Source organism: Lissotriton vulgaris, chromosome 3_1 (genome assembly GCF_964263255.1).
Source record: "Lissotriton vulgaris chromosome 3_1, aLisVul1.2, whole genome shotgun sequence".
Taxonomy (NCBI): domain Eukaryota; kingdom Metazoa; phylum Chordata; class Amphibia; order Caudata; family Salamandridae; genus Lissotriton; species Lissotriton vulgaris.
This window is the reverse complement of record NC_141689.1, coordinates 1,731,301,447-1,731,373,535: the sequence shown is the minus strand read 5'-3', so window position 1 is coordinate 1,731,373,535 and position 72,089 is coordinate 1,731,301,447.

Below are 72,089 nucleotides of genomic sequence, written 5' to 3'. Positions count from 1 at the left end.
ATACAATCAGTGTAAACAGACACTCACAGACTGTCACTCATCCATGGAGTTACTCACACACCTAGTCAGTCATGCAAAGAATCAATCACACCTCCATTTCCTCAACTATACAGTTATACAAACTTTACTTATTCAAACATATACTAACACATATTTACTCTCTTATACAATCCCTGATACAAGTTCACAATGATCCATACAGCCACTCACACATTCACTGGCTCTTATGCACAGTTATTTATATATGTCAACTCTCACATGTACTGTGTTTTACATATGTACTTACTTTGACATGTAGCACTGAGATATCCATTCACTCACCAATACACTCATGCACACAGTCAACCGCCCATACAGCTGTTTCCACATGCACTTTTGAAACCATACATCTAGTGAATCAACTGCTCACACATCTATGCACAGAGTCATACACCTCCCAGCCACCCACACACACACTCAGTCTCCCATACAAATACTTGGGCAACCAATCAATAACCCATATAGTTACTCATATAGCTACTTATCAACACATGCAACAGTTTACAGGACAACAGACATAATGATGCACAAATTAAGACAGTTTAGTCACTAACCCATGCACTCAGTGAGACACATTTAATCACTCACTCATACAGTCAGTCATGCACCTACTAAATCCTTCATCCAGACACTTATACTTCCACTCATTCTTCAATATGTAAGACATATTTTAACTTTACAGAAACATACAGTCACTGGATGTTGTCATCAGTGATGTCATCAGTGATGTCATTTGAGATGTCATCAGTGATGTCATCATTGATGTCACTGACCATGTCATGAATGATGTAATATGTGACATCATCAGCAGTGGATTGCGGGTGCGCGATATATAGTTAGTGCAACTAACTATATATGGAATTTCAATGGTTTTGTGTGAGTAAAATAAGGTTTTGTAAATGCGAATTCCTAACTATATATGGTCTATAACCTATGGTTTTTTCAGTGAATTTTCAAGGTTTTGTAAATGCTAATTCCTAACTATATATGGTCTATAACCTATGGTTTTTTCAGTGAATTTTCAAGGTTTTGTAAATGCTAATTCCTAACTATATATGGTCTATAACCTATGGTTTTTTCAGTGAATATATATATATACATACATATATAAACATATATCATTGTCAGGGGGTTCAGTGCCCGGTCCCCTGCTTGGCCCCGGATCGGCTAATGGATTCTCCATCTTACCCACAGGAAGACTGCTGGCCCTTTAAGAATAATCGTCCTGTTCAGGAGGACGTGCTTGCCTCTGGACCAGCTGACTTCGGGAACCAATCCGGAGCGAGATTCGGACTTATCAGGGAGGACCCGGAAGACGCCGCGTCGCGGCTGGATGACTCGTGGGATGCAGCGGTTCAACGCCAGGAGCAGAAGTACGTGAGCCGGAGCACCAAGGACGAGGAACCGACGACCGGAAAGGAAGACGGGAACCAGGCGGCGGAGTCCTTCACGGGAGCTGACGTCGAGAGTAAAGAAGGCGCCAGGACTGCATCGGACGCGAGGGAGAGACCGACCAAGGAGACGCCAGGAGGCCAACGATACCGCGTATCGCCCAGCCACGCAAAGGAGGACGCGTGGCTTACCCAGGTGCGTGCTCGTTTGGGTTCGCTGTTTCGGGGTAAAAAGGGCGGGAGCGAGTAGAGCTACGGGAGGGGGGGGGTTGTGTCAGTACTGCCTTCAGAGTAGACGGAGTTCTTTGACGCTGTACACCTCGACCCCTGTGCACGGGTAGACACGTTTTGGCTGGTGGTGGTTCTGACTGTCCCCTCACTCCCTTCCCCTGTCCTCTGAAGAAAGCGTGGCCAGTATCTAATAGCCTCGTTGTTTCTTGTTTTCTTACATGCTTTGGGCTACCCGGACCTCCGCCACCATACCTGAAGTCAAGGAATGTCAAGGACGGACCCAGGACCTCGTACTGCCTAATTATTGAAGTTCAACTTTTTTTGTTTAAACTCAATAAAATCCTTAAATCGACCCTCTTCAGTGTTGGCTCCTTCCCCTTCTTGTGACCCAAAGGTGACAAGTGGCGAGCCAACCAGGAGCATTCCATCAGAGACATGATGGAGACCGTATTGGAAGGACAGGCCAAACTGGAGTGGGCTATTGGTAAGGCTAGCGAACAGGCAGACAGTGACAGAGCGACCTTCAGTGCCGCCATACAGCAACAGTCAGATCACCTTACTAAATTAGCTGAAGGGCAAACGCAATTGCTAGCAGTCTTGGGACAAAGCAGAGCAGCCCACCCTCCTGGAGCAGTAGTACCTCTCCAAAAGTATGTAGCAGGGGATGACCCTGTTTCGTTTTTCCTGAATTTCGAAAGGGCGGCCCGGGCTAGTGCCTGGCCAGGGGATAGATGGCCCTTTTACCTGGCTCCTCTACTCACTGGAGAAGCTCAGGCTGCATACCAGTTAGCAAACAAAGACGGAACAGCTGCTTACGGACATGTGAAGCAACTAATCTTGGACAGATTGGGGGTGGATGATGAAACGCATAGAATCCGCTTTAGACAAGAAAGAGGAGCGCCAAATGACGCACCTAAAACTCTTTTTTATAAATTGAAAGACGCAGCGGATAGATGGCTGAAACCACAAGAAGGTAATCTTGATAATGTCATGAACAAGATTTATTTGGAACAGTTCCTTGAGGCTTTGCCCTATGGCACTCAGCGGTGGCTCAGGCAGCATGCAGGATTGACTTTAGAACATGCCATCGAAATGGCAAATTCTTATGCAAGGGCCCAAACAAGACCAGTATTCCGTGAAGCTGAGAAACCTGTTGTTAGCAAGTCAACTACAAAAACAGATAAAAAGCCCTCTAGAAACAATGACGAAACCGTTCCATTGAAGACAAGACCCTCAAAGCTAGAACCACCTGTCCTCACAGCTCCCCAGTGCTATGAATGCGGTGAATGGGGTCACATTGCAAGGTATTGCCGAAAACGGAAAGAAAAAGAAGAAGAACCCATGGAGGTTGGGTATGCTCCTCGCGCCATCCTGTACGCACAAGAGACAGGACCCACCTTTTATGTAAGTGTCTTAGTAGATGAAAAAAAAACCTCTGCCTTGCTGGACTCAGGGTGTCGCCAGTCAGTGATAAGGAAAAGTGCGCTGAGCGATACCTCTGTGCTATTGGACCATAACGTACGGATAAAATGTGTACATGGGGATGTGCGTACTTATCCTGTAGCCCAGGTCACTTTAACCACTGAGAAGGGGACCCAATTACAGTGCAACTTAGGAGTAGTACCCGAGTTACCTGAATCCCTCCTTATAGGAACTGATAATAAGTGGTTCACCTCTTTAGTGAAGGAAGTTCTAGACAAACAGGGGCAAAGTATGGTTAGGGAGGGGCTGTTAGCTGAAGAACCGTGGTCCACTGATTCCAATTTCAGGGCAGCCCAATTAAACGACGCCTCTTTGGCAACTGCTTGGCAGAGTGCCCTTAACAACAAAGGACAGAACCCCCTTACCTATCCCTGTTTTATTGAACAAAATGGCCTCCTATACAGAGTAGGACAGAAGCAAGCAGCTCCCCAACTGATTGTGCCAACTATATTTCGCGAGCAAGTGATGTTTTTTGCTCATGCACACCTTTTAGCAGGCCATTCTGGGGCGGAAAAGACCACAAATTCCATCATTGAGAACTTCTATTGGCCTGGAGTGTATGCTCAGGTCAAGAAGTATTGTCAGGAATGTCATATTTGTCAGAAAAGAAACCCGTACATTCCTCCCAAAGTCCCTCTTGTCCCTCTTCCGATCATAGGGAAACCTTTTGAGAGAATAGGGGTAGACATCGTGGGACCCTTACCAAAATCATGTAGGGGGTACCAATACGTCATGGTAGTAGTCGATTATGCGACACGTTACCCCGAGGCGTTCCCTCTTAGGGCTGCCACGACTACTGCCATCTCGCAGAAGTTGGTAGAAATGTTTGCGAGAATGGGATTCCCCAAGGAGGTCATAACAGACCAGGGAACACCATTCGTATCCAGACTTATGAAACAAGTCTGCCATCTTCTCAACGTAAAACATCTACGCACGTCGGTATATCACCCTCAAACCGACGGACTAGTCGAAAGATACAATGGTTTAATAAAGACTACATTAAAAAAACTATTGTCAGGGGATGGTAAACAATGGGACCAACTACTGCCATTGGCCCTCTATGTTTTGAGAAGCCAGTTCCAAAGTAGTCTAGGTACTTCCCCGTTTGAGTTACTGTTTGGGAGGAAGCCCCGGACTCTTTTGGAAATAACTAGAGAGAGCTGGGAGACTACGGGGAAACAAGACGCTGAAGACTTGTTGGACTACTCCCAACAGTTAAAGTCCAGGTTATACAAGTTACGGACATTGTCCTACGAAACCTTGGAGAAGGCCCAGGACAAACAAAAGTACTTCTATGATAAAGGAAAAAAATGGAGAGAATTGAACATAGGCGACTGGGTTCTGGTTCTCCTTCCTACATCTACTCACAAACTCCGAAAGGAGTGGCAAGGTCCGTTCCAAGTAGTAAAGAAAATAGGAAGGACTACATATGCTCTACAACTTTCCCCTAACCGAACTCAAATTTATCACATTAACATCTTAAAGAAGTGGTTGGGGTCTCCTCCTAAAAAACCTGTTGCAGTGTCCTTAGCTACTCCTGCTACTCATACCATAGAGCATGCAGTTGTGAACCCCGACCTTTCAGACCCCAAGAAGGACGAACTGAAAGAGTTAATGATTAAACATCAGTCCATCTTTTCTGACCAACCTGGCAGAACTACATTAGCAGAACACCACATTCCGACCACTCCCGGGGTGACAGTAAAACAAAAACCCTATAGAGTCCCTGAAGCCAGGCGAGTGGTAATAAAAGAGGAGGTACAGAAAATGTTAGAGGCTGGGATCATAGTGCCCTCTAAGAGCAACTGGTCCTCTCCAGTGGTACTAGTTCCAAAACCCGATGGGAGTAAAAGGTTTTGCATCGATTTTAGAGCAGTGAACAAGGTATCAAAGCAAGACGGGTACCCTCTGCCAAGAGTCGATGAATTGATAGAACATCTTGGTGAGGCTCAATACATAACAACTATTGACCTCACCAAAGGCTACTGGCAGGTGCCCCTTTCCCCAAAAGATCAAGAGAAGACCGCGTTCACTACCCCAGACGGTCTGTTTCATTTCACAGTGTTGCCCTTTGGTCTCCATGGGGCTCCTGCTACATTCCAACGTCTTATGGATACGGTTTTAGCCCCATATAGACGCTTTGCAGCAGCCTACTTGGATGATATTGTCATCCATAGTCCAGATTGGCCGACCCACCTACAGCACTTAGAACAGATTCTGGGGGCCTTGGAAAAGGCCGGCTTACATCTAAATTCGAAAAAGTCACGCTTTGCCTTTTCTCAAGTTAAGTACCTAGGGTATGTCTTAGGAAACGGCCAATTGTTCCCCCAACAAGAGAAGGTCAAAGCCATTCAGAGTCAAAGTTTCCCCAAAACGAGGAGGGACCTCAGAGCTTTCCTTGGCCTTGTTGGCTATTACAGACGGTTCATCCCGCACTTTGCCTCCCTCTCTGCCCCTTTGACAGATATGTTGAAAAAAACTGCCACTTCCAGCCAGTTCAAACAACCCTCTTCGGCCGTTCAAAAGGCTTTTCAGGCACTGAAAGATGTTCTTTCCTCATCTCCAGTTCTCATAACCCCTGACTTTGACAAACCTTTTTTCCTACAGACCGATGCTTCAGGGGTTGGGTTGGGTGCGGTATTGTCCCAGGTAGACCAGGACGGGAGGGAAAGGCCTATTCTGTACTTAAGTAGGAAACTGTTTCCTAGAGAGATTGCCTATCCCACGATTGAAAAAGAATGTTTAGCCGTGAAATGGAGCATTGAGAAACTTCACTACTATCTGGATGGTCGTCATTTTACCTTGTTCTCGGACCATGCGCCTTTGCAATGGCTACAGCGAAATAAGGGTCGCAATGAACGCATCTTACGTTGGTTCCTCTTCTTGCAACCCTATGATTTTGAGGTGTGTCATCGGAAAGGCTCTGCTCAGACTAATGCTGACTATTTGTCCCGTTATCCACTTTCCCCCGAACGGGAAAAGTCTAGGGGGGAGATTTGTCAGGGGGTTCAGTGCCCGGTCCCCTGCTTGGCCCCGGATCGGCTAATGGATTCTCCATCTTACCCACAGGAAGACTGCTGGCCCTTTAAGAATAATCGTCCTGTTCAGGAGGACGTGCTTGCCTCTGGACCAGCTGACTTCGGGAACCAATCCGGAGCGAGATTCGGACTTATCAGGGAGGACCCGGAAGACGCCGCGTCGCGGCTGGATGACTCGTGGGATGCAGCGGTTCAACGCCAGGAGCAGAAGTACGTGAGCCGGAGCACCAAGGACGAGGAACCGACGACCGGAAAGGAAGACGGGAACCAGGCGGCGGAGTCCTTCACGGGAGCTGACGTCGAGAGTAAAGAAGGCGCCAGGACTGCATCGGACGCGAGGGAGAGACCGACCAAGGAGACGCCAGGAGGCCAACGATACCGCGTATCGCCCAGCCACGCAAAGGAGGACGCGTGGCTTACCCAGGTGCGTGCTCGTTTGGGTTCGCTGTTTCGGGGTAAAAAGGGCGGGAGCGAGTAGAGCTACGGGAGGGGGGGGGTTGTGTCAGTACTGCCTTCAGAGTAGACGGAGTTCTTTGACGCTGTACACCTCGACCCCTGTGCACGGGTAGACACGTTTTGGCTGGTGGTGGTTCTGACTGTCCCCTCACTCCCTTCCCCTGTCCTCTGAAGAAAGCGTGGCCAGTATCTAATAGCCTCGTTGTTTCTTGTTTTCTTACATGCTTTGGGCTACCCGGACCTCCGCCACCATACCTGAAGTCAAGGAATGTCAAGGACGGACCCAGGACCTCGTACTGCCTAATTATTGAAGTTCAACTTTTTTTGTTTAAACTCAATAAAATCCTTAAATCGACCCTCTTCAGTGTTGGCTCCTTCCCCTTCTTGTGACCCAAAGGTGACAATCATCTGTATATCTATATAAATACAAACATAAATGCATGCATACATATACTTATATGCATACAGATGCATGTTATTTACATGAAAGTTGAAAAAACACTAATAAAAGCAAAGCTAAAAAGCCACCTCATTACAAACAGAATGGCTTTAACTTAAACGAGGGCGAGATCTATTGCATTTTCAATGCTTGTTTACTTTGGTTCCATCAAAAAGGCATTCAGATGTGTCACACATTTGCCATAAATTCTGAATGTTAGCACTCTAGTTGCACATTAGATCACTGTAGTAAAGCTACTGCTCACCAGGGACGTCTGCTGCTGGTATTCAAAGTGCATGTTTCAGTCTGCAAGTCAGAATTTTTTTAATGAAATAGAAGAGGATTTGAGAAGTCACTCAAAATGATCCCTAATTTTTCTTTCTGAAGCACTAATCATACTTTCTATGGCAAAATTAACCCCCTCATGTTGTTCCTTTTTAAATTGAGTGTTTTCAGACTTACCACTTCATTCCAATCAAGATGGCTTCTGGTGTGCCATACTTTTGTCATAAGTAAGACTGTTAGCGCTCTAGTTGTTCTTTAGAACACTCTGGGACATTCTGTCATTGGGCTATACTTGGGGTACATCCGGGTGATATTTGGGCTACATTTAGGCTCTTTTGTCTCTGGTGGCCATCTTGGGAGACTGTATGTCAGAATTTTTTAATGAAATTGAAGAGGGTTTGAGAAGTCACTCAAAATGTGCCCTAATTTTTCTTTCTGCAGCACTAATCATAATTCATATGGCAAAATATACCCCCTCATTTTGTTCCTTTTTAAATTAAATGTTTTAAGAGTTCCCACTTTATTCCAATCAAGATGGCTTCAGGTGTGCCATACCTTTGTAATAAGTAGGACTGTTAGCGCTCTAGTTGTTCTTTAGAACACTCTGGGACATTCTGTCATTGGGCTATACTTGGGCTACATCTGGGTGATATTTGGGCTACATTTGGGCTCTTTTGTCTCTGGTGGCCATTTTGGGAGACTGCATGTCAGAATTTTTTAATGAAATAGAAGAGGATTTGAAAAGTCACTCAAAATGTGCCCTAATGTTTCTTTCTGCAGCACTAATAATACCTTCTATTGCATAATATACCCCCTCATTTTGTTCCTTTTTAAATTAAATGTTTTAAGAGTTACCACTTTATTCCCATCACAATGGCTCCAGGTGTGCTATACCTTTGTAATAAGTAGGACTGTTAGCCAGTGCTTAATTTGTATAATTTGAAGTGCAGGTGCTCAAATCTTTGTCGGAGGACACACCTACTTCTCTGGCCCCACCCACTTCCTCGATTGGCTCCACCCACTCCCTCTATTAGCTCCTCCCACATCCTCAACTGGCACTGCGAAAAGACAGATGAATTTCAGCAAGGGAGTCTTCCTCATAGAGAGGAGCGTCAGAATCATCTAGGTCACTGTGCTGGCCTGCTCTCTTCGGACTGGCAACTGTCTCTAGCACATCACAGCCCTGCCCATAGTCTAAGCAGTAAGCAGCTGTCTTCAGTGAGAGTGACCCCACAGACTGCAGTATACAGGTCAAGCAGCATAAGTTATTTTCCCAGCACTAACTCCATTAATTCAAAGAGAACGTGGGGTTTAATGTTCCTCCTGGGAGAGATCAGAGGTTTGCCCAGTGCAAGTTGACTCACCAGAGTAAAGGGTTAATGTGCCTGCTGCGAAGAACGTGCTTCATGCATATCACAGAACCTAATGTTGCTAAAAGGTATTACTTTGGTTAGAAATGTATTCTTATTAGCAAACCCAGCCCCACAACTACTGTGGTACGTTTTCAATCCTCAATTTGTGCCCCTCCAGATCAAACACTTAAAATATACTGCACATTTACACAATTATTTTACTGTGCAATCAGCTCACAATGATACTAGATAAGTGCCCTTCCATATATGTTCCGATCGTCTTCTACGCTCGATTGTGCTTGCAAGAAAGTGTCACTCATAGTTGTTGAATGTCACACATAATTACACTGAAATTACGAAAATGTCACACATAGCAATCTGAAACCTTGGCAGCTATGGCTCACCAATAATTAACGTATACGCTTCTTAATCCTCACCCGTGTGCTAGAGTGAAGACAAGGAAACAGGTGACACTACAGCTCAGGAAGACAAACGGAAACCACACTTCCATGATGGCCCCCCACCCTGCACTCAGCCTGAAAAGACCCCTTGATTGCACAAACGCTCGTGTGTGCTGTTGTTACAGCGGCCGCCTCGGCCACTGGTAGTATCGCACACTGGGCTGGCTACTGTACAATACACAGACAAAGTGTACTAAGTAGCTGCAGCCAGCAACCACAGCCAGTGACCGACGTCGGGTAGCGCTACTGGTCTGGTGGTGAAGTCAGAGTTGTTGTTGAATCAATACCCGACCGCGCGGACCCAGCCAGAGCAGTGATAGATCACATGACTGATGACTTGGTGTTCGGCCGGTATGCTGGGGCATGGCAAATCAAATGCGCGCAATCTACAATCTATCTAAACAAATAAAACTGCGCAAGCACAACTCCAACCGCCACCCCCAGCAGAACCAAAAGTCAAAACCAGTTACCAAATCCGAAATCATTCTCCCGGCACTCCCTCCCTCCCCGTCCACCGGGCCGGCAACACGCCATCAACATAGAAGATAGATCATTCCCATCCCAATCATCATCATCCCACCATAAAATACAAATTGAGGAAAAGAAACTAGAAGTTAGAACCGAGTAGTCTCAGATTCATTCAGCATCATGAATCTCCCTTCTCGGCAGCCTGGCTTCATTGTGATTTTATGATCCTCATGGGGCAGGCCGCGGCCGCATGTGGCGATTTTGCGACTCACAGTTCACTGTGATCACATACAGTACTTATATACACTACTACGCTAACGCTAACGCCGGTACTAATTAAAGACGGTAAAGTAGTGTCCCGCCGGGACACACGTCTGATTGCAGGGCACTGGTCTGGCAGTCAGTCTGAGACTGTGTCCACAGTCCTACCTTTTAAGCTGCTGCGCTGCGCAGTAGTAGCTTTTTTTATTTTTTTATTAACAGATTGGCTGGCGCGGGCGGGTGGCAACTGCAATGCCTACCAGATGCCATGCCAACTTACCTGCGGGCAGCGGTGCGTGCCTCACCTGGGTCACGGACGGACGGTGCTGTGCGTTGACCGCTGGGCGGTACAGTCTGGCTACCGCTACACACAGTACTTGAAGGCCGTGGCCTGTGGCGTTGATTTAAAACACGAGTTTTGGTGGGATGCGGCCGTGCGCGGGTATGCTTGGGCGTGGCAATGCGCAATGAAATCTGCGCATGTTGCCTGCTTCCTGCCGCACAGCCCTAACCCCGGCCATCGCCCGCAGAACTAAAAGTGAAACCCAGCCCAATTCAGTGTTCCGAGTCAGACCCGCCCGCCGAGAAGTTGAGAACACTGTAGTGCTGCTAAGGGCGGCCTTCATGACGCCATGATGCCATTGCCATTAACACAGTATCAGACATCAACAGTACTGGAGGGATCATCAATGAGTCAGACATACACACTGGCTAGAGAATTTGAGTTATACTTATTCATGACGATTGAGATTCATTCATTCACATTTCATGATTAATGTCAATCTTCATTTATTTTTTCTCCACTGGGTGGGCCGAGTGCAGGCCAGCCAGGCAGACAGCTCCCAGATGCGAATGTGGCCAAGCCGAGGCCTACGACGGAGTCTACAAGTAGCTACTACCCACTGGTGCTGACTGAGTGTGAGTGAGTCTGTGCTGCTGTGACCGCTGTGCAGTCAGTGCGTGTGTACGTGGGACTGAGAGTCAGTGGGAGGGGACCGTCACCGGACCGAGTGACTCGGCACCAGGGATTGCGCCTTCTGCGGACGAGAAGCACAGCAGTCAGCAACACAGCACTGGGACACACACACTGCACTGGATGGTTGTTGTTGGTCACGGACTGAGTGACACTCGGATGATGGACACTGTGTTGTGGACTCTAACTATCTCTTCAGTCCCAAGCCAGTCCCATCCAGCCAGGTACGGTACTACCGGCAGCACACTGCGTAGCATTTTGCAGACATCCACTGTCACCACTTGATTGCGTACGGATTTAGAACTACAGACGCCGGACCTGACCTGGCGCAGTGGCGTGGCGGTGGCGTGTTGCGCCTTCCCAGCACCGCAGCAGGACCCACCACTCCCAGACGTGTTTTTTAGTTTCCTGGACCCGGGCCGGCATCGACGAAACACGAGAAGAGAAAAACACACTCACTCACACAGACAGTTTTCCCCGAGTCATGCTTCGTGACCATGACGATAGAGGGCTCGGGGCTGGCTTCCCAGTCGGACAGTGTACTCCTCCTGCTGTAGTATCAGCAGTTGACTGTGTGTGTGTCTGTCGATTTCCATGACAAAAAAACAAACACTCTGTGCAGAAAAAGCAATAGAAATTAATGCAATGCAGCATTGCAGCGTAGACCCGGCCCTGTCAATTAAGTGCCGGTGCTAAGCACCGGAAAGCACCGGCACAAATTAAGCACTGCTGTTAGCGCTCTAGTTGTTCTTTAGAACACTCTGGGACATTCTGTCATTGGGCTATACTTGGGCTACATCTGGGTGATATTTGGGCTACATTTGGGCTCTTTTGTCTCTGGTGGCCATTTTGGGAGACTGCATGTCAGAATGTTTTAATGAAATAGAAAAGGATTTGAGAAGTCACTCAAAATGTGCCCTAATTTTTCATTCTGCAGCACTAATCATTCTTTCTATGGCAAAATATACCCCCTCATGTTGTTTCTTTTTAAATTAAATGTTTTAAGAGTTACCACTTTATTCCAATCAAGATGGCTTCAGGTGTGCCATACCTTTGTAATAAGTAGGACTGTTAGCGCTCTAGTTGTTCTTTAGAACACTCTGGGACATTCTGTTATTGGGCTATACTTGGGCTACATCTGGGTGATATTTGGGCTACATTTGGGCTCTTTTGTCTCTGGTGGCCATTTTGGGAGACTGCATGTCAGAATGTTTTAATGAAATAGAAAAGGATTTGAGAAGTCACTCAAAATGTGCCCTAATTTTTCATTCTGCAGCACTAATCATACTTTCTATGGCAAAATATACCCCCTCATGTTGTTTCTTTTTAAATTAAATGTTTTAAGAGTTACCACTTTATTCCAATCAAGATGGCTTCAGGTGTGCCATACCTTTGTAATAAGTAGGACTGTTAGCGCTCTAGTTGTTCTTTAGAACACTCTAGGAGGCTGCAGTAGAACACAAAGGAATCAACTGACAGTCTCTGTCCTTGTTGGATGTACATGTTTTACTGAGAATGCCAGACTTCATTTTCACATGACTGAGAAAGATAATGTGAATTTACAGAAAATATGCTTTCAGTTTAGCTTATAGATCCCCTTCCAAACCACTGTGGGAAAATCATGAGATATTAGTTTTCTTTCAAACAATATTCATGATATCACAGCAGAAGGTTTTTTCACATGGTAAAATCACCTTAGAACCCACCACAATTCCTAAAACGAGTATGGTACCATCAACAAATGATTTATAATGTACCTAAAGTCCTAAAACCCTCTATTAACTACAATGCTTTTTAATGAGGTGCTATCATGTATATTGGTCCCAAGATGGCTGCCAACACTTCTTGGATGAAGTGCTGACAGCCAATCAGATCAGATGTGTGGTTAGGCTCCGCCCAGATATATATCTTTTTTTGAACCTAAATTACTCAAAATCCACTGGAGCACATATATTGAGACCTAGCAAAGGCACATCGGGCTAACAGTCCCTACAATTTTGCCAAGTTTCGTGCAAATCCATTGAGCCGTTCGAGCTAAAAGTGAGGCCAACCGCCCTATGGAAATTAACATGGGAAAAACGCGTTTTGGGACCCCCCTTTTTTCTCGGCCCCCCCTTGATGAAACCCCCCCAAATTGTCAGGGGCTGCTCAGAAACAAAATGTTCCATTTTCCTGAAAATTTCAGCCAATTCCGTCCACAAACGCCAAAGTTATTAGACATAGAATTTTCAAAAATCCCATAGAGAAAAAATCCTAACTATATATACCTACTGGCGAACGCCAGTAGGTAACATATATGTATATATATATATATATATATATATATATATATATATATATATATATATATATATATATATATATATATATATATATATATATATATATATACATATATATATTACCTACTGCCAGTCGCCAGTAGGTAGTTATAGTTAGGATTTTTTTCAATGCAAAATCTCAACATTCTATTAGGAATAACTTTGGCGCTGGTTGAGGAATCTGCCTGAAAATTTCCTCAAATTTTCCTCGATGCGCTCCGGTCCTTCCCTAAAAGTTTGGGGGGGATTCGTGAAGCGGGCCTAGATAAAAGGGGGCACCCAAAACATGTTTTCCCCATGTTAATTTCAATAGGGCAGTCGACCTCACTTTTAGCCCAAACGGCTGAATGGATTTCCACCAAACTTGGCAAAATTGTAGGGACTGGTAGCCCGATGTGTCTTTGCTATGTCTCAAGATATGTGCTCCAGTAGATTTTGAGTAATTTAGGTTAAAAAAAATATATATATCTATGGCCGCGCCCCGGTACGCGCTACTCGACTTGCGCGCGGAAAGCTGATTGGCTCTCGGGTGTCTGTAAACATTCCAAACAGTCCGGAGCGGCCGCCATCTTGTGTCTCGGTAGGATCGAGACACAAGAGGTGGCAAAAACAAAGGGGGAAATGACCATAAGGGGGCAAAGTATACCCCTTCTGGCCCCCTAGGTTTGATGTGGGGGCTATAAAAAGGCCCCGCATGACAAAAAACAAAATAATAATTCTATTTGCGCGGGGGGAGCGCCCGGTATGCGCACCAGGGAGCAGACCGGGGAGCGTACCATGGGGAAAAAAAGATTGACAGAGTTTTTAATAAATGTAGTTTTTTTTATAAATTGGAGGTAGTTCTGAAAAGAACTGTTTTTTTTATTCTTTTTGTTTTATATTTTTATTTATTGTTTTTTTGAACATTTTTTATTTTTTTTGGCTTTTCTGAACAACTTTATATGTTTTTTGTAGTTTTTCTGGGGACAAACAAAACACAGGGAATTGCAAACAGCTCAACTGGAGCAAAAAAAATAGAAAAAAATTAAAGTTGCTTGCTGCAGTGATGGTTGTCTGCAGCTCGATTGAGTAAAGTGATACTTTGCTCACCATATTTATTATTATTATTATTGGACATTTGTAGAGCGCCTGGTTACGCCACCGGCGTGTCCCCGCGCTATGATAAGTGGAGTGGCCGCCCCCCCCCTGCCCATAAAAGGCTACCTGCTATATAAGTGGGTTTTAAGTTTTTTCCTGAACAGGATCTCAGACGGTTCCAAGCGTAATTCTAAGGGTAGCGCATTCCAGCACCTGGGAGCGAGGTATCTGAAAGATCTCCCTCCCATGCTCGCCTTCCTTACTTTGGGAACCTTCAGCAGCCCAGTCCGAGAGGACCGAAGATTGCGTGTGGGCTCATAGCAGTTCACCAGACTCTGGAGCGGAACAGGAGCTTTGCTGCTCAGAATGCGGTGGCATTTGGAAAGGGCTATAAACTCCACCCTCTTCCCCACAGGGAGCCAGTGGAGAGCCTGGAGTGCTGGTTTAGAGGGTGACCTCTTGGGGAGCCTAAGCACAAGACGCGCCGCGGCATTTTGGAGCACTTGAAGGCGGCCCAAGACCTTGCCCGTGGCCCCCAGATATAACAAGTTCCCATAATCTAATCGCGAGGTGACCAGGGCGTGCACCAGCGTCCTTCGAGCAGCGATAGGGAGGAGATTTAATACTTTCCTTAAGGCTCTCAGAACACCAAAGCACACCCCTGCCACCCGGGTGATCTGGGGGCCAAAGGCAAGATCCGTATCCAGCCACACTCCGAGGTTCCTGGCCTCCCGGCATGGGACGGGGACTTCTCCCAGGCAGGGCGGCCACCATGCCAACGACCAAGCAGACGGCCCTCCCCCCACCATGAGCACCTCGGTCTTGCTACCGTTCAACTTCAAACAGTTTGCGGACATCCAGGTTGCCAGGTCTTGCATGCAATCCTTGAAGATGTCCGCCGCAAGGTCGGGCGCACACGAGAGGGAGATGACCAGCTGCGTGTCGTCGGCATAGGACACCAGGCGTAGACCGTATCCTGCCACAATGGCTGCCAGAGGTGAGACATAGAGATTAAATAGGGTTGGGCTCAGGGACGAGCCCTGAGGCATGCCCTGGCCCAGCCCAATCTCCTTCGAGTAACAGTCACCCAAGCGAACCTGAAAACACCTGTCTGACAGGAAGGATCTAATCCAACCAAGTGCTTCTCCTGAAACCCCTCCTTCATTCAGACACTGTAGCAAGGTGGAATGTGCTACAGTGTCGAATGCCGCGCTTAGATCCAGTAGGATCAGAGCCATGGTTTGGCCCTCATCCACACCCTGTCGAAGTGTTTCGACCGCCATGAGTAGCGCTGACTCTGTCGAATGACGGGGGCGGAAGCCAAATTGGGAGTCATGGAGTAGGGATGCCTCCTCCACAAAATGCATAAGTTGTAGGTTAGCTATTTTTTCCGCCACCTTGGCCATGTAGGGCAGGAGAGAGATTGGGCGAAGATTGTCAAGTTTTTCAAAGCTGACATTAGCTTTTTTCTGCAGAGGAAGTACAACTGCTTGTTTCCAAGCATTGGGAACAGTCTGGGATTTAAAGGAGGCATCTAGTAGATGGCGGATATAAGGTTCAAGTACTTGCAAACTGCCCTTCAACCGACTCGGAGTAGTAGGGTCTCTAGGAGAGCCAGATTTTATCGACCCGCAAATGCGGAGAAGTTCCTCAGTCGGAGGGGTGAAAAAGGTGGTTAGTCGCTGTTCCCCATTGGCCTTGATGGTTTCCAAGTGCTTAGGGCAGTTGCCAGCCTACTGAGGGAAGGAGGTGTAGATGTTCGCCACCTTATTTGCAAAAAACTCTGCGATGCGGTCACAACCCTCCGTTGAGCAAAGGTTCTTGGGCACCACAGCAGGCATCCCTACCGTAAATGATTTATAGATAGAGAAGAGTTCCTTAGTGGACTGCTCTGCTTCTTCAATCCTATTGCTGAAGTACAGTGTTTTAGCCTTCCTTATCAGTTTATGGTAGCTGCGCCTACAGTCTATATACTCTGCTTTAGCGTGGGTAGTGTAGGCAATTCTCCATTGCCTTTCAGCGCGTTTGCACGCTGCTTTGGCCAACCGCACACCTTATTATACCATGGTGCCGATCTCTGAGTGCGGCCCCCCACTCTTGCCACACCGAGTGGGGCCACCAGATCAAGGGCTTCCGTGATACGCTGGGCCAGGTTGATGTTAATTTCTTCTACTCCCACTCCCCCAGGGTTGCCCTTCGCAGTGAGCGCCTGATTGAATTTAGCTTGAGAGAACGCCGCCCATCTCCGCCTAGGATGTTTATCAGCAGGAGGTTCTGTCGGTCGTGCTCCCTGCAACTCAATAGTGAACGGGACAAGATGGTGATCCGACCACGGGATAGGGACCGGGTTATGAAATTGTTTTGTTGCAATATATGCAAACAAATTTAAATTTTGCAAATCTGGTTTATACATTAGGGACCATCTCCCTAGCCTCTGCACCCGATGGAGTGGGTTGATTGGAGGTGCTTAAAGAAGAAGGATGGGGAGGGTTCTTGGTCAGTTTCCTGACCTCTGCTGCCGAATAATTGTTCGGATGCTTAATCTGCATATGTCTAATCATAGTGTGGTTCCCAAAAGAGTACTTCTTGTTTGGGTTCCCTCTTGACAGTTGTTCGCGACAGATGAGGCAAGTCACCTTAGCTGCATTCACTTTTTTTGCACCCCTTGAAAAACTCCCAAATAAAATGTTCCTTGGGTCTGTATGGGGCATTGTCCTCAGGCAGAAATTGTATATCCTCCTGCTCCTCTTCGTCCTCTTCTTCTTCTTGACCACCAATGTGGTCTTGTGATAGTCCTTGTGGTGGTGGTGGAGGTGGAGGTGGTGCAGATACACCTGCATCTGCTACTAGTGAAGCCATTTCTCACAGAATGAATGCAGGTCTTCTTCACTCAAACAACAAAGTGAAAATGAGGAAAAAAGGTGGGGTCTTTCATCATTTGGAAAACAAAACTGTTGTGAACCAATCAAAAGTGTTATTTTCAGGTCTCAGGGCCTGGGCTTTCTCATCATTTGGAAACTAAAAGTGTTCTGAACCAATCAAAAGTGTTATTTTCAGGTCACATGACCCGACGCGCTTACGATACGCGCCCCGGTACGCGCCCGGCGGGGCTTACGTTGCGCGATCGTATGCGCTCGGGTGCTTCCGGGTGCGCTTACACAATGCTTCATATGACGCATCATGTGACTACGCAATACGTCACGATGTTGTTTTCGTTTGCGGGAATAGCGCTAACGGGACGCTCACCGGTATGCACCCTGGGGCGCGCGGAAGCACTGCGCTTAACGGTGAGCGCATCGGTACACGCCCCGGGAGCGCTCCGGCCCAAAAAAATGATTACCTAGTTATACAATATAAAATTCATTATAAAAAATATTACATTTCATACCTATAGAGATTTGCTATTAAAAAACCTTTGAAATTCACTGAAAAAAACATAGGTTTCACACCAGTTATAGTTAGGAATTAGCATTTAAAAAACCTATTAAATTCACTGAAAAAACTATAGGTTTGACACCAGTTATAGTTAGCTGGAAATTTTACTGACATAAAACCATTGAAATTCCCACGTTATAGTTAGTTGGACTGCAATGCACTGCTGATGACGTCACATATTACATCACTAATGACATGGTCAGTGACATCACTCATGACATCACTGATGACATCATCCTTGTGGCAGACCTCCTCTCCTTTGATATACACAATCAAAAATAGAAAGTAACATTTTCAAAAAAAATTCACGTTGTAAATGTAAATGTCAAGGTATTTGTAGAGCGCACTGCCACCTAGCGGTTTCCTGGCGCTTTTACTCATACCGCTGTGGAACCCTTCCTGGATTTCCCTGTGAAGTGTCCAATCATGGGCACGCCCAGGGTGAAACCAGGCATCCTAGCGTTGTTGGGGCCGGTGTGGAGGTTAAGCAAGCTATTGCCCAGAGTTGCAGCATGGGGCCCATGATTAGAATAGGCACAGAGGCGAGAGTTGTCAGGTCCGAGGAAATTGAGCCCAAGACCCGCCGAGGCGGGAATTGAACCCTGGTCCCGGGCCAGAACTCTGCATCAGGGTCTGCCGCTCTAACTATTGAGCCACACTCCTCCAAACCTATTCAGTATTTCAAAAATCTACATACATTTCCAGTCATTCGCTAACAGTTCTGTTTAGGCACTCATACATGTACTCACTCATCATATGTACTCATACACCTATACATCTTATTACACACCAACACTCATCTATAGAGTTACTCACACATGCAATCAAACATCCATTTACTTGCATATAGAGCTATACACCGACCACTACACTAATTTCTACAGAATCGTACACATACTTACTCTCTAAAACAATCACTTATAGAAACACATACTTATTTATACAGGAACTCTTACAATCTCCCGCTCTCACATATACTCATTTATATACATCAATACTCACCTATACTAGTTTAAAACATATGTAGTTACTCATAAAGATACTTTTGAGACAGTCATTCACTCACTAATAAACTCACTAACACACACATACACACACTCATCCACCTATAAAGTCCTGCACACATGCTGTCTTCAAAACACATATGAACAGTGAGTCAGTCATTCATGGATCTGTGCGCTAAGTAATACTCCCCACCGAACCATACAGACACTCATTCTGATACTTAAAAAAACAACTAATAACCCATATACACACTCATGTAGCTACTCACCACCCCATGCAGCCACTTATATACTTCTCTGGTACTCTTATCTACCGCCCCCCCTGGCCCCCCCAAGCAGTTCCATGAAATATTACCATCCAGTGTGGCTGATAGAGTCAGTACCACCTCTAACTTCACCTTGCTAGGTGATCTCAATTTCCACTTCGACTCCCTCTCTGACCACACAGCCGCCACCCTGACAGACGATCTAGCAGCCCTGCAACTCACCCAACGTGTCACCTCCCCCACTCACGCCAAAGGCCACTTGCTGGACCCTGTCTTCAGCAACTTCCCCGACCTCTTAGTCGGCTTACCAATCCCTCTGCCCTGGACAGACCACCTTTTGTTCCCCATCAGCTGGACTTCGTTTAAACCACCGTCACCTGCCCCTACCTCAAGGCTCAGGCGAGCCTGGTCGCGCCTTGAGGTTGACAACTGGTCTACCAAACTCACCAGCTCTCAACCCAGTGATCAGAAAGACCCTGTCCTAGCAAATCAAGCCTATGTCAACTGGATCACTCAAACTCTTGACGCTACTCTCCCAATGAGCAAGACTATGCTGAAGCGTTCCCAAAAAACTGCCCCTTGGTACACGCAGGCTCTCAGGGACAAGAAACGCCTATGTAGAAGGTCGGAAAGACGCTGGCGTTTAGATGACTCAGCAGACAATAAAACTCGCTACCGAGAATCTATCGGCGACTACAAAGTTCAAATAAAAGCAGCCCAGTCCACCTATTTCGCCGAAAAAATTCTACAGGCAAAGTCCAAACCTAAGGAGATCTTCCAGATCGTTAAAAAGTTAACGAACCCCCCTCCTGCATTGCAGGTCGAGAAATCCATCACTCATTGCAATGATGTTGCTGAATTCTTTTATCAGAAAGTAAACACTATCTATTCAGCCTTCCCCCCCAAAAAAATCAACTCATCTACCCAATCCAACTCTCTATCTCAACACACCATGTCCCACTTTCCCCTACTAGACCTCACCACCCTTGAACCAGTAGCGCGCAGTGTTAAGTCCGGATCGCCGGATGATCCGGCTCCTCCAGACATAATAATGGCTGCCTCCCAGATCACCCTGCCTATTATTAAGGAGGTACTAAACGCATCCATTACCTCCAGCACTGTGCCGACCGTCTGGAAACAGGCCATGGTCAGGTCGCTGCCTAAAAAACCCAATTTAGACCCGTCTGACTTGGCCAACTATCGCCCCATCTCCCTGCTCCCATGGGTGAGTAAGGTCTTAGAAAAATATATTAATTAACAGCTAGTGAACTTCCTGGAAAATCATCATGTACTAGATCCCACCCAGACGGGCTTCAGACCGAAACACGGGACCGAGACCGCTCTCCTCATGGTCACCGAGGAAGCTAGAAAAATCCTGGATCAAGGAGGATCAGTGGCAGTGATCCTCCTTGATCTAAGCGCGGCATTTGATACAGTCAGTCATGACACCCTACTGGACCGTTTGTCCTGCGCCGGGATCAAGGACAAAGCCTGGACATGGTTTAAATCCTTTCTGGAGAACAGATCCTTCAGGGTCTTTGAGGGTGAGTCCGTCTCCTCTAGCAGACCTCTAAAGTGCGGAGTTCCTCAGGGCTCCTCTCTGAGCCCCGCACTCTTCAACCTGTATATGAGGCCACTGGCTGATGTCGTCCGCCCATTCGGAGTTAAGATCATCTCCTATGCGGACGACACGCAGCTGGTGGTCTCACTGGCGCAGGAGACTACCCGGCCTGCGTCAGGTGGGCTTAGAGAATGCCTAGAGGAGGTGAAGACCTGAATGTCTTCATTTTCCCTCAAGTTGAATGGGGATAAAGCAGAGCTGATGCTCTTAGGCCCCCCAGATCTTGGCCTCCCCCCTCCTTGTGGCCTCCTTGTCTGGGCCCCCCCAGCCCCCAAGAACAATATTAAGAGCCTCGGAGTGTGGCTAGACAGATCTCTGTCCTTCAACACTCAAGCCACAAAACTATCAGCCACCTGTTTTGGCATCATGAGGATGCTAAATAAAATCTTCCCCCTCCTCCCCCTAGAAGCCAAACAGGTGGCCATACAAGGCCTCATACACTCACGCCTAGATTTCAACAATGTGCTCTATCTAGGCGCCCCAGATTACACTCTGCGCAGACTGCAGATTTTGCAGAACTGCGCAGCGCGCTTACTGCTCAAGATCCCTCGGAGACAATCAGTGAGGGCCGGTCTGGTCAGCCTTCAATGGCTACCGATTCGGCAGAGAGTCCTTTTTAAAGCTATGTGCATAGCCCACCAAGCATTCTGGGACACAGGCCCCAGCATTTCACGTGACCTAGTTACTCACTACATTCCCAACCAAAGCCTTCGCTCCAGCCAGACCTTTTTAGCAGTGGCGCCAAGAATAAAAAGATCCAGGTTAGGCGGAAGGACGTTCGCCTACAATGCGTCCAGAACCTGGAACACTCTGCCACTACATCTCAGAGCCAATCCCAACCTCACTGTGTTTCGTAAACAATTAAAGACTTTCCTGTTTAATTCCCCCCACTAATCCCTAGCTTCCTCCTCATCTGCTCTTTGGTAGGTTCTGGTTACCCTAGCGCTTGGACGCCTCCGGGCAGCAATCGCGCTCTACAAGTCTACAGGTTTACAGGTTTACAAAGTAGGACACTGATACAGATATTTAAATTTTTAAATATTACTCGCTAATACACCTATTCACTAAGATATACTTAATAAGTCAGTTATACAATCAATTTTACAAAAAAAAACATCCATTTAGAGACTTATTTACCCATTCAATCTTCCATCGACCTTTAGATATACATATATAAAAAATATTTATTTATTTTTCAGAAAGAGACACATTCACTGGCTGATGTCATCAGTGATGTCATCAGGGATGTAATTTGAGATGTCATCAGTGATGTCAAGAGTGATGTCACTGACCATGTCATGAGTAATGTAATATGTGACATCATCAGCAGTGCATTGCGGGCGCGCGAGTTATAGTTAGCTGAACTAACTATAACAGGGGAAGTTCATAGGTTTTGTATGAGTAAAATGACCAGCTAACTATAATTGGTGTGAAACCTATGTTTTTTTAGTGAATATATATATATATATATATATACATATATATATATATATATATATATATATATATATATATATACATATATATATATATATATATATATACATATATATATATATATATATATATATATATATATATATATATATATATATATATATATATATATATATATATACATATATATATTTCCACCAAGCTTACTCGTGCAGTGAGGACACCCACACCACGATTATTATTCACCTTTTATTGGTCAAACAGCAGCAGCATTCTGGAATGGGCTGTTGCAAGCAATTCCTTGCGCCTCTCGCCATACGCGTTTCGGAAATGTTCCATGTTCACTGGCTCGGCATGCTGGTGAGATAGAAAGCAGCCTCTGAAGTTCATTGTTCATTTAAAGCCATAGTGGGCGTGAACTTGCTTTGCATCCTGGTTCTTGTAGTACAGGACAATGTTATCCCTATAGTAGGGGCCGCTTGAGGTTCTCCTCCATCCGTTTTTTACCATCGGATTGTTGCAAATGACACAGTCCGCCTGTTGCTTCTTTTACGCTAAAATGAACAGGTTCGTGGTTCTCAGTATTGCGCCCTTTCAATCAGGCACTGGGATCCGCTGTGATAGCAGAGGGGTAGTCCTCGTGGCCAGAGCAGGCCACATTAAATTTCCATCAAGTTTGCTCGCGCAGTGAGGACACCCACACCACGATTATTATTCACCTTTTATTGTAGTGCCGGATAGCTCCTCACCCAAAGCAGATTGCAATGACTCTGACGCCGCTTCCATTCTTCCGACGACCGAAGCCGGGTCTGGTCCTTCCGATAACTCGGACATGAAGAGTACTTTCGCCGAAGCAAAGCAGACAAGTATTGACCAGGCCACTTGGACGCAGGGGTCGCCGTAGCATGCCGCTGGATGGCGTGACAAAATGCAGCAAGAGTCCCATCAACAAATTTGGCACAAAGGGGCGAATGCAGCATTTTGGCTGTCTAGCCTGATCAGAGCCCAGGAGTAATCAGGAGGTGAGTTGGTATCCGGTATTAATAATCCTGCCCCACCTAAGCAAAGGTAGTATGCTCCACCCATCACGATGATCTGTGTCACCTGCAGCCGTTCCTGGGTGGTTACTGGACTGCACTTCCCAGCATGCAGTGGTTTGCCAGGAAAGGGCCGCCAAATCATGTCGCAAGCAGCGGGGAGTCCTGTACCAAGTCACCAATGGCCTATGATGCCGGTAGAAACATTGAGGCTCCTTAGGTCCCCTCACTGCAACACCTCCGCTAACAGGCATGAAATCCACAGGGGTAAGTGCCGGATAGCTGCTCACCCAAAGCAGAGTGCAATGACTCTGACGCCGCTTCCATTCTTCCCGCGACCGAAGGCGGGTCTGGTCCTTCCGATAACTCAGATATGAAGAGTATTTTCGCCGAAGCAAAGCAGACCAGTATTGACCAGACCACTTGGGTACAGGGGTCGCCGTAGCACGCCGCTGGCTGGCATGACAAAATGCAGCAAGAGTCCTATCAACAAAGAAAGGCGGAGACCACAAAAGGGGAACACTACGGAGTCTTTTATTTAAAAATTCGGCACAAAGCGGCAAATGCAGCATTTCGGCTGTGTAGCCTCATCAGCGCCCAGGAGTAATCATTAGGTGAGTTGGTATCTGGTATTAATAGTCCTGCCCCACCTAAGCAAAGGTAGTATGCTCCGCCCATCACGATGATCTGTGTCACCTGCAGCTGTTCCTGGGTGGTTACTGGATTGCACTTCCCAGCATGCAGTGGTTTGCCGGGAAAGGGCCGCCAAATCATGGCGCAAGCAGCAGGGAGTCGTGTACCAAGTCACCAATGGCCTATGATGCCGGTAGAAACATCGAGGCTCCTTAGGTCCTCTAACTGCAACACCTCCGCTAACAGGCATGAAATCCACAGGGGCAAGTGCCGGATAGCTCCTCACCCAAAGCAGAGTGCAATGACTCTGACGCCACTTCCATTCTTCCCGCGACCGAAGGCGGGTCTGGTCCTTCAGATAACTCGGACATGAAGAGTACTTTTGCTGAAGCAAAGCAGACAAGTATTGACCAGGCCACTTGAACGCAGGGGTCGCAGTAGCACGCCGCTGGCTGGCGTGACAAAATGCAGCAAAAGTCCCATCAACAAAGAAAGGTGGAGACCACAAAAGGGGAACACTACGGAGTCTTTTATTTTCAAATTTGGCACAAAGGGGCGAATGCAGAATTTCGGCTGTGTAGCCTCATCAGCGCCCAGGAGTAATTAGGAGGTGAGTTGGTATCTGATATTAAAAGTCCTGCCCCACCTAAGCAAAGGTAGTATGCTCCGCCCATCACGATGATCTGTTTCATCTGCAGCCGTTCCTGGGTGGTTACTGGACTGCACTTCCCAGCATGCAGTGGTTTGCCGGGAAAGGGCCGCCAAATCATGGCGCAAGCAGCGGGGAGTCGTGTACCAAGTCACCAATGGCCTATGATGCCGGTAGAAACATCGAGGCTCCTTAGGTCCCCTAACTGCAACACCTCCGCTAACAGGCATGAAATCCACGGGGGTAAGTGCCGGATAGCTGCTCACCCAAAGCAGAGTGCAATGACTCTGACGCCGCTTCCATTCTTCCCGCCACCGAAGGTGGGTCTGGTAATTCTGATAACTCGGACATGAAGAGTACTTTCGCCAAAGCAAAGCAGACCAGTATTAACCAGACCACTTGGATGCAGGGGTCGCCGTAGCACGCCGCTGGTTGGCGTGACAAAATGCAGCAAGATTCCCATCAACAAAGAAAGGCGGAGACCACAAAAGGGGAACACTACGGAGTCTTTTATTTAAAAATTCGGCACAAAGCGGCGAATGCAGCATTTCGGCTGTGTAGCCTAATCAGCGCCCAGGAGTAATCAGGAGGTGAGTTGGTATCCGGTATTAATAGTCCTGCCCCACCTAAGCAAAGGTAGTATGCTCCGCCCATCACGATGATCTGTGTCACCTGCAGCCATTCCTGGGTGGTTACTGGACTGCACTTCCCAGCATGCAGTGGTTTGCCGGGAAAGGGCAGCTAAATCATGACGCAAGCAGCGAGGAGTCGTGTATCAAGTCACCAATGGCCTATGATGCCAGTAGAAACATCGAGGCTCCTTAAGTCCCCTAACTGCAACACCTCTGCTAGCAGGCATGAAATCCACAGGGGTAAGTGCCGGTTAGCTCCTCACCCAAAGCAGAGTGCAATGACTCTGACGCCGCTTCCATTCTTCCCGCGACCGAAGACGGGTCTGGTCCTTCCGATAACTCGGACATGAAGAGTACTTTCGCCGAAGAAAAGCAGACCAGTATTGACCATACCACTTGGATGCAGGGGTCGCCGTAGCACGCCGCTGGCTGGCGTGACAAAATGCAGCAAGAGTCCCATCAACAAAGAGAGGTGGAAACCACAAAAGGGGAACACTAGGGAGTCTTTTATTTTCAAATTTGGCACAAAGGGGCGAATGCAGCATTTCGGCTGTGTAGCCTCATCAGCGCCCAGGAGTAATCAGGAGGTGAGTTGGAATCTGGTATTAATAGTCCTGCCCCACCTAAGCAAAGGTAGTATGCTCCGCCCATCACGATGATCTGTGTCACCTGCAGCCGTTCCTGGGTGGTTACTGGACTGCACTTCCCAGCATGAAGTGGTTTGCCGGGAAAGGGCAGCCAAATCATGGCGCAAGCAGCGGGGAGTCGTGTACCAAGTCACCAATGGCCTATGATGCCGGTAGAAACATCGAGGCTCCTTAGGTCCCCTAACTGCAACACCTCCGCTAACTAGCATGAAATTCACTGGGTTAAGTGCCGGATAGCTCCTTACCCAAAGCAGATTGCAATGACTCTGACGCCGCTTCTATTCTTCCCGCGACCGAAGGCGGGTCTGGTCCTTCCGATAACTCGGACATGAAGAGTACTTTCGCCGAAGCAAAGCAGACCAGTATTGTCCAGACCACTTGGATGCAGGGGTCGCCGTAGCACGCCGCTGGCTGGCGTGACAAAATGCAGCAAGAGTCCCATCAACAAAGAAAGGCGGAGACCACAAAAGGGGAACACTACGGAGTCTTTTATTTAAAAATTCGGCACAAAGCAGCGAATGCAGTATTTCGGCTGTGTAGCCTCATCAGCGCCCAGGAGTAATCAGGAGGTGAGTTGGTATCCGGTATTAATAGTCCTGCCCCACCTAAGCAAAGGTAGTATGCTCTGCCCATCACGATGATTTGTGTAACCTGCGGCCGTTCCTGGGTGGTTACTGGACTGCACTTCCCAGCATGCAGTGGTTTGCCGTGAAAGGGCCGCCAAATCATGGCGTAATCAGCGGGGAGTCCTGTACCAAGTCACCAATGGCCTATGATGCCGGTAGAAACATCGAGGCTCCTTAGGTCCCCTAACTGCAACACCTCCTCTAGCAGGCATGAAATCCATGGGGGTAAGTGCCGGATAGCTCCCCACCCAAAGCAGAGTGCAATGACTCTGACGCCGCTTCCATTCTTCCCGCGACGGAATGCGGGTCTGGTCCTTCTGATAACTCAGACATGAAGAGTACTTTCGCCGAAGAAAAGTAGACCAGTATTGACCAGACCACTTGGATGCAGGGGTTGTGTAGCACGCCGCTGGCTGGCGTGGCAAAATGCAGCAAGAGTCCCATCAACAAAGAAAGGTGGAGACCACAAAAGGGGAACACTACGGAGTCTTTTATTTTCAAATTCGGCACAAAGGGGCGAATGCAGCATTTCGGCTGTGTAGCCTCATCAGCGCCCAGGAGTAATCAGGAGGTGAGTTGGTATCCGGTATTAATAGTCCTGCCCCACCTAAGCAAAGGTAGTATGTTCCGCCCATCACAATGATCTGTGTCACATGCAGCCATTCCTGGGTGGTTACTAGACTGCACTTCCCAGCATGCAGTGATTTGCTGGGAAAGGGCCGCCAAATCATGGCGCAAGCAGCGGGGAGTTGTGTACCAAGTCACCAATGGCCTACGATGCCGGTAGAAACATCGAGGCTCCTTAGGCCCCCTCACTGCAACACCTCCGCTAACAGGCATGAAATCCCCAGGGGTAAGTGCCGGATAGCTCCTCACCCAAAGCAGAGTGCAATGACTCTGACGCCGCTTCCATTCTTCCCGCGACCAAAGGTGGGTCTGGTCCTTCTGATAACTCGGACATGAAGAGTACTTTCTCCGAAGAAAAGCAGACCAGTATTGACCAGACCACTTGGATCCAGGGGTCGCCGTAGCACGCCGCTGGCTGGCGTGACAAAATGCAGCAAGATTCCTATCAACAAAGAAAGGCGGAGACCACAAAAGGGGAACACTATGGAGTCTTTTATTTAAAAATTCGGCAAAAAGCGGCAAATGCAGCATTTCGGCTGTGTAGCCTCATCAGCGCCCAGGAGTAATCAGGAGGTGAGTTGGTATCTGGTATTAATAGTCCTGCCCCACCTAAGCAAAGGTAGTATGCTCCTCCCATCACGATGATCTGTGTCACCTGCAGCCGTTCCTGGGTGGTTACTGGACTGCACTTCCCAGCATGCAGTGGTTTGCCGGGAAAGGGCCGCTAAATCACGGCGCAAGAAGCAGGGAGTCGTGTACCAAGTCACCAATGACCTATGATGCCAGTAGAAACATCGAGGCTCCTTAGATCCCTTAACTGTAACACCTCCGCTAACAGGCATGAAATCCACGGGGGGAAGTGCCGGATAGCTCCTCACCCAAAGCAGAGTGAAATGACTCTGACGCCGCTTCCATTCTTCCCGCGACCGAAGGCGGGCATTGTCCTTCCGATAACTCGGACATGAAGAGTACTTTCGCCGAAGCAAAGCAGACAAGTATTGACCAGGCCACTTGGACGCAGGGGTCGCCATAGCACGCCGCTGGCTGGTGTGACAAAATGCAGCAAGAGTCCCATCAACAAAGAAAGGCGGAGACCACAAAAGGGAAACACTACGGAGTCTTTTATTTTCAAATTTGGCACAAAGGGGCGAATGCAGCATTTCGGCTGTGTAGCCTCATCAGCGCCCAGGAGTAATCAGGAGGTGAGGTGGTATCTGGTATTAATAGTCCTGTCCCACCTAAGCAAAGGTAGTATGCTCCGCCCATCACGATGATCTGTGTCACCTGCAGCCGTTACTGGGTGGTTACTGGACTGCACTTCCCAGCATGCAGTTGTTTGCCGGGAAAGGGCCGCCAAATCATGCCGCAAGCAGTGGGGAGTCTTGTAAGAAGTCACCAATGGCCTATGATGCCGGTAGAAACATCGAGGCTCCTTACGTCCCCTAACTGCAACACCTCCGCTAACTGGCATGAAATCCACGGGGGTAAGTGCCGGATAGCTCCTCACCCAAAGCAGAGTGCAATGACTCTGACGCCGCTTCCATTCTTCCCGCGACCGAAGGCGGGTCTGGTCCTTCCGATAACTCGGACATGAAGAGTACTTTCGCCGAAGCAAAGCAGACAAGTATTGACCAGGCCACTTGGACACAGGGGTCGCCGTAGCACGCCACTGGCTGGCGTGACAAAATGCAGCAAGAGTCCCATCAACAAAGAATGGCGGAGACCACAAAAGGGGAACACTATGGAGTCTTTTATTTTCAAATTTTGCACAAAGGGGCGAATGCAGCATTTCGGCTGTGTAGCCTCATCAGCGCCCAGGAGTAATCCGGAGGTGAGTTGTTATCCGGTATTATTAGTCCTGTCCCACCTAAGCAAAGGTAGTATGCTCCGCCCATCACGATGATCTGTGTCACCTGCAGCCGTTCCTGAGTGGTTACTGGACTGCACTTCCCAGCATGCAGTGGTTTGCCGGGAAAGGGCCGCCAAATCATGCCGCAAGCAGTGGGGAGTCTTGTAAGAAGTCACCAATGGCCTATGATGCCGGTAGAAACATCGAGGCTCCTTAGCTCCCCTAACTGCAACACCTCCGCTAACAGGCATGAAATCCACGGGGGTAAGTGCCGGATAGCTCCTCACCCAAAGCAGAGTGCAATGACTCTGACGCCGCTTCCATTCTTCCTGCGACCGAAGGCGGGTCTGGTCCTTCCGATAACTCGGACATGAAGAGTACTTTCGCCGAAGCAAAGCAGACCAGTATTTACCAGGCCACTTGGATGCAGGGGTCGCCGTAGCACGCCGCTGGCTGGCGTGACAAAATGCAGCAAGAGTCCCATCAACAAAGAAAGGCGGAGACCACAAAAGGGGAACACTACGGAGTCTTATTTAAAAATTTGGCACAAAGCGGCGAATGCATATGGCTGAGATACCCGCCACCCCCTCTCAACACAATCCCCAAATGAGGGAAACCGGAAACAGTTCTTGAAGTTTTTGGAAGTGGGAGGGAGTGACCCTCCCGGCCGTATTTATTAAAACAAAAAATTAAAACATTTAAACATTAATGTACAATTTCATACCACATTGCGATGTTTGGCTAACCTTAACAGATTCTCTAATACAGAGGTTCTCCTAGCCGAACTAACATCCTACAAAACATTTACTTGAAATATTGAAATTGTACATCCTAACGTTTAAGGGCCAACGGCAAGGTCGTAACCGGTGTCAAGATCCCTAACCAGACATACCCCCCCCACTTGGGAGGGGCGACAGCACTGAGGCGTACTCACGTGCAACTACTACCAATTTCCCTTGACTTGACGGGGGCACTTATCAACTCGACGCCAGTTAAAGGTCGTTCGAAGACTCGTGTGAGGTATCTAGAAGGTATCGTAGACCTCCCCCCAACCCCACACAACTTACCGCATCTGCCGTCGCAGATGTCACTGGCCCCGGGAAATTCCCCAGGAGGGGGCTGTAACCCCTCCTACACAGGAAGGGGCCTTGACCGCCTTTCCTCTTCTTTCGGCGACCCATCCTTAGAAGGGACCGCCTCCCCGTTGAGGGGCCAAAAGGCCACCTCCCCCGAGCGCTCCCATCCGTGTTGGGTGACGCCCACTCATAGGGATCTTCCAATTAGTGCTCACCGATCATGACCTTACCGCCTACCGCCTGACCGAAATAAATACGACAAATGCTAACTAAACGAAACTACATTGGCCACTATGACCGAAACGCCTGTTTATAAATGGACCTTGGATCCGAAGTTCTTTAATCACAAACTTGTAAAATTAGACCAATCTTTATTACACATTAAATATCAACATAACACCAAAACAACCTGAAAACGAAATAGAATAACTGATCAACTTTATTAAAAACAACTAGCTGTCCTCAGGGGCTGGTGGGTGGGTCAAAATTGGCTCTTCGTTCCGTCTCGAGCTCACGTGCAGCGAGGAGGTGCAGCTTCAGAGCACAGGAACAAGAGGATGTCTTCTGGACTTGCGTCTCTTTTTATCCATCTTCAGGGCGGGCGTAAACCCGCCCCCGCCTGCCCCGAGGGCGTGGCCGGCTGCGTCAGTGTCTAGGCCAGCCCACTCTAGGGCGGGAAAAAAGCGCGCCCCGGCTACGCCGCTTCGGGCATACCAGCCGAGACGCGCCTCCCGCCCAAAATGGCTTCCCGGGGGGATCGAGGCACTCTGCCATACGTTCGGGGGGACCGAGTGGTCGCCCCTTTCCATATGGCTGAGATACCCGCCACCCCCTCTCAACACAATCCCCAAATGAGGGAAACCGGAAACAGTTCTTGAAGTTTTTGGAAGTGGGAGGGAGTGACCCTCCCGGCCGTATTTATTAAAACAAAAAATTAAAACATTTAAACATTAATGTACAATTTCATACCACATTGCGATGTTTGGCTAACCTTAACAGATTCTCTAATACAGAGGTTCTCCTAGCCGAACTAACATCCTACAAAACATTTACTTGAAATATTGAAATTGTACATCCTAACGTTTAAGGGCCAACGGCAAGGTCGTAACCGGTGTCAAGATCCCTAACCAGACATACCCCCCCCACTTGGGAGGGGCGACAGCACTGAGGCGTACTCACGTGCAACTACTACCAATTTCCCTTGACTTGACGGGGGCACTTATCAACTCGACGCCAGTTAAAGGTCGTTCGAAGACTCGTGTGAGGTATCTAGAAGGTATCGTAGACCTCCCCCCAACCCCACACAACTTACCGCATCTGCCGTCGCAGATGTCACCGGCCCCGGGAAATTCCCCAGGAGGGGGCTGTAACCCCTCCTACACAGGAAGGGGCCTTGACCGCCTTTCCTCTTCTTTCGGCGACCCATCCTTAGAAGGGACCGCCTCCCCGTTGAGGGGCCAAAAGGCCACCTCCCCCGAGCGCTCCCATCCGTGTTGGGTGACGCCCACTCATAGGGATCTTCCAATTAGTGCTCACCGATCATGACCTTACCGCCTACCGCCTGACCGAAATAAATACGACAAATGCTAACTAAACGAAACTACATTGGCCACTATGACCGAAACGCCTGTTTATAAATGGACCTTGGATCCGAAGTTCTTTAATCACAAACTTGTAAAATTAGACCAATCTTTATTACACATTAAATATCAACATAACACCAAAACAACCTGAAAACGAAATAGAATAACTGATCAACTTTATTAAAAACAACTAGCTGTCCTCAGGGGCTGGTGGGTGGGTCAAAATTGGCTCTTCGTTCCGTCTCGAGCTCACGTGCAGCGAGGAGGTGCAGCTTCAGAGCACAGGAACAAGAGGATGTCTTCTGGACTTGCGTCTCTTTTTATCCATCTTCAGGGCGGGCGTAAACCCGCCCCCGCCTGCCCCGAGGGCGTGGCCGGCTGAGTCAGTGTCTAGGCCAGCCCACTCTAGGGCGGGAAAAAAGCGCGCCCCGGCTACGCCGCTTCGGGCATACCAGCCGAGACGCGCCTCCCGCCCAAAATGGCTTCCCGGGGGGATCGAGGCACTCTGCCATACGTTCGGGGGGACCGAGTGGTCGCCCCTTTCCATATGGCTGAGATACCCGCCACCCCCTCTCAACACAATCCCCAAATGAGGGAAACCGGAAACAGTTCTTGAAGTTTTTGGAAGTGGGAGGGAGTGACCCTCCCGGCCGTATTTATTAAAACAAAAAATTAAAACATTTAAACATTAATGTACAATTTCATACCACATTGCGATGTTTGGCTAACCTTAACAGATTCTCTAATACAGAGGTTCTCCTAGCCGAACTAACATCCTACAAAACATTTACTTGAAATATTGAAATTGTACATCCTTACGTTTAAGGGCCAACGGCAAGGTCGTAACCGGTGTCAAGATCCCTAACCAGACATACCCCCCCCACTTGGGAGGGGCGACAGCACTGAGGCGTACTCACGTGCAACTACTACCAATTTCCCTTGACTTGACGGGGGCACTTATCAACTCGACGCCAGTTAAAGGTCGTTCGAAGACTCGTGTGAGGTATCTAGAAGGTATCGTAGACCTCCCCCCAACCCCACACAACTTACCGCATCTGCCGTCGCAGATGTCACTGGCCCCGGGAAATTCCCCAGGAGGGGGCTGTAACCCCTCCTACACAGGAAGGGGCCTTGACCGCCTTTCCTCTTCTTTCGGCGACCCATCCTTAGAAGGGACCGCCTCCCCGTTGAGGGGCCAAAAGGCCACCTCCCCCGAGCGCTCCCATCCGTGTTGGGTGACGCCCACTCATAGGGATCTTCCAATTAGTGCTCACCGATCATGACCTTACCGCCACAGGCCGGATAGTTGACCGGCTATCCGGACCCCCCACAAAACTCCTACCTAAAGGTCATGTTTCAACGATTTTAACCATGCTAAGAAGTCTCCTAAGAATAACTCATTCCCCACCCAAGACAAATGCACACCATCCCCCGAATACATACTGTCATCATTAATACAGCTATGAGAAATAGAATGCAATGTCCTGGAACGGAACAACCTACTCACTTTATTGTTAAGCTTTCTAACAGAATGATTCAAAGCAGGTATAGAGATAGCCCCCCGCCACACCCTTCGTGGAATCAAATGGGACCATGCAATCGTGCACCCCGGAACTCTCCTCGCCAACCAACTTACAGTGGAAAGCATTGCCTCCAGGAGTAGTCGTCTACCGATGGTGACCAAATCATTGCCCCCAACATGCACTATAACTATAGACGGCGGTGACCTTGTCCGCCCTAACAAACCCTCGAAAAATGTTTGAAACTGGTCAATACAGAGACCGCCCCTTCCTTGGAAGGACATCCTGTACCCGTATTCCCCAGCCACGTGAATCATGTCACCTGCTTTGAATACGTCTGCGGCACGCCTCACGTATGAGTGGCCCACGACCCACACCTCCTTTTTCACAGCCGGTGATGTCTGACCGCTGGCCCGGTGTAGGGTCGACTGCATAGTCCGCCCCGCCTCGTAGGCTTGCGAAACTGAAAACCAAACAAAAACAAGAAGCGTGAGTACATTATTACAGCTTCACAACATGTGCAACCGCACGTATCTCTTATAACAATTGGAGGACCAACGCCCCACTCGTTTCACTTGCTCAACATTAAGACCCCTGGCTGTAGCTTCCGTAGCAGCCCCTATCCGAAAGGAATGGGTCCCAAACTCGCCCGGGTTCAAGCCCGCAGCGGCAATTGACATCGCAAGCACCCGCTGAAACTGAAATTTCGTCAGTGGGGTGGCGTCCGCGTGTCTTAACAAAGTCCCCCCCCATGATGCCACCCTTCGTGCTAGGTAATCCTCTAAACACTTTACCGGACATATGGAGGACCCAGGAATCCTGCGTATGATGACGCAGTCACCCATCCCATCTTGGTCAGTCTTGGACCTTACAAAGGAGACAGTCATTGTTTCTCCCCTGATCTGAACGTGTTCTTGGCACAAACCCCCCGCCACATCCAGTTTGTTCCTTGCAACTAGTTCGCTTACCCGCATTGCTCCGTGAAATGCTAGCGTAAAAGCGGCTCGGAACAGCACCGCCTCAAACTGAGATGAACATGTGGCAGGGAGTGTAGCCAACAACTGGGACAATCTATCCAAACCTATCGGGCGCCTTTCATCTACTCTGCGACCCTCAAGGCGTTGCCACCCACGCAGCGCTTTCTGTACAACGAAAGACGCTGTTGGGTCCTGGATAGCGTGTGCTCTGGCAACAAAGGAAATGGCAGCACGATGCCTCTGGGCCGTAGCCACCGATTTCCCAGCCCTCCGTAAGGACATCAGGAAATTCACTACCCATTCCTCTTGACCCCAAAGTCGCTCTTTATCACTCCCCAAAAAGGCTAAATAGGCCCGAAACGCCCCTTCATATGCCTTCCTCGTCCTTGGTGCTAGACTCTCTCCCACGAGGTGACGAAGTTCGGGGCACCGAGAGACCAGAGAGCTTCGGGAAAGGGTGCCGGCTCTGGGTCCGCTGAGGGAAGGAAACCCGAAAAAGCCTGCATTTGAAAACGAGACAGTGCGTCAGCCGCCTGATTCATCACCCCTGGGACGCGTTTTGCTCTGAATAGCACGTTCAATTGCATACACAGTAAAACAATTTCCTTAAGCAGTCTTAAAATCAGTTTACAATGTGCTGCCTGACTATTGATGCACTCGACCACGGTCATATTATCAGACCAAAATATGACAGAGTGATCTTTGAACCCATCGGGCCATGCTCTCAAGGCCACCAAGATGGGAAACAGTTCGAGGAAAGCAATATTACTCGTCAGACCATTCTCATGCCACCATGTCGGCCATCTTTGTGCCGACCATTTCGTGCCGAAGATGGCGCCAAAACCTATGCTTCCTGCCGAATCTGTCCATAGCCCCAGCTCTTCAGAAGACACGGCTGGTTCCTTCCAGACGATTCTACCATTGAAATCCGCCAAGAATGCTAACCAAATACGCATGTCCTGGCGGATCTCGGCCGATAGTCTCGTACGATGATGGGCTTCTTTAAGGCCGACCATCGCTTGGGCAATTGAACGGGAAAAGGGGCGGCCATTGGTATTACCCTCAAGGCAAAATTCAACTGTCCCACCACCTGCTGTAATTGTTGCAGCGTAACTTTCGAAGCATTTATACACATTTGCAGCGCAGCCCTGAACTTCAACACTTTCTCGGCTGGTAAACGGAAACACCCCTCAATGGAGTCCAACTCGATCCCCAGAAACTCGAGGCAAGTCGTAGGACCCACTGTTTTACCCGGCGCCAATGGCACACCAAACTGTTTCATCAACACACAAAATTCGGCCAAGGCCTGGCCACATTCAAGACCCCCGGCTGCCCCAAGAAACAGGAAATCATCAAGGTAGTGCATTACATCTTGGAAACCCGTTCCCTTTGTGAAGGCCCATTGTAGAAAACTACTGAATTTCTCGAAATAAGCACAGGATATAGAACACCCCATTGGCATACACCTATCCATGTAATAACAACCCTGAAACATGAAACCTAGGAGACGCTGGTCGTCTGGGTGTACCGGGAGCAATCGGAACGCTGACTCGATATCTGACTTCGCCATCAGCGCCCCGGGCCCCAGGCGATTCAAAATGGCTACGGCCTCATCGAAGGATGCGTACCGCACCGAACACACTTCTGGATCGATTGCCTCATTTACGGAAAGACCTCGTGGAGCTGATAAATTATGAATCAGTCGGAACTCACCAGGGTCTTTCTTGGGGACTACCCCTAAGGGAGAACAAACAAAATTCTGGACCGGGGGTACACTAAACGGGCCGGCGACCCGACCTCGAGTCACCTCTTTCCGGATCTTATCCTGTACTACGGTTGTATGCTGCAGGACGGAAAGTTGATTTTTACACTTATCCACACCCTGACAGTCCCCTACCGGGATGCGGAAACCATACGAAAAACCGTTCCGCAGCACCCCAGCAGAAGTACGATCCGGGTAGTCACTGAGCCAAGGAATCATCGCCAGGGTATCAATCGGAGTGGGTAAAGGCGCCCCTCGGACTATATTAGACCTGTTTGGCACCTCCTCTCCCCCCGTTATCACCCGTTCTGGCTCTGCACGAGGCCTCAGGATGGGACGACCCACAACCACTACATTCATGTTTGAATTTACACGATCCCTGCGGTCTCGTACATTTACCTCTGTTGTAATTAAAGCAGAAACCCTTTCTTCCGGTATTGCCGGTAGGTTTCGAGTGATCATCGGCACCCGTACTTGAACGAAAGGGCGTCCCCCCATACTGCCGGGAGGATTCGCCAACATTACCTCCCACCAACGGCATTCTCAACATTCCTGACTCCTTCATTTTATCCCAAGTCAAGGCATCATAACAATCCCAGGTTAAACTTTTATTATGCTCCTTTTCTTTTCTGAACATATTATCGTAACAAAACCAATGATTACCCTGGTGCGATGTCGAATACCCCATGATTCGTGATTGATAGATTGGGAACTCGGAAAGCAACTCCGGTCTACGTTCCCCCAAGATTGATGTAAAGATTCCCCAGGCATTGCCCCAATTGCCAATATTCTCATTCACTTTAAAGGCGGCCATTTTTGCGCGCCAAACACTCGGATGCATGAGATCCTTCTGACTCTTTACATGCTCTACCTCGTAATGGTCAACAAGCAATGAAAAAATGTTCACATACTCCCCCGCCCAAATCTTTTCCTTAATTGCCAAAGGAACATGTTGCCCCAACTTTTCTCTCCGAGAGGGTGTTGACTCATCCCTCGCGATCGGCAATGGCCGCTTACCTGCACCTGACGCTGCCTCTGTGGTCGCAATCGTCCCTGGTGTCTTGTCCCCTACTGCAGCCGGCACGGGCACCTTGGCTGCTTCACGTTTCTCACGCAATTGCTTTATCAGCGCCTGCGCCTCGACAGCCGTGGCGCCCTCGTTACCTTTACCCAACCACGCTGCCAATTGTGCTGCCAGCTCGGGCGGCATGTCATCCTCGGACACGGGGGTGACCACAACGGGAATCGGATTCCCCTCCTCCGGCACGGGAGTTGGAGCCTCGAGCGGGGCACTGGGACCGGGGATGTCTTCACCCGCTGCCCCCCTCCTGGGCCTCTTGTTTTTCCCCCCCGGGGCTGCTCCCGCCAAAGGACGTTTTGGACCCTTTTCCTCATTCTTGTCCACCCGCTTCTTTAGCTCGGACATCTCCTTCATGAGAACACGCAGCATCTGGTCGGTAGTCATGCGCTTTCCCACCTTCTTCGGCATTCTCCAACAAAGTAACTGAAAAACAAACAAGAAGGATTAAAACGCTCAAAATTGGCTCTTCGTTCCGTCTCGAGCTCACGTGCAGCGAGGAGGTGCAGCTTCAGAGCACAGGAACAAGAGGATGTCTTCTGGACTTGCGTCTCTTTTTATCCATCTTCAGGGCGGGCGTAAACCCGCCCCCGCCTGCCCCGAGGGCGTGGCCGGCTGCGTCAGTGTCTAGGCCAGCCCACTCTAGGGCGGGAAAAAAGTGCGCCCCGGCTACGCCGCTTCGGGCATACCAGCCGAGACGCGCCTCCCGCCCAAAATGGCTTCCCGGGGGGATCGAGGCACTCTGCCATACGTTCGGGGGGACCGAGTGGTCGCCCCTTTCCAGTATTTCGGCTGTGTAGCCTCATCAGCGCCCAGGAGTAATCAGGAGGTGAGTTGGTATCCAGTAATAATAGTCCTGCCCCACCTAAGCAAAGGTAGTATGCTCTGCCCATCACGATGATCTGTGTAACCTGCAGCGTTCCTGAGTGGTTACTGGACTGCACTTCCCAACATGCAGTGGTTTGCCGGGAAAGGGCCGCCAAATCATGGCGCAAGCAGCTGGGAGTCGTGTACCACGTCACCAATGGCCTATGATGCCGGTAGAAACATTGAGGCTCCTTAGGTTCCCTATCTGCAACACCTCCGCTAGCAGGCATGAAATCCACGGGGGTAAATGCCGGTTAGCTCCTCACCCGAAACAGAGTGCAATGACTCTGACGCCGCTTCCATTCTTCCCGCGACCGAAGGCTGGTCTGGTCCTTCCTATAACTCGGACATGAAGAGTACTTTCGCCGAAGAAAAGCAGACCAGTATTGACCAAATCCCTTGGATGCAGGGGTCGCCGTAGCACGCTGCTGGCTGGCGTGACAAAATGCAGCAAGAGTCCCATCAACAAAGAAAGGCGGAGACTACAAAAGGGGAACACTACGGAGTCTTTTATTTTCAAATTCGGCACAAAGGGGCAAATGCAGCATTTCGGCTGTGTAGCCTCATCAACGCCCAGGAGTATTCAGGAGGTGAGTTGGTATCCGGTATTAATAGTCCTGCCCCACAAGTCCTGCCGCAAGTACCAACATGTTTCAGCCAACTTTTGTCACCCTCTTGGGTCTCTGGCCTTCTTCACGGTAAAGATCCCTCGTGATGCTGGTGTGTGTCACAATATGACTAATTAGTACGGAGTGGTTAAATCAACCTTACTTGTATTTCAGTAACACAGCGGCCATAAATGTCCGAGTTTCATAATTAAATCTCCAAAACCAGGACCGTTAATGGGAAACCATCCTGTAGTCACACATGTATCAAGGGTCGCTGTATCCCAAGCATGTCACTCCGTGTCCTCCGTCGCTAGCAGCAGTTTTGCATATTGGGATAGGAAGAATCATAAACTCCTTCTCCCTTTCCCAGTCTTAAATCATCTTAGGGTAAGTGCACCTGGTAAGGGCATGTTATGTGTCTGTAATACGTGGCGCGTAACAACTTAGGATATCTTATTAAAGCTTTTCAGGCAGTTTAAAGGTCGTCATTTGCAAGTGTTCATGTGTCTGTTTAATATTAACCCGTTAAAGCAAGCCGGTTGAATGAATGGATGCAGTGTTTGCCGTTGTGATGATAAGGGATTCGTTCAATAGCACGGATTCTTTTCTTTTGTTCTCTGCTTCCTATTGCTGTTTACTGCTGATCCTGCTTAACATCAATGCACGTCCCCTTTGCAATATCTTGTATATCTGACAGCATCGAGGCTTAATTTATCTGAATGCAATCAGCTTCCTGTCATGGCGTCCTCTTCAGTGCCACCCAGTGTTTCCATGGGGAAATGCGACGCATCGGTGATGCTGCTTGACAACGACAAAGTTGGTTTAAGAAATTGTACTGCAAAAATACAACATTGAAAGGAAAAGCCGGATATCATTCATGATAACCTAGAGCTCGAGGACGGCACGCACTGTCTTTTACTTTGATAGATGATCAAATGTGCAGATATTTATTAACAGCTAAACAGCAGACAAGTTTATGCTAAAGTACTGTACGATTTTCCCAGAATATTGATATCAGAAAAACAAAATATCCTGCACTTATTCAAAATGTGTGAGAATGGACATCCATAATTTTATTCCAGCCCTTATGGATGATGTATATCATTCGAAAACCGCTGAAGTTTAATGTTAGTAGTGCTGTTCTATATACTGCTCTTCCTCACCTCTGCCAAAATTCTTCGATGTGAAGGACATCTAACATGAGCTTCATTTGGAATTCCACAGAGCATATTATCAAGCCCATTATCGCCGTTTTAGAAGCAGTTTTCTGCCGCTAAAGCAGTGATAATTTTATCGCCTGTCTTGATATTATACCCCAAGGAGCATATTAGCAAGAACTTCGTTAAAATTATTGCCGTTTTAGTGGCAGGAAACTGCTGCTAAAACAGCGACAATGGGCTTATAATATGAGTTATAAAATTCCAATGGAAGCCCAGGTTAGATGTGCAGGACATCTAACCTGGTCTTTTATTGGAATTCTGTAACGCATATTAGCAAGCCCATTATCGCCGTTTTAGCAGCAGTTTCCTGCCGCTAAAACAGCGATAATTTTAACATGGTTCTTGCTCATATGCCCCTAAAAAACGAAAAAATGTACTTACCTCGCCATATGCCTATAGATGCTTGTTCTACTAGTACACCAGGCACCCGCCCATATTGTTCAGATGTACAAATATGGTGAAGCATGGAGAAAACAATTCTCTTTACTTGTCGACTACAATTCACAAATACATCGTACTTTTAGTTCATAATAATCTAGAGATCTATATGTTAATAACACATCAAGATATATATTTATAAACATGATAATAATTACTGGATACTGGACAATGATATATCCTGACTTTTTGCTCTCACATTTATACAGCTCTTGTAAGTTTTCTAAACATATTAAAGACTGAAAATGTAGAGGGAATGCCGTGCAGCACAGTGTGTATTAATTATGATTTTTAAGTGGTTCACTGAAGATTTACTATGTCTTGAGGACGAAAAACTCATGTGCCCTGTTTACCCTGAGAGGTAGCCAAAAAGTTTATTAAGACAGAAAGAAATATTCTGGATAAATACATTGGATCCTTCGGCCTGAGACATGTGAATGAGTAAAGATCTAGGGCCTCATTTATGAAGAGTGAGAAGTGACATAAACTGCAATGCTTCACTTTTCATAGCACCATCCTTATGACATCATGGATGTGCCTTTTTTACAATACAGCACTTCATGGCGCAAGGATTGACAGATATGTCAGGAATTCTGACGTATCTAGTGGTGGAAAAATTATAATTGCTGGATTGTGTCAGAAAACTGAGTAAGTCCCATGTGAAATAGCCTGTGGCAATCCTTACGCCTGCTTGAAGCAGGCGTAAGGATTTTGACGCAGTCATGACGTAGAAGTGGTGTAATAAAATCTCTTACATTTCATGCATCCCTTCTACAAGGCTTTTATATTGGGAAACGCCCACCCTTCATACATTAAACCTGACGCAGGTATAATGTAGGGGAGGCCTGCACAAAGTGACAATCAATCAATCAATCAAGACATTTGTATAGCGCGTTACTCACCCGGTAGGGTCTCAAGGCGCTGGGGTAGAGGGGTCTGTTACTGCTCGAAAAGCCAGGTCTTGAGTTGCTTCCTGAAGGAGAGGTGGTCCTGGGTTAGCCGAAGGTGGATGGGGAGGGAGTTCCAAGTCTTGGCTACCAGGTAGGAGAAGGATCTTCCTCCGGCGGTGGCTGTGCGGAAGCGTGGGACGCGCCGAGGGCGAGGCTGGTCGACCGTAGCTGGCGGGTCGGTGTGTAGAAGGTCAGGCGGTTGTTGAGGTACTTGGGGCCCGAGTCGTGGAGAGCCTTGTGTGCGTGGGTCAGGAGTCTGAACGTGATCCTCTTGCTGACAGGGAGCCAGTGCAGGTCTCTCAGGTGGCCGGAGATGTGGCAGTGTCGGGGAACGTCCCGGACGAGTCGTGCGGAGGGGTTCTGGATGCATTGGAGTCTTTTCTGAAGTTTGGCTGTGGTTCCGGCGTAGAGGGTGTTTCCGTAGTCCAGTCGGCTGGTGAAGAGTGCCTGGATGACTGTCTTCCTGGTTTCGGTGGGGATCCATCTGAAGATCTTTCGGAGCATGCACAGGGTGTTGAAGCACGATGATGAGACAGCGTTGACTTGTCTGGTCATTGAGAGGGAGGAGTCCAGGATGAAGCCCAGGTTACGTGCGTGGTCAGTTGGCTTGTAGGTGGTGCCCAGGGCAGGGGGCCACCAGGAGTCGTCCCAGGCGGAGGGTGATGATCCCAGGATGAGGAATTCCGTCTTGTCTGAGTTCAGTTTCAGGCGGCTGTTCTTCATCCACTCGGCGACGTCTTTCATCCCTTCGTGTAGGCTAGTTCTGGCGGTGGCCGGGTCGTTGGTGAGGGAGAGGATCAGCTGGGTGTCGTCGGCATAGGAGATGATGTTGAGGTTGTGTTGGCATGCGATGGCTGTGAGGGGGCTCATGTAGCCGTTGAAGAGGGTGGGGCTGAGCGATGATCCCTGTGGTACTCTGCAGATGACTTCGGTGGCCTCAGATCTGAATGGGCGGAGGCGTACTCTCTGGGTTCTCCCGGCGAGGAAAGAGACGATCCACTCCAGTGCCTTCTCTTGGATTCCGATGTTGCTGAGGCGCTGCACTAGGGTGTGGTGGCAGGCAGTGTCGAACGCTGCAGAGAGGTCCAGGAGGATGAGGGCTGCTGTTTCCCCGTTGTCGAGCAGGGATCTGATGTCGTCAGTGGCTGCAATGAGGGTGGTCTCGGTGCTGTGGTTGGCTCGGAAGCCGGACTGCAAGTGGTCCATTGACCCGTTCATCTCGAGGAAGGCGGCAAGTTGTCTGTTGACGGTCTTCTCGATGACTTTGGCAGGAAAAGGGAGGAGCGAGATGGGGCTGAAGTTCTTGAGGTCGAAGGGGTCTGCTGTTGGTTTCTTCAGGAGGCACTGATCTCGGCGTGCTTCCAGCTTTCCGGGAAGGTGGCGGTGTTGAAGGAGGCATTGATGATGTCCCAGAGTTGGGATGCGATGATGGAGTCGGCCTTGTTGAAGACGTGGTGGGGGCAGGGGTCGGTTGGGGATCCGGAGTGGATGGTGTTCATCGTACGGATGGTTTCTTCGGTGCTGACTAGGGTCCAGGCGCAGAGGGTGGTGGTGGGGGGCGTTGGTTTGGTGGTTGGGTGCGAGGTTGGTGCACCGACGCTGTTGTGTATTTCGGCGATCTTGCGGTGGAAGAACGAGGCGAGTGAGTCGCAGAGGTCTTGCGAGGGAGTGATGTCCTTGTTTCGGGCGCTGGGGTTGGAGAGCTCTTTGACAATGCTGAAGAGTTCCTTGCTGTTGTGGGCGTTGGTGTCCAGTAGTTCTTTAAATGCTGTCTTCTTGGTGGTGCGGATCAGCTGGTGGTGTTTGCCGGTGGCGTGCTTGAGGGCAGTCATGTTGTCTGTGGTCTGGTCGTTGCGCCAGGCTTTCTCGAGGGTGCAGCAGTTCTTCTTGGAGTTCTTAAGTTTGTCGGTGAACCAAGAGGCTTTCTTGCTGCCGTGTCTGCTGGGAGGGGTCTTCAGAGGTGTGAGGTCGTCTGCGCTGTTGGTGATCCACTGTGTGATGTTGCTGACTGCTTCGGTGGGGTCCGTTGTGCTGGCAGGAGGGTTCTGGCTGAGGGAGGTGGTGAGCTGGTCGGCGGTGATCTTGTTCCAGTTCCTGCGAGGGACCTGTTGCGGGTGGTGGAGGGTCGTGGTTCTTCTGAAGCTGAAGTGGACGCAGCTGTGGTCCGTCCAATTGCACCGGTGGAGTGGCTGAAGGAGATGTGCTTGCTGGAGGAGAAGACTGGGTCAAGCGTGTGGCCGGTATGCACCTGTTACAACGCATTTTTTACTCCGCACTACCACTACAACGCAGGCATTACAACGCATACCGTTACAACGCATTGCGCTGGGGGGCGCTCTAGGAAAAGAGGTAAGTTTAATTTACTATCCAACACCTTCCCTAGGGTCCACGGGGACTGGAGTTAGAATAGTAAATTATACTTACCACTATCCAGCACCCCAAAGCGCTATGCGTTGTAGCGGTATGCGTTGTAAATACCGCGTTGTAATGGTATGCGGAGTAAAAGTATGCGTTGTAACGACATACATCCGTGTGGCCAGTGTAGAGGGTGGGGGTGTTCAGCAGTTGCTTGAGACAGAGGTTGGCGAGGTTGTCCAGCAGGGAGGTGGTGTTGCTGTCCTTGTTGTTCTCCAGGTGGAAGTTGAGGTCCCCTAGGAGGATGTAGTCAGCGGAGGGGAGGGCGTGCGGGCTGATGAAGTCTGTGATGTCTTCGCTGAATTGTGTGCATGTCCCGGGGGTCTGTAGATGAGGGTGCCTCTGAGTGTGTCCTTGGGGTCAGTGTGTATCTGGAAGTGGAGGTGTTCAGCGGCGATGAAGGTGTCGTCGGAGCTGGTCGTGATGCGGATGGTGTTCTTGTGTATGATGGCGATGCCTCCTCCAGTCTGGTTGATGCAGTACTTCCGGGTGATCTTGTATCCGTCCGGGATGGCGATGTCGGGCGCCGAGGAGGCGTTCATCCAGGTTTCCGTGAGGAAGGCGATGTCTGGTGATGTTGTGTTGAGCAGGTTCTAGAGTTTGACGGCGTGTCTGTGGACGGAGCGGGTGTTGAGCAGGATGCACTTGAGGTGGTTGCTGCTGGTGCTCGGCTTGGCGGGTGCGGTGCAGGTCCGGAGGCAGGTGAATTTGCAGGCTTGGCAGGTGAAGGGTCCTTGAGTGCGTTCCGGGGTGGCTTGGTAGCAGGCGGGGGTTCAGCTGGCATTGAGTGCGTTGAGGGTGGCTGCATCGTAGGTCCGTCGTGTGGTCTGGCCTCGGCGGGGGCCAGGGGTCCTGGTGCTGGGCGCGGTACAGGTGTGGACGGGCGTAGACGGGCTTGCCTTTGGTGCACCTTCGGCGCACCCGCTGTGCGTGACCGCTATGCGTACGCGCGGTCTCCATTTAGGGCCAAGTGGGATGGAGGAGCAGCCGGGAGACGGGACCGGGGAGGACACAGAAAGAAAAGGGGGCGGGGCCGCGATGTCACAGCGGCGGGAAGCGGGGAGCGGAGGGGGGTCACACCAGGGGAGCTAACGTACAGAAGAATACATAGATACAGTGCAAAAACAAAAGTAAACAAATCAGAGGCACAAGAGGGCAAAAAAAGGAACAATGAGCAGCAGCGAGGGGGCACAGACTCACCTAATGCTGAAGGGCCGTGCGGCGTGGGGGGGACAAAAATCCAATGTAGACTACCAGAAAGACTAAACACTTTCTAGTGCATACCAATTAGGCCAAATTGGGACAACTGGTAGCGCATGACTGGGGGAAAGTCAAACTTTGAGACCGACCGAAATAAAGCCCTGGTCAGATACACTAATCAGGAGAGGGCAGCTGGAAGGCTAGATTTTTGCTTATAGAACAAAAAGTGTAATACCTTATTTTCTGTGATAGTTATTATAAATGTAACAGTGGAACGTTATTGGATGTATCATAACTATCATTTTAAGTCCTTGAATTATATTTTAGCTCACTCCTGTCAATATTAATACTTTAACAAAATGTGCCAATATTAGCCTATGAAGCTAAGTATCTACAATGGTGAAAAGTGAAATTGGCAGTTTTTGCCTTTTATAATGCCCCGGTGGTGACTTAGGGGTAGCTTATATGTAAAAATGAGGTAGATAACGACTTTGGAAGTACCTTTAATTCTAAAGTCAAATTTGCATATAATTTAATTTTAAAGACAGTTTGCACAGCAGGACTGCCTTTTAAAATGACAGCAGGTAACACAGCAGTGCACACTCAGGAAATGTTCTGGGCCTCCAAACTCCCTGCCCTATTATATACTAGTAAAAAACAACAGGAGTATGACCCTTAAACCCGGATCAGGGTAGAAGGATAAAATGAACAAACAATATCCCACGAGGTATTAATGAATAGACAGTTAAGTATGTATGCCAAAAGCATTACTAGCAATGAGAAAGGAGACTAAATTCGTTTTTAGAAAGAGATTATAGCATCATATATTTGAATTATAAACAAGATATACACTTATGGCAGCACTGTATGGAAGTGAATCAAGAAGCAACAAAAATTGCACTTGGTGCTCAGTGTATACGAGTGACACAAGGTGGCGACGCAAGTGGAAATGGTGCACAGCAAAAACGGCGCAAGTGGTGTGAGTGAAATAATATATACAGTGAGATGAAGAACAATGGCTTAAAATTCAGTCAGATTAGGTCCAATTTACAGATGACAATTAAAATGAGCCATTGAAGGAAGTTGCGCCAATGATTGCGCTGTGTTGTCGACGACGTTTCGATCCACTTTAGTTGGGATCGTCTTCAGGACGGGGTTACGATGAATGAACGGTGCTGCGGGATAGAATGATAAAAATAAGGAGGGGTAGGGGATGGATAAAAGCAGAGCATGCGTGGATCTTACGGAAAACTGGTCAAGGTGGCGTTTTTAAGGTGCAGGCTGGGGGATAATGGGTAGAGTGCGGTTGTGCCGGGTATGGAGCGATGTGTGACTAAGCGAACACGTAGGTATCAATAGGCATAAGAACCTGAGGGTGTCACTGATCAGCGGTCAGGAGGGACTGAAAGATGACAGGGTGGATAAGGCACAATGTACTAGTGGTGAACATCGCAGTTCAAGTGGTAAAAGAGAGGGGGATAGGAGAGCGTGATTGATGACTGGAGGTATCTGGGATGATATCAAGTGTGGGCCCCAGGGTATAGGCGGAGGTCTACTTGGCACTGAGGCTTGTGTCAGTGTTAGTTGGCATCAATATGTAGGGGGAGGGCAGAGAGGCTAAGGCTCAAAGGTGAGGACAGGCAACGTGGTTAAAACCTCGTGGGATATTGTCTATTATATACTAAGGATGTATAAATGGTTTGAATCCCCCTTGCCTAATTATATACTAGGGATTACTGGGGCAAGGGTCTGTCACTGCCAATTATAATTATACCTAAGTACCATGTTAATTTATTCAGAAAGCATGCCTTGGATCTGGTTAGCAGAGCCCAGGGCACCAATACTGTCAGAAAACCAGAACCTAGTAGTCACAATCGGGTCCAAAAGGGGGGACACTGCAAGCAGGTCCTCAATTCTGATAGTATTGTATTGAGGTTTGAACTCATTGTGAGACAGCACATCAAAAAGCAGGCAATAAAGGTGTTACTCTGGCCATCAATAAAATGGGAAAAGAGGATGGGCAATATATGATGAAAAATGTCGCCCTAACCTTCAAACATTATTTCATGGCATCTGGGGCTAAACACTAAATAGTACGAAGAGGGAAATGTAATTTGACAGAAGGACTGTGAGGAGGAAGCTGTGTTTTTTGGACAGTAAAGTATTTTCTTACAGGCTTTTTAACCTGCAACAACAACTTTGATTTTTATCACAGTTTGATCAACGAACAGTATCTTTTGGGACTCATTCAGGAAAAATGGGGCATACAAATCAGAACAAATGATTTTACAAAACATGTGCAGTAATGTATGTATTTGAGCTCACATGTATTGAAAATATATTTTAATAAGGGACCTTTAGGAATTCAGGGGCATATTATCAAGACAAGCGAAAAAATTATCGCCGTTTTGGCGATAATGGGCTTGATAACATGCTCTATGGAATTCCACCTGAAGCCCATGTTAGATGTCCTTCACATTTAACATGGGCTTCAACTGGAATTCCATAGAGCATATTATCAAGCCCATTATCGCTGTTTTAGCGGCAGCTTTCTGCTACTAAAACAGTGATAATTGTATCGCCTGTCTTGATAATATGCCCCTAAGTGCTTAGCCAATGTTGATGTTGCTGATCGGGCGGCAGACACGAGAGCAGAGGACGGCCCGGGACCAGGGTTCGATTCCCTGCGCGGCAGGTTTCTGGACCAGGGTCAGCAGACTCGATAATTCTCTCGCCTCGGTGCCCACTCTGATCAGCGATCACACTCGGCAACTCTGGGCATTAGCTTGCCTCATCTTCACTAACGGCCCCACCAGACCGCTGGGGATGCCTGGTCTCACCCTGGAGATACCCATTAAGGGACCATCTCTCAGGGAAGCCAGGAAGGGTTTCGCAGCGGTCGAAGCGCCTTGGGACCCTACGGGTAAGTAGTGCGCTATATAAATGCCTATACATACATACAAGGAAAAAGCCTCGCGAGGATGTCATTTTGCTTGTTGGCAAACTTGACGTTGAGGACCGTGAGCAAGCAAAAAATGCGCTGCGCTACTCTACGCTACGCATGTTTGCACTGTGCTACATGCAGTTCGCGTAGTGCAAAGTTGCGCAAACTACGCGAGCGTAGCGTAGTGCTTTGCCCAGGGTTAAAAACGACCCAGAGATCCCTTTCAGGAAGAGGAATTTGGGCCTAGTCATGGAGACATACATTGTTCACACTGATAACATATGCAGGTGGCTTTCGAGTTTGGGGGGAGACAATGAGGGCCAGTAGGTAACATGTGTAGATGTTCGGCATGGGGAGCATTTGATCACTGTGTGTGCTGTGCCCTGATTGGCTGAGTGTTCTTAACTTCATTTGGCATCTAACTTTATGATATTTTGGGAAAGCGCGTGCCCCTCTGGCCATGTGTGTTTTATTGAGCAAGTCTCCCAGGACCATTGTGGTGTCGCTGCCTACCTATGGAACTGATCTGGGTTTTTCCGGTTCACATGTTTCTTCTGCTGGATATGTACCACCCCACCTGTGATCTGTCAAGCAAGGTCGCAAGGTCTGCACTACCATGTATTTCTGACTCTGGGTTGATGGAGAGGTCATCTCAGGTGGTTCCGACAACAGTGATGTGAGTTAGTTTTTAAATACACATGTATACTTGCGTTCATTGACATTGACCATTGTAATATTAACACACTAACTAAGGTGGTTAGCTGAAATTGCCAATTGTAAACAAGCCCCAGGGTCTTACTTTTGTTGGAGCTTACAATAGTGAGATTCAGTGTTATCCATATATCCACATCTAATGAGGCATGTGCCCTACATTGGTGGTGATGATGTGTAAAGTGTTGCTCAATTTCAAAAAGCAAGTAAGAAATGTGAATAAGTTGGATATCCCTTGAATGCTTGGTGGGTTGTCTCTAGCAGGCACTTTGATTTTAAAAAATGGGGAGAAACAGCACAGTCTATAGCAAAGTTTGCTGATTAAATGTCTAAAGATCAATGGGTTTTACACAGACACCTGTAAGTATAAACATCCCTGAATGGTTGCTGGTGTCCCACTCTGATATATATAGGATCAAAACGGCAAAGTAGTGCTCATTAGGGTCCTTCTTGGTATTCCTTAGAGCAAAGCTGATCCAGTAAACGCTCCAGGGTTGATGATTATTCTCCTTCATATGTAAATTAAATCCGGTTGTATCTATACACTTCGGTTCATTTATGTTTGTTTTCTAATGAATGTGGTTCACCTATTGTTGGGGTTACCTATACATTGTTGCAATGATCTTTCTATTAAAGCTTACTTTGAGATGGGGATTGACAGCTGAACACAATGAGACACCACTGATAGTACAACCAGGACCCTGTCATGGCTTCTGCAATGTCATTCCTGATTGTATCACCCCGCTTGCCATTGATCCCAAAAACAACACATTTATTGGCAACTTCAATTTCTACCTTGACAACCCCAATGACACCAACCTTCACAAAAGCATGAGCACCATCGGCCACAAGCAACTGGTCACGCCACACTGCAGCTGGAACAAGATCTCAAAAAGCCAATGGACCTTCACCCTCAACACCTTCTGCCCTAACACTGCAACCAATCTCAAATAGGCAGTTAATATCTTCTCCACCTCGATCACAGTCTGCTCAGACAGTCATACCCTGCAAATCCACAAACCCCAAAAGAACCTTCAAGCCAGCAAGATGATACACAACGGAAGTGAGAACCATAAAGCACACCTGCAAACAACTCGAAAGTCAATGGCACACTAGCATGGAACCAACGGATCGAACTACCTTTAAATCAGTTTTCAACCACTACCAACAACTCCTAAGCAAACTAATCACAGAAAGGAGATCTTCAACATCCTGAGAGAGTTCTCCAGCTCTACAGCCACGGGAAATGTCATCACATCCTCATAGGAACTCTGCGCCTCTCTGGCAGACTTCTTACACAACAAGGTCTCCACCGTCTACAGAAAATGTATTCTGCAAGACACCATTCTCCTCAGCAATCTTAACATCACAAATGATGATCTCAACCACCTGCTCACCACCTGGGAACAGCTCACCACACATTACACCACAACCATCAGGACCTCAATTAACTCAGGAGCACATTCGGACCCATGCCCCTACCACATCTTTAACCTCGGGAGCAAAACGATCAACAGCAAGCTCACCTCCATCGTCAACACATCGATCACCATTGCCACTTTCCCTGATGAATGGAAGCATGCAGAGTTCAAGAAACCATCTACTGAACCCAGTGACCTAATGAACTACCACCCATCTCTCTGCTCCCCTTCTCAACTAAAGTCCTCGAGAAGGCCAGTAACCGCCAACATACAGAACACCTGGAGAACCACGATCTGCTGGACACATGCCAATCTGGATTCAACACCAACCACAGCACTGAAACTGCCCTGATTGCAGCCACAGATGACATCAGATCCATCCTTGACCAAGTTAAAATTGTGACCCTGATCCTCCTCGACCTCTCAGCAGTGTTCGATACAATATGACACCACACCCTGACCCAAAGGTTTCACAAGATCAGAATCCAAGAAGCTGCCCTCAAGTGGATTGCCTCCTTCCTCACAGGCAGAATCTGCCTCTTGTCCTTCACCTCAGAACTAGACATGAGAGCCTCCTCCACACTCCTGGAAATCCAAGAGAAGCTGAAAACCTGGATTTTCAAGTACTCCATCTAGGTCCCAAGTTTGACTAGGCTCACATCAGCTCAACGTCAGTATTCACTCCCAGGTGATAGTGTGCTCTACAAATCTGCATAACATATCATATTGCCATATATTAGAATCAGCTTGTAAACAGGCACAATGCATTATTTGTGAAGAACAACTATGATCCTCATTGGTAAAAAAACCATAATTTGTTACTAGTGATCACAAGCAGTATACTGTACACTATTAGTGTGTCGATTTCTGCTTCAGTATTTTGTAAAGCATTTAAATACGTTATCATAGTATGTGATTTCTATTGTATGGGCATATCTTTTATTGTAAATATATCTACATATATGTAAAATGTTATGAAAGTGTTGTTGCTTTTAAATGAAATAACAACTAAGTTAACTCAGCGAGTCAAGCAGGGTTGGGTGGCCAGTTTTGCATCACAGGCCAAAATATCTGACTGGGTTGTAGAGAAACACAAGAAGTACCAGGCTGTTCCTATCAGGAGTAGGGGTTTGGTGTTGGTGACACCCGTGCGTAGTGGTAGAATGCGTGGGTATTCAATTTGTTGGATATAATGGCCTCACACACCCTTGCAGGTGTCATGCTTCATCATCGGTAATGCTCCTCGTTGGGTCGGCGGTGCAATACCCAACGGGCAACACCTCAAAGAGGGACTCTTTGGCGGAGATCTTTTTCCAACTGCCGTATGGGTGAAGTGTGGGTGAGGGGCCAGTGCTATCTAGACGTTAATGGGGGTAAAAATTGGGGTAAAGGGTACCTGGATCAGATTTATTCTAGAGGTCCCTTACTCCAAGTTAAAATAGAGTGCCAAATAGACTCGGAGGGAAATAATGCTCTCTGGTGCGAGTCTAGACTAGTGAATACATTAATAGGTCGACATGTTTCTCGCTGGATGCCTACTGACAAGCGATTCTTCAGGACCGTGTATAAATAAATAGTATGTGCTATTTCAAACTGTCTACAGAGAGCCTTTACTTTGCTACAGGACAGTATTCCAATGTGTGTAAAGGGTCAAAAGTACCTGTGTTGTGCTGTAATTGCCTGTGGTGGGAGACAAAAAAAGCAATTCACAACAGGTCGCGTTATCACTAGCATAATAATGTGACACCAAACAAAACAAAGTGTATCATGCTTTGTAAGTGTATACTTAAAATGCACTAAGATGCAGATGGTCTCATCCATGGTGAGCAAAGTGGATAGCATGCTCAAAGGGAGGAGTCCCTCAGTTAATAAAAAACGGTGTTCAGCAGTAATTTCTCTAGCAAAAGTACAAGGGTCAGGCACTCACCTATCAGAGTAGATGTGAGTAGATGTGAGCTACAACAACAGCACTCGGCAGTGAGGTTCGTGACAATTGTAAGTGGTGTTTTCGACTCGCACGAATATGGTCGAGTCTGGTATCTATGAACCGCAAATGACGAGTTTAGTAAGTGTGCGCAGTTTCGCTGTGCTAACTTAAACCGTTCGTTTATTATGTGGGTTTTTCATCTGTACCCACGGGTTCCATCTTAGATACGGCATCCATTTTGTCTCTTGCCCTCAAGTAGCCAGCGAACGGACGCTGTCCGCTTCGCGACCCTGGGACTCCCAAGATATTTGCGGAAGACACATGTTCTTTGTAAGTGTCTTTATGACGAGGGGGATGATACTGTAAGGCAGATGGCCCCGCTCGAGGCTCATCTTGCCGTGCTGGTTTATTGTCTCAGCCGTGCATCTCATTAGGCACGTCCCTTTGATACCTCCCCTTTTACACCCTTTCCGATTTCCCCACTGTCTCCGTCTTCCTCTGCACCTGTCTTTGTTCCTATTTCGATCTGTTTTACTGCCGATTGGAATGCACTAATGTTGGGAAGATGGGTTTTTACAGTTGGGAACCGCCAAATGTTTCCGCACTTATGTTGCGGACCTTATGTGTATCAAAGTGACCAAAGCGACCCCTCTGGGGGATAATTATGGGAACCGGGTTGTAAACCTTTGTGTACCATGTTGTCCTATGGGTAGAATTTGTATAAAAGGAGCGATCCACAGAACCAATTTGAAGCAGTCTCCCCAAGTTGCACGTGTTGTACTTGTCGTGACTTCTGTGTTCCCTGCAGTAAATAAACCTTGAATCTTTGACGCCGAAGGAAGTGTCCCGTGTCTCTGTCATTCGTACGCCGGAGCAGGTTACCCACGAAGGTTTCAGGTGTTGTGCCCTGGCACCGCTGGGTCTGAAAGAACCCAGTCCTTCAGTTGGCGCCCAACGTGGGGCTGCATCAGTGGTACCGGTCCAAGCCCGACGATCGTGAGGAACTTCGTGTGAAATCTCCGAGGGAAGGTGCACTCCGCTTCATCGATCCTGTTGTCGAAACAAGTGGCCCGAAGACTTTTCCCGCGAAGATTCCCGCCTCCTGACGGCTGCGACGGACTGCTGCCCTGACTGTAGACCTGTTTTGGCGCCTGGCGTAGACCTTGGTATAGCGAGACGATTGACGGGCCTTCCTGGAGACGCCATCGATCTTTGAGTTAAGTATTTGTGGGTCGCTCCCGGAGTTCTTGGTTGTTGACACTTTAGCGAGTGTTTTTGTTGTTGACGCTGTGTGAGTGTTTTTGTCGGTGACACTTTGCTAGCGTACTTTGTTGTGTTATTTGACGACTGCAGCCGCCAAAAACCGAGCGTTTTTGTTCTTTGCTGGGACTTGGTAAATCCCGTAACCCTTGAAGTTTGTGAAACTCGGCTAGTGTGCAAGATGCCTGGTCGTAGTACTTTGTTCAGTTGTTTCAGACCTTGTGGTGTGGATTCCCGACTGGAGGACTCGTGTCCGATACCTCCGGTTGGAACTCCGACTTATGAACTGTACAGTAAACATGGGCTAGGCCCGATTACTTTTAACGAATACTGGATCAAATACACGAAGAAGGATGGTGACCTTCGCTGGCCACCACATGGTAGCTTCGAGGCCCCGATCTTAGATAATCTAGAGGTTAAATTGTTCGAAAGAAAGTCAAGGCCGGCCATGTTTGATGCCTTTCGGTTGTGGCGTAAAGAAGCCCGACAGAAAGAAATCAGACAGACTAAACGAAATCAGAGAGATAATGTTGCTACCATTGTAAAGAAAGCAGAGCAGATCCAGCATGATAAGGAGGTTAAGGAAAAGGAAGTGTTTGACAGATTACAGCGTATGACTATAGATAAATGCTATCCTGCTTTGCCTACGGAGTCGGAAAAGAAGGATGAGTCAGTTGAGGATCCTTTAATGTCCTATCTTATGAAATCGCCACCTCCGTACGTACAGGGTATCACAGCCCCTGTGATTCCCCCTGTACCTGTTCCTGCACCTATTCTTCCTTTGCCTGTTCCTCAACCTGCACCCGTTCTTCCGACTGTTCCTGCTCCTTTGGTTGTTGCTATTCCTACTGCTCCTCCGCTTCCACATACTCCTGCTCACGCTACTGCTCCTGCTCTGTTAACCTCTGCTGTTGTTTCTGTTTCTACTCCTTCACTTGTTAGTCCTGTGTCCTATACTTCTCCCTCTATTCGTAGTCGTAATTCTCCTCTTGCGGCTAGCTTCTTTCATTCGCTTGGACCTGTTCTTGGGTCCGCTGGTTCAGATGGTCCTCAGAGACGTAGTCAGCTTTCTGGTAATAGGGAACGAGCTTCGCTATATAATATGGCGATGGGTTGGATGATGCACCCCCTTAGAAATCCTCCTCGTGTTGTACTCGACACGTTTTGTCAATTCAATATACCAACCCAGAGATTTGTGTTCGAAGAAATGTGTAAGGTCCTTCGCGATCAGATATCGGCCGACGCACCTGACGAGGTGCTGACCGCTTTGTCTGATCTACAGCTTCAGTTCTCGGCTGGACTGATAGTGGATACCAATGTTCGACGTGCTGTTGAACGGTTGCTATCTTTTCGTCCCACTCCTATACCTCAAGCCTTGTTTGTTGAGGATGTCGAAAGACTGCCAGATGAGTCTGGTCAGTTTCCTATGCGAGAAGTTCCACCAGTGTGGATGCCAGGTAATCCTGGGGCAAACCCTCCGGTCCCGCCGTTCTTCCAGAGAGTATGGATACACCTCCCATGGAAAAGGTCGGAAGTGTTACAGGTGAAGCAATCTTTGCCTGACCCTCGTAAAAATCCTGCAGGGTATTATAAGGAATTATCGCAGCTTGTAGATGCTACGATAATGAATCTTGCCGATATTGACATGCTGTTTGGTAATGTTGTACCGCAACCGGTATGGGCTAAGATTCGTCAGGAAAATCACGCGAACGAATTAGGTGGTGATTGGGCGGCCATTATAGCGGCGGATGGGTTGCAAGTTGGTGGTGCTAAGCCTGAACAACTCATTACTGCTCTTCCTCAAAGAATAATAACGTTAATGAAAACTCTTATGCCAGCTATGAGAGTAAATTGGGACAAACTGTCAGCTTGTAAACAGAAGAAGGATGAGAGTGTCTCCGACTTCTTTACGAGGTTCGAGGAGGCATTCATCGACCATAGTGGTCAGGATCTGAGCACTGAGGATGGTCAAAGGTTGTTCGTGGATAAATTTGTTTCGAACTTATTGCCCGATTTGAGCAATAAATTAAAGAATTCAGAAAGTGCGTGGGCCGTTTCTACTTCAGCTCAGATATTAGCTACGGCACAATATTATGAGAATAGGGAGAAAGAAGAGAACGACCGTGCTGATAAAAAGACGAAAGAGCTTAAAACTAAAGTGCTGCTTCAGCAAGCGTATCCTCCACGTTCGAATCAGAATAATTCGCAACAAAATAGATCGCAGTCGCAATCGAATAGATCACAATCTCGTAATGACTCCTCTTCCCAAAGATCCTCGTTGGGGTACAATCAATGTGCCTATTGTAGACAGGAGGGTCATATCAAATTCAATTGTCCTGTTCTAAACGAACGTAATAGTGGTAACTCATCTAGAGGAGGTCGTGGTGGTTCACAGCAGGCACCACGCGGTAGAGGTCGTGGAGCTCAGAACGATCGCTCAGATAACTCATCAAATTCCGATAATTGTTTTGATCAACGTGGATCGTCGCAAGGACGATCTGCGCAGTACAATGTAGACGATTATTACGTCGATCAGGGAACTGACGACAGTAATTACTAGGACAGCCATAGACAAGGAGAGGGAGTGGTATCAGTTCCGGTTGATCAGAGAGGGCCTTACGTCGCAGTTGCTACATCGGGCGTCGTTGAGCCTTTTCTGTTGGACACTGGTGCAGCGAAAAGTTCCATTAAGCATTCGAAACTCCCTGGCGCACCTTTGTCTGGCTTAACAAATGTTTCCGTTGGATTCTCTGGCGCCCCCGTTAGCAATCCAGTTTCGCGCCCTTTGCCCCTTAAAATTGGGCCTCGTGAGCTAGAAGCTCCGTTGATTTTGACTACTGGCTGTGGTGAAAATCTTTTGGGCCTGGATTTGCTAAAACGTTTGTATGCAACTTTGTATTGTTCTCCTGCGGGTGTAAAGCTTACGTTGGGAGAGAGGGTTGTCTCTCCCATGTACTTGTCTCTCGATAAGCTTCCACCGGAATTGAGTTCTCTTCCTGCGTCTTTGTGGGCAACAGGTCCCAATGATGTGGGCCTACTTGATATCTCACCTTATGTTGTTCAGCTGAAATCCAATGTGCGGTTGCCACGTATTCCCCAATATCGTATCTCTCTTGATGGTGAACGAGCATTGTTGGCGATCATCTATGATTTGATCGAGAAAGACGTTATTGAGGAAACACGGGGAAACGTGTGCAACAGCCCTGTACTACCCATTCTAAAACGTACTGATCCTTCGAAACCACCTGTTTATCGTTTTGTTATCGATTTACGGGAGGTGAATAAAATTGTGATTCCTCAGTTCCCCGTTGTGCCTGACATCACGGCGCTACTGACTCTGATTCCAGCTTCTGCATCATGGTTTTCGGTGATTGACTTGAAGAATGCGTTCTTCAGCATCCCGATTGCAGAAGAGAGTAGAGACCTTTTCGGTTTCTCTCTTGGTGGACGCAGCTTCCGGTTTAAACGCGCTCCTCAGGGCTACTGTGAAAGTCCATCGATTTACAGCCAAGCCTTGAAGGGTCAACTGGATGCGTTTAGGTTGCCGGCCGGTGCGGCCTTAATCCAATACGTCGATGACCTATTGGTGGCTGCTGATACTCAGGACATTTGCAAAATTGCTACGGTGTCGTTGCTGCAACATCTCTGCGAGTTAAATCACAAGGTGTCACCTTCTAAACTCCAATATTGTTGTCAAGAAGTAACCTATTTAGGTCACTTATTGTCAAAGGAGGGAAGGCGGTTGACCCCAGAGAGAATTGCAGCAATTGCGTGAATGGCTGTGCCAACAACCCAAAGAGATGTGCGTGCCTTTTTAGGTATCACGTCGTACTGCAGGCAATGGATTCCGAATTTTTCATTGCTAGCGAAACCATTGGTGGCTCTTACGTGCAAGGATGTTTCGACTCCTTTACCATGGACGGAAGAATGTCAGAAAAGTTTTTCTGAATTACGTGATTCATTGTGTTCGGCTCCTGTGTTAGGTACTCCTGACTATAGCAAGCCGTTTACATTATATGTTCACGAGAGAGAAGGTTGTGCGTTGAGTGTCTTAACGCAACCTTTTGGTGGTAAGCAACGTCCATGTGCATATTTTTCCTCGACCTTGGACCCGGTAGCTAGAGCATTGCCGAGTTGTTTGAGAGCAACAGCGGCAGCCGCGGTCTCCATCCGACAATCAGCAGGATTGGTCATGGATAATATGCTTACGGTGATGGTTCCGCATGCAGTCGATACTCTTTTGAATCGTACGAAAACTCAGCACTTGACGAGTGCAAGGTTGTCTGGGTACGAGTTGACGCTGTTGGCAAGCCACATTCAAATAAAACGTTGTAATGTCCTGAACCCGGCAACTTTGTTACCAATTAGCTCAGAGTCAGATGAAATAACAGAACACGATTGTTATTTGAGGACAGAGGAGGAAACGAAAGGTCGAGTGGACCTTAAAAACACCCCATTGGAAGACCCAGATGGTACACTGTATGTGGATGGTTCATGTTTCAAGTTGCCGAATGGTGATGTGACTACTGCTTATGCTGTTGTAACGTTGAATACTGTTGTTGAGACTGCAAGATTAAATCAGAATTCTGCCCAAGCTGCAGAGCTGATCGCTCTCACTAGAGCGTGTGTGTTAGCGAAAGGGAGACGTGTGAATGTGTTTACCGACAGCCAATATGCATTTGGCGTCGCACATAGTTTTGGACGGTTGTGGAGAGAGAGAGGTTTTCTAACATCGCATGGTACGAAGATCCAGCATGGCCAGCTTGTGAATGATCTTTTGGATGCACTTACGTTGCCTAAGCAAGTGGCGATTGTCAAATGTAGTGCGCATCGTAAGGTGACGGATGATGTGGGTCGTGGTAATGCGTTTGCGGATGAGACTGCTAAGGAGACTGCCCGGAACCTTAGCACTCGAATGTATGTGACAAGTTCGGTTAGGTGGCCTACAGAATCGAGTATGTGTGAGGACACTATCGAGAGTGTGAAAGCAATTCAGAATGAGGCCACCGAGACTGAAAAGATGAAGTGGAAAGAAAGTACGGGAAAGTTGGATGCGAATGGTTGTTGGATTGATTTGTCGGAACAGAAAAGATGGATGTTACCAGATGCGTATGTGCTGGCCGTTGTGACAATGGCGCATGGGTTAGCACATATTAGCACGAAAGGTATTTGTAAATTACTGTCCCCTGTGTGGAAGAATGATGGTATTACGAAATGTGCTGAACGCTTGGTTAAGAACTGTATGGTGTGTATGTTGTACAATCCTGGCAAGGGAACCCCAACTCCTCCTGGCAGTTTTGCTCCCCCTTCATGTCCCTTTGAGGTGATTCAATTGGACTTCATCCATATGGAGCGATGCAATAACCTGAAATACGTTTTAGTTGTGGTTTGCGCATTCTCCCGATGGATTGAGGCCTATCCTCTCAAAGACAATACTGCTTTGTCTACTGCGAAAATCCTACTGAAGGAATACTTTCCTCGGTACGGAATGCCTAGAATCGTGTGGTCAGATAACGGAAGTGAGTTTGTGGGGAGTGTGATGAAGAGTGTATGCAAGGGCCTTGGAATTAATCAGAAATTCCATAGCGCCAATCATCCCCAGTCAGCTGGTTTGGTTGAAGGGTATAACGGCACCCTTAAACTAAAACTAGCAAAGATTCAGGCTACGACTGGTCTCTCGTGGCCTGACGCTTTACCCTTAGCATTACTGTCAACTAGGGCGACTGTACACTCCCGAGTAGGGCTTAGTCCCTACGAAATAGTGTTCGGTCGTCCTGCGAATGTTTGGGGGGTTCCTAGGCCGGGTATTTTCTGTGACCTTGAGTATCCAATGTTGGTCGATTATCTTCATGACTTGACTGCTAAACTGAGGTTAATTCACCCACAGGTTCACGAAGCATTGCCGACGCAGACGGAGGGTCCAGGCCACCAGCTCCAGCCCGGAGATTGGGTGGTGACGCGCAACTTTTCGCGCAAGAACAACTTGGATCCCAGGTTCACTGGACCCTACCAGGTCCTCCTTGCCACGAGAACTGCAGTTCATCTTGAGGGGCGGAAGAATTGGGTGCATGCCACCCATACCAAGAAAGTCCCTATCCCGTTGCCAGCAGACTCGTGGGTGAGGAGAGGCATTGCATCAACTGAAACCGAAGGATTGCCGGCGTTTGTACCTTTCAGTGACGCACAACCTGTCGGAGAATCCTCAGTGCAGCAGAAAGACATTGTTGAACATTTGTCAGCAAAAGACTCAAGACCAAAACATTTAGCTGATCAACAGGACGTTGTCCCTTCAACGGATCCTTTGTTTGACGAACAGACACGTCCTGGGAAAACCCGATACTTTTTGCGATCCAGCACTAAAGACTAATAAAAGATCCTGTTCTGTCCCTTGATAATTGCATTATCCCGTTTTCCACGATTAGTTTGAACATTCGTATTACTGTAATTATTTTGTACATATTCATTGAGCTTCGTTCCTTACACTTTTTGCTTCCACAGCTGAGAGACATTGTTTTTGCATATACACTTGTGAAATAAAGGCCGTAGGGCCGCGCGCGTACTTCCTTCTGGTTAGTAGGTCTTGACGCTAGGTTAAAGACCGTCGGTTCCTGGGAACTCCTAGGGATTGACTGCTGCTACACAGAACGAAGTGCGTCAAGAAACGTTGCGGACGGTCATAGGGAATGGCATTTTCGAAGCTGACGGATGTGGAAGGAGCTCAGGCTCATAGATTCAAGCTGCAGCAACTCAGTCGTACCAAATGTTTTATATTCCAAATATTCGTATTGTTTTTGACTGTTTCTGCATTATTGGCGGGTGGGGTGTATTACACAATGTTTTACTTCTTACCTACTGCTACACCTACTCCTACCCCTGACCCTAAACTTACCTCCACTGCTTCTCCTCATTCTTTCCATATCTTACCTGAACACGAGCAGGCTAGACGTGCAGAATTCCGCAACAATTCCTTTATTCAGCTCCTCCATCAGCATCAGTTAGTGGTTAACACTACTAATTGTTGGGTGTGTGGGTTGATGCCACATACTACGGATAAGGGAATTCCATATCTGGTGTTACCGTATAGTTCCCAAGGGTCTGCTCGAGCATTTCAGACAATGTTTCGAAGCGCACTGGGTTTCCACCCCATTCGAGAACCACGTTCCCCCTACTCTGGTCCTACCTCGTATCAAAAACCTTTGTCGATAGCAATAGAGGATTTAGATAGCGATATCTATGATCCCTCGCTTATTCCCGAAGAAGAGGTACAAGCCTATAGGGTCCTAAGTAGAGGCGAATATAGTGTGTTCACCAGTGAAAAGCAGCTTAAAAGCTCGCCTCCGATATGGGTCGTACCCCACATTGGTAATTTTTGCCTCATAGGTCGCGGCCGAAGATCGAAAGCCCGACTTGGAGAGAGTGCTTGCACTGAAAATTACATTCTGCCGATAGTCTCGTCCCCTGTGTTCCTGGCCGCCAAGGGTACATACTTTATCTGTCATGATCGTGCATATGCATGGTTGCCCTCTGACTTCATGGGCTCATGCTTCATCGCAAACTTGTTGCCTCCGACGTTCACTGTAGATGCAGATTATCACAAGACTAGAGTTGTGAGAGGCGTAATTAGCGAAGAGGATACTGCCGGTCAAGAGGCAGGAGACTTTTTCAAGGGTTTCCTCCCGTTTTGGGGACCTATGGTTAATAGTAGGAACCTGAGACAGTTGACTCGAGTGGTAGAATCGACAGCTAATATTACTGCCAGTGCCCTTGGTAACATCACCACTGAACTTCAGGCGGATAGGCTTATGACGTTACAAAACCGTATGGTTTTAGATGTCATCTTAGCAGATCGAGGTGGGGTATGTAAGGTGATCCATTCGAGCTGCTGTATTTTCATTCCTGATAACGCTCCGACTGTCTATCAAGCCATCTCGAAGTTGCATAAGATCTCCGAATCCATTCACGTGGATGTAGGGGATTGGACGCTACTTGGGTGGTTTTGGGGCCTGATGTCGACTTGGGGTTGGAAGATTCTGATGATCATCGGAGTTGTTGTGGTGTTCCTGTTCACGTGTTGCCTTTGTGTGCAGTGCGGTCCTGCCTTATGTGGCCTCTGTGCTACAACGTGTATGAGACAGCCACCTGTTACCAAGGGGACTCGGTTGGACAGAGCTATGCTACAGCAACATCTCGATGGTCTGATGAATATCGAATATGATTCCGACTAGTGTTTGCCTACATGAGGGCAAAAGGAGCGTCTGAGGTTCCGTGACAATTGTAAGTGGTGTTTTCGACTCGCACGAATATGGTCGAGTCTGGTATCTATGAACCGCAAATGACGAGTTTAGTAAGTGTGCGCAGTTTCGCTGTGCTAACTTAAACCGTTCGTTTATTATGTGGGTTTTTCATCTGTACCCACGGGTTCCATCTTAGATACGGCATCCATTTTGTCTCTTGCCCTCAAGTAGCCAGCGAACGGACGCTGTCCGCTTCGCGACCCTGGGACTCCCAAGATATTTGCGGAAGACACATGTTCTTTGTAAGTGTCTTTATGACGAGGGGGATGATACTGTAAGGCAGATGGCCCCGCTCGAGGCTCATCTTGCCGTGCTGGTTTATTGTCTCAGCCGTGCATCTCATTAGGCACGTCCCTTTGATGCCTGTATCTCGTGTTTCCCGATACCTCCCCTTTTACACCCTTTCCGATTTCCCCACTGTCTCCGTCTTCCTCTGCACCTGTCTTTGTTCCTATTTCGATCTGTTTTACTGCCGATTGGAATGCACTAATGTTGGGAAGATGGGTTTTTACAGTTGGGAACCGCCAAATGTTTCCGCACTTATGTTCCGGACCTTATGTGTATCAAAGTGACCAAAGCGACCCCTCTGGGGGATAATTATGGGAACCGGGTTGTAAACCTTTGTGTACCATGTTGTCCTATGGGTAAAATTTGTATAAAAGGAGCGATCCACAGAACCAATTTGAAGCAGTCTCCCCAAGTTGCACGTGTTGTACTTGTCGTGACTTCTGTGTTCCCTGCAGTAAATAAACCTTGAATCTTTGACGCCGAAGGAAGTGTCCCGTGTCTCTGTCATTCGTACGCCGGAGCAGGTTACCCACGAAGGTTTCAGGTGTTGTGCCCTGGCACCGCTGGGTCTTAAAGAACCCAGTCCTTCAGCAGGTCGAGTTCCGGGTTCAACCTCTTAATTTTCAGGCTAATGGTAGTAAACATAGGTTATTTATTGAGTAAGTCACAGGACACACTGTATGTGATATAAGTGTTTACAAAGTACCGAGTGTCAATGGAGTGTTCCTTCTGATTTTTGGGTAGTTAGTAAACTGCCACGGGAGGCGACAGGGTTGTAGAGAACACATGTTTCTGTTCTTTTATATTGTGTAGTAGTTGCTGCTTCTTTTATAATTGAATGGAAATACCTTAAAAATAATGAAAGGAACAAAAGAGTGGCTCTGAGAAGACCACCATACGTGCACAGGGTACCCCCTTGCTGGATAAAACAACAAAAATAAACATATCATAACTAATCAACAGGTTCATTATAAAGAAAAAGGTAGCACATCTTAAAATCTAGAAAACATCATGCCCTCCATGAGACCTTAACTATGACTGAAACAAAAATTCCTATTGTTTACAAAAGGTTTGGTTGCTGAAAAGCAGGCTGTAGGAGCCTTATACACGTTGTAAATTGGTGTTTTAGGAAGCCGAAACTGAGATATTCCTTGGATCTAGGAGTAAACGAAGTCACATGTACTAACTTCAAGAAGTTTTTTAAATGTCAATTTCTGTAAAGTGAGAAAGTTTTTGAAGTAAAAAAATAAAATCTCACAGAAGAAAGTATAGTGAGAAAAAGCAGTGTGGGCCAAGAATATTTGGCATTTATATCTGCTAAGCTATTTCGAGCAATAGTCTCACAAACTAAACACTAGAAATTTATATTTACTGAAAAGAAAAGTAGAACATGAGTTAAGTAACATGCGATAAAATGTTAAATATTTAAAAATAAAGATTGACATATAGTTGAAAAAGGTGTTAGCATAATATCACGTTTCCTCTCTCCCATAGCTCGATGTATCAATTGACATTACACTAAGTGTTAAATGCAATTGACATAATCAGACATGCACGTGTCATCCATATGCTTGTTCCTTCAGGCTTGAGATTCTAAGACATGGAGACTGTCTTGATCAGAGGCAATTAAAATTCATAAAAAAGGATTTAATTAGATCACATTTTCTTCCACATATCCGAGCGTTTTCTGAAATATTCCGAGCGTATACATTTCTATTATCCATTCTAGCCTTTTAATGAAGAGAGTTCATTCAGAATACATGACAAAAAAGGTTATGACAAAATAGCTGTGGGGCTAATGCACAATGCCATTTATGTTGAAGAGAACTGACACTATTGTAGTACTCCTTCCGGTGCTCGAAAATACCTTTGTGAACAAGCTCCGTACATTGGAACATAGACGAACATTGGGGCATATTAACAAGACAGGCGATAAAATTATTGCTGTTTTAGTGGCAGAAAACTGTCGCTAAAATGGCCATAATGGACTTGATAATATGTTCAATGCATTTCCAATTGAAGCCCTTGTTAAATGTCCTTCGCATCTAACATGGACTTCAATTGGAATTCCATAGAGCATATTATCAAGCCCATTATCGCCATTTCAACAGCAGTTTTCTGCCGCTAACACGGACATAATTTTATCGCCTGTCTTGATAATATGCCCCATTGTTTTACATCTGTGTCTAAAAGAGACCATTTAAAAGGAAGTGACTAAGGGCCAGATGTAGGTAATTCCCATTTACCGATTCTGAAATATCGAATTTTACCGATTCGGTATTTCCGAATCGGTAAATGTGATGTAGATAAAAATTCAGTACATTTTACCGAATCGGTAATATTCAGTATTACTGAATCGGTAAATACCGAATCGGTAAACAAATCAGTAATAGGGGGACCATTTTCAAGGGTGGCAGGGTGTCACATTGACACCCTGTTGCACCCCTGAATAGTGCATTGGTGCACATGAGGCACACATACATGCCCTAAGGGCGTGTATTTCTGCCACATGGCACTTTAAAAAAAGCAAATATTTGCTTTTTTAAAGGTATTCTGTATTTACCACCAACTTGTAGTTGGTGGTAAATAACGAATCCTTAAATGAAAAATGCACTCACTTGAGTGCTCCCTACATTAAGGGTGTGGTAATTTACTGAATCGGTATTTTAAGAATTTGGTAATTTACTGATTACTTAAATTACCGTTCGGTAAATTACAGAATTCCTAAACCCGCCTCCCTACATCTCAAACCCTAAATACCGGTCGGTAACTGCCAAAATTCGGTAATTTCGGCCGTTAACGACCGGTATTGGGCTAGCTACATTTGGCCCTAAATCTGAAATATTTATTTAAGGGTACCATACAAATTACTGGGTTAATTCTGAGGGGAATTTATGAATCCTTTAAATAGTACCACAAAGTACTACTTAAACTTAGAAAATCCTTCACAAATTAGCTGCTCGACGTGCTTTGGCAGTCACAATACATTTTGAAGTAGCATTTGAGAACATTAATCAGTGGTACAGTACACAGCTACTGTGCTGTAATGATTCCACACTGGACTTCAGTTAATTTATAGACAGTCTGAGACTGACTAGCTATATCTTCGAGTGGCAAAGCCACCCTTCTTCTCCTTTGTTATTTAATGTTCTAGTCCTCCTAAACTCCCTAAAGAAAGTATAGTTGTGTTGACATTATGGTCCACATCACGAGCCATAGATAAACCCCTCTTATGAGCCCATAACAAGGAAAAAAACGATCATGGGTGGCTTGCTTTCTAGGTCAGGGAGGACCTGGCATGGCAGTTCTGGCTGGACTGTTTCTGTTGGAGGAGGGCCAGGACTGATTTGTGATAGAGCATTTTTAATAATTAAAAATCAGTGCAATAAACGAGTAGAAATAATGTGTAGGGCTAAAATGAAAAGCCACATTTTAAAAGGCCAATGGGAGCCCTTTCATTCCATAGCTGCACCTCGATTTAAAAATGCTTCTGAATGCAATTTTCTTTCCTTTCCACTGATCTTATTTCATTAATCTTAGGAATGTGAAGATGTGGATAGTTCAATGGTACAAATCTCCTCAGTGTATGTGATGGAACCGGGTTCCATATTCTAGACTTACTCTGGAACCTCTGGCTGATAATCTTGTTACCTGCTTTGCAAGTGTGGAGGGGAGGAAAGTCATTTGCCAATTACTTTACCATTTCCCAAGATCCCAAAGTACCACATTCTCTTAATCCATATTTGTATATATTTATTATGAAGCCAGAAATAGTTGGACAAATAAAGAACCTCAAAACCAGAGTGTAAAGATAAATGAGAACAAATACAAAACCAAGGGCCAGATGTAGGTAATCCAAATGTACCGATTCTAAAATACAGAATTTTACTGATTCGGTATTTTAAAATCGGTAAATGCGATGTGGAAAAAAATTTGGTAAGTATTACCGAATCGGCACGATTCGGTATTTACAGAATCGGTATTTACCGATTCGGTAATTCCCATTCATTCCTTTGGGCCTGGAGGCCCATGGGAATAAATGTGAATGAGCGAATCAGTAAATACCGATTCGGTAAAATAGGGAAACATTCAAGGGTGGCAGGGTGTCACATTGACACCCTGTTGAACCCCTGAATAGTGCTTGTGTGCACATGTGGCAGACATACATGCCCAAAGGGCATGTATGTCTGCCACATGGCACTGTTGAAAATACACCGATTTGCATTTTCAAAGGTATTCAGTATTTACCACCAACTAATAGTTGGTGGTAAATAACAAATCCTTAAAGCACATAAGCACTCTTAAAAGTGCTTCCTACATGCCATTTACCGATTCGGTAAATACTGAATCGGTAAATAATGATTCAGTAAATACAGAATCGGTAAATACCGATTTGGTATTTACCAAATCATCCCCTACATCTGAATGGCTCAATACCGGTCGGTAAGCCTGAAATTTACTGAATTTCGGGTTTACCGACCAGTAATGGGCCACATACATATGGCCTCAAATCACGAAAAAAAATTAAGTGGTGCAACATGCACAGGATAAACAATTCCGAATTCCAAAATTAAGACACAAGTGATCATAGAAACCACATCCAGGGACATCTTCATAAAGGAATAATAGACAAGACACAATCTGTCCCTACACTACCTCTATCATGACATCCCTACTCAGAATTTCCCAGGAAAGCCCCAGAAAGGTTTCAGCAGACTTCAAAAGAAGTACACTCAGAATAAATAGATCATAAAGCGTAAAGCTTCAGCGCTCATTCTAAGATGCTCTTCCCTCTTCTAGTCAGGCCAAAGTCCCGCAGGCTCTGTCACTAGCCTTAATACAAAAGTCAAAAATCACACCCACAAATACATCACATGACTATTTCAACCAGTTGAACACCTTCTGGTAGGTAATTTTCCATGAATCAATAGTATGTCCTTGCTTGATGACCTTGGTTCCCAGGGCTTCCAAATATGGAAGACATCCTCCTTAATTATCAGCTCTGCTTCTTCAAAGGCATCCTCTCCTCCCTATGTCTGACTAATTCCTGAAACAAAGATGTTATTCTAACTATCAAGGACATATTCTTGCACCTGCATCAGAAACTTAAAGTGAAAAATAATCCACAGACCCATGAACTCTAATTACCATTTTAATTTAGAGCAAACAGGGAGAAACGAAAAATAGGCCTATCAAGTTTACCTAACATAAAAACAGTGCCCACATTTAAAACAAACACAGGGAGGCTGGCAGCGGTAAAAATGAATGTTTTGCCCCGGGTCTTATACCTTTTCCAAACCCTCCATATATTGCCCACGCCAAAGATGCTAATCCACATCCAAACGGAGAACGTTTCATTCGGGGCCCTATCTCGCCCAGACTGCAGAAAACTTTAAAAAAGAGGGAGGCTTGGCTGTGCATAACTTCACCTGCTATTTTCATGCCTCGCTGATGTGTTCTCTTGTAGAATGGAACCGTCCTATTACAGAAAAACACTGGGTGTTTATGGATCAGACGGTGGCTGGTCAGCTTATCTGGAGTGAGGTCTGGCTGCCTCAACCTTCGGGCTGCTGGGGACTTGCTGGTCACCCGCCTCACTATGATTGTTTGGGACAGGGTGTCTAAATGGGCTAATCTCACCATGTTCCCCTCCCCATGTCTCCAATTTTTTCGAACCCCGGCTTCACTCCCAGGATGGACAAAGGCGCAGGCACACGGTGGGTGCAGGGCGGGTGCAGGGCGGGTGCAAGGCGGGTGCAAGCGTCTAGGGCAGCTGTTTGATCAGGAGGGTCATATTCCCTTTGAGAAGCTCCGTGAGGTTTACGGCTTAGCGGATTTAGACCTTTTCTCTACACATAAATGTTGCATTGGCCACCTGGTTCCCCTAGTCCGTCCCCTGGTCAACAGACCACTTCTCCAGTTTGAGAAGTGGCTCTTCCTGAAAAAGGATGACCACAAACTCATCTCCGAACTTTATACCTTCTTCACAAAAGGTGCTCAGGGGTTGCGTTCATCAGGACAGAACCGGTGGAAGACCGAAATAGGGTGCACCCTTATAGATAAAGAATTGGAGGCTATTTTTTATAGGTCGCACCATTTCACACACTCCAGACTGCATTTAAAATTCGATCCTAATGGTATCATACCCCGGCTTGTTTAACTAAGTGGAACTCTCAGTGTGAGGGCCTTTGCTGTCGTGGCTGTGGGAGCCCTGGCACCCTCTTCAACTTGCTCTTGGACTGCTCAAAGCTTACAAGGTACTGGAAAAAGATCCTAGACAAAATTGACAAGGCCTTTGACACTGCTATTCCGAGATTCCCCTCCATCACTATTTTAGGACTTCCCAACGCTCTGACCTTCCCCTTGTGCTCAATCAAGTGCAGGCAGATCGCCCAGGCTTTGAATGCTGTGCATCAGGTTCTACTAGTGGGCTGGGAGACAGACAGGATCCCAGACCACTTACAATGGCTGCACCAATTGTGATCCCTCCTGGGTATGAAGCACTTGTCTATGGCCACACTTGGGAACAAATCTGAATATTCCAAGGTCTGGGCCCCCCTTTATCTCCATCTTATCCTCGGAGTTCCGAGAGCTATCATACCCTGCCTATTTAAGGCTTCTGAAGCTGATTCCTGAGAGCGGTGAGGGAGGCTAGTAAGGGTGGCCCCTGACGACCTCACTTGATATCCAGGGACCTGGAAACTCACATTTAGGACAATACATGATCATCTGCCTGTACTTTCTGCTCAGCGGGAGAGAGGAGGGGTGGCGTTGGAGGTGGAGGTGGGTGTAGCGCTTTATTGGTTGAAAATGTGGGTCCTTTTTTCTCTCTAAAAGCAGATTTATTTGCTCCAGAAGGCCCTAATGTGCCCTGGATACATTATCAGGTATACATGCATTTTGCATACGATCTATCCGTTGCTCTCCCCTTGCAGTGCTGAATCTGTCTAATGCTATACTCTGTTGAACGCGGCCGGCCCATTGCAGGTTGTAGGCGGCATGCTGTGATAATTACTCGCTTGGTACACTTATGATTCATATGCCCGGTTTTCTTCCTTTTTACTATGTACCAGCTAGCCCAGTGGGTTGTAGGCAACAATGTATTTTCACTGTATTTTCATGCGATTAGTTCTGCCACTAAAAATCGATTTAATTCTAAAACACAAACATATATGAGTCATTAGTATGCACAAACTATATGAGCCTCTATGTGAAAAATGAATTAGCTATTAATACTCTTCACACATATGATTAATCTAAACACGTACATTTACTATATTCATTATTTGATTACATGAAGAAAGTATCTAGCACTCCACTTACATGTTACTACAATTCGCGTTCTAATTCCTTAATGTTAATACGACAATAGATTATATGTGGATGTGGACTAACCATGGTCATAATGCACCCTTTCAAACAAAAGAGCAATCTTGCGCTCAAACCCATGACTTAATGGAGAAAAATGTAGGGGCATATTATCAAGAAACAGAGTTAAAATTATTGCTGCTTTAGCGGCAGAAAACTGCAGCTAAAACTGCAGTAATGGGCTTGATAATATGCCCTTTAGAATTCCAATAGAAGCTCATGTTCTGGTGCCAACATGGCTTTCTATTGGAATTCTCAAGTGCATATTATCAAGCCCATCTTTGCCGCTTTAGCGGCAGTTTTCTACAGCTAATGCGTCGATAATTTTAACTCTGTGCTTGATAATATGCCCCATAGTTCTCGACCTTCCCATAGATATATATTCCTAGAACACAATAGTGTGCTAAATAATGTAGTTAAAATTGCATTTAAATGTTTTTTCGTGAATAAGATTCAAGTTAAGAAAGGGATGATTTCATTTGTGGAATGACAGACCTAATCAGGAACTGTTTTTCTTTACATGTAATAAACCAGTTTGAACCTAACCACAATGTTAATAAAAATGTTTTGTTTAACAGTTAATAACAGTCTTTTCTTTTGAAACTGCTTAGAAGACATTGCAGTGCTGATTGGTGGAGAAGATGGATTACTGCAATATTTGCTTTAGTTGTAGATATCAAAATGTTCTATTAGCGCATGTTCCTTGACCAGACTAGAGCTTCCCTTGGAAGGTTTTGCTTCTCTATTCTGCGAACCTCTGTGCGCTGAGCAGATCTTTCCAAAATACTTGCAGGGGTAATTACTGAGACTCATTAATTTCCCCTTGACAGTTTCTGTGCTATATTTCCGAGACTCCACAGAATGTTTTAATTTCTAATAATGAGAATTACTATTTTAATTGCATATAGCTTTATGCTTACACCTCTCAATTTGGAACTCTTTATGGGTTCTAAACAATACTTTTCTCTCTTTCTTCTGGACGTAGAATAGGGATCTGCTAGTATGGAACATGGTTTATGCATTCAAGCAATCAATCAAAAGCTTGTGTAGTGCTACTCACCCCGGAGGGTCTCAAGGTGTAATTGTTCTGTATTGTATTACTGATGCACTGATTACTTAATGATGACTAATAAAGAAGTACTCAATAAAAGATTTTAATAAAAACCTTTAAACTCACCCCAAATCTAATCATTGACTCCCTTGAGATATATTAAGACTCTGATGATTAAGTTTAATTTTGATTAAATTGATTTTGATTTACAATAGGCGCCAGGACTATTTCTCCAAAAAAGCTGAGACGATAGATACCTATTAGAAATGGGATTTCTAGTTGGCTAGGGCTTGCGCCTAAGCCAGGCAGAAACCACCACTCTAGTCAAGGCAAGGGAGTTACATGCCAAAGATAACTCCTGCTCACCCACTTGGTAGCTTCGCACGAGCAGTCAGGCTTATCCCGGAGGCAATGTGTAAAGCGTTAGCGCAACACACAACCACAGCAGCAACACACTAGGAATTCTAGAAAAGAAACTCCACACAAGGTTATATCAAAAGTAGCCTTTGCATTATCATAAACACATTAGAAACCTAATCACACATTTACACTGTGCCAACTGGCACTAGGCAATATTCACAGGGGAATTATATACAGGACCAGGCCAATCGGGCCATGATCAGAATCATCAGAACAGGTAAGTAAATATAAACCACAACCAGTAACTACTGGTACAATAATGACCTAAGTATTATCACATTAGCCTTAGACACCATCCTAAGCATAAACACATTACGCAATAGGCCTCAGCAGTATAAACACATTATGCAATAACCTCCTAAGAAGCATAGACATTATTAGATGGATAAACCATGGTTCATAAATTACATTATACATACATCATTGTAGGCATAACATCACACATGAATCACATTACGCCTAGACCTCAAAGCCATATCCGTAGGCATAAACACATGATGAAAGGGGCATCACAAATAGGGTTTTGCACCCTACCAACAGCCAAACTGTCCCCAGGCCAACTGGCCTTTTTTGGGCTCAAATGCCCTATGTTCTGCAAAGTCAGGGCTCAGCTGCCAATGCAGCAATAATGAAAAGGGAGCAGCTGTCAAAGGTAAAGACCCATTATCAAGAATCTTTCTTCTCGCATACCATCACTCCTCATACTTTTATTACGCATCTACCATGACTCCACAATGGCATTAAAACGCATGGCATCACATTTTATATGCTTTTACCACGCATACCTTTACAACGAAATTCGTTGTAAATGTATGAATGGTAAAAGTATGTTTTTTATGTTAGGATGAGGTAGGAATGGGTTTAGGGGTATATGTTTTGGGGTGATGTGGTATTTTAAGGGTTCATGGATAGGTTTGGGTTTTGGGGTACTGGGTGGATTTTTAGGGTTCAGGATGGGTTTGTGTTGTGGGGTGCTGAGGTTTAATTAAGGGTTTAGAGGGCATTAAAGTTTTGGGCTACAAGGGTATTTTTAGGGTTCAGGGATAGGTTTGGGTTTTGGGGTACAGGGGTATTTTTAGGGTTCAGGGATAGGTTTGGGTTATGGGGTACAGGGGTATTTTTAGGGTTCAGGGATAGGATTGGGTTTTGGAGTGCAGGGTGTATTTTTAGGGTTCAGGGATAGGTTTTGGTTTTGGGGTGATAAGGTTGATTGAGAGTTTAGAGGGTATTAAAGCTTTGGGTGTACAGGGGCATTTTTTAGGGTTTAGGGTGGGTTATGGGTTTTGGGGTACAGGGCATTTTTATGATTCAGGAATAGGTTTGGGTTTTGGGGTATGGGGTGTATTTTTAGGGTTCAGGATGGGTTAGTGTTTTGGGGTGATAAGGTTTATTGAGGGTTTAGAAGGCATTAACGTTTTGGGGTACAGGGCATTTTTTGGGTTTAGGGTAGGTTTTGGGGTACAGGGGCATTTTTAGGATTCAGGGATAGGTTTGGATTTTGGGGTGCAGGGTGTATGTTTAGGGTTCAGGATGAGTTTGTGTTTTGGGGTGCTGAGGTTCATTTGAGGGTCTAGAGGGTATTAAAGTTTTGGGGTACAGGGGTATTTTTAGGGTTCAGGGATAGGTTTGGTTTTTAGGGTGCAGGGTGTATTTTTAGGGTTCAGGATGGGTTAGTGTTTTGGGGTGATAAGGTTTATTGAGGGTTTAGAGGGTATTAACATTTTGGGGTACAGGGCATTTTTTGGGTTTAGGGTGGGGTTTGGGGTACAGGGGCATTTTTAGGATTCAGGGATAGGTTTGGGGTTTGTGGTGCAGGGTGTATTTTCGGGTTCAGGATGAGTTTGTGTTTTGGGGTGCTGAGGTTTATTTAAGGGTTTAGAGAGTATTAAAGTTTTGCGGTACTGGGTTATTTTTAGAGTTCAGGGATAGGTTTGGGTTTTGGGGTGGAGTGTGTATTTTTAGGGTTCAGGCTCA